We start from the raw sequence: 72,089 nt of genomic DNA, 5'->3' as shown, positions 1-72,089 counted from the left end.
AAGTAAAATAAATGAGTGGAGGTATGGACGCTGCTTATTTGGTCAGGGTGAGCGAGGTCATGCTGCCATAGTTAACAGTGACATGAATGTTTATGCTGTGATAATAACAGTTATATGGATGTTTATGCTGTGATTAATAAATAATATTGGTCAATAAAATTATGTTCATGGAAGTTTAGTAAAGGTCATCAAACGTCATTCGGTGTGATGTGTTTATTAAAGGGGACTGAGACAATAATGTTTATGATATGAACCCACACATAAGCAAGCAACATTTATACTATTCTGTTACTTAATCATTTGAGCTAATGGGCATCACTTTTTATTTAATGTTGTCAAAGTCTATGGAAAAAAGATTAGATGCACATTTACCAGCATTATAAAACTATCATATGTCAGTACAATGAGTTCAACTTTTATAGTTTGCATAGAAAAAAAAATCATATGTACTAAAAAAAATAAATAGCCATGACATGAATTAGTGCACAACCATGGGATTCAAACCACACATGTAAATTAAGTATGAGGGTAGTCTCCACATGCTCTGCTAACCTTACAGCCGTAACAGAGTATAAGGCTTACATATAATTACTTCCAGTTCTTGCATTATATTAACAAGACTCACACATATTTCAGCCATGATGACCTGAATTTATCTTACATTCATTAAACTGGTGAAAGCAGAGATGGATTATAAAAGAGTGATGTGATTTTCAAACTGTAGAGTTGCTATGTATATATTAATCAACATTCACACATGCAGATATGGTTACCACCTGTCCCACTTTACGAGGGACAGTCCCTCTTTGGGCAGTTGTGTCCTGACAAAAATTTGTAAAAATGGCAAATGTCCTGAGATTTTAGGACAAAATTATTTCCTATATTTTATGTAATAGTTGCATAAAACAGTTATTCTGTAGCTAAAATACCTAAATGTTATAAGAAACAGAATAAGCAACTAAAATGCTACAAGAATAAGCTTTTATTTAGGCAAAAAAGTTAAGTTCTAACCTTTGTACTGACCGTGGGTATGTGTCGGCCTGTAAAATCTGATGTTTGTACCAAAAATGTCCCACTTTGGCCATTTGAAAAGGTGGCAACCCTACATGCAGAAGTATGCTGTAAGATGTTTCTAGAAGCTTTGCAGATAACAGAGAAATGCTTAGTTATCTTTGACCTAATCATTATGGATCTCGATGCACCAAGGCCATGCTAGATGGGTAAATATCTCTGCTGTATAAGTTACCAAACAAATCTAGATCTTCCTTATGTGATGTGCAATAGCACATGAATTACTGACAATAATGTTAAAAAAGGCTATACTGAGATTTGAACCCATATACAGGCAAACAGTATTCATTTTACCATATTATTTAACTAGTTGAGCTAAGGGACATTAAAGGTGGGCACATGTTTTTAAAGCAGATATTATGGAAAAACAGTAAAACTAGTATGTTTGAAGTCTGTATTGACATACAGTTACAACCGACAGTCCTGTATAATGCTTACAATGGCCAAGTGTAGTTGCCGATAACCTCAGAATGCATCTTCATGTGACTGATAATCTTAATGAGTAGAAGAAAATTGACTCTATGTAAATTACTACGATTAATACAGATACCCATGGAATATACTAGAAACACAATGCATTACATAAACAGATTTGCTTTTTACAGGGATGTACTTAAAAAAAAGAAGATCAGAACACCAACATTCATTTTTGCAAGACTAAAAATACAGAAACCTGACATACCCGAATGCTGAAGCTTCCCAGGGTATGCAAACACTTGCCCAATGTGCCCTTTTCTCCACAGTAGTAAGATCCTGGAGTTGGTATATATAGTTGGGGGTGGGGTCCATACCCCCCACCTGGGTGGGTTTTAATTACTTTGGTGTGTATTTAGTTTAAGTTTCGGCAAGTGTTTACTTACCCAGGGAAAGCTTCTGCATTTGGGTATGTCAGATTTCGGTATTTTCAGTCTCGTGAAAATGAACATCGATGTTTTGATCTTCATTTTTATTTAAAGTAGATCCTTGTAGAGACATATGTTAACTTAGGTATTAAGGTGTTGAGTATGAAACTTAACTGTAGGCATCCAGTGACTGGCATCAGACTCTTTAACCCTCCAGTGAAGATCCTCTGAATGCCTCAAATGTAGGTCGTCATAGGGGTGGGGGAACAGTACACCCAGATCATCAAAGGTGCTCCCTTGGAATCCAATTTCAGATGTCAATCATCACAAAGTTCCTGAGGAATGCTTGCATCCTTTCTCATATCCATCATAGACAGTGGGTATCTGCATCATCTCTTTTCCCTAGATTCAGGAAGCCCTACACATAGTGTCGAAATAGTGCAGGAGCTGCTGCACTCAATATGGTCACCAAGCGATCCAGGATCAAGCTCCCAGGACGTGCACAAGTGCTCCTACACAATTCCGGCATGGACACCACTGCTTTATGCTAATTACCTCATTTGCTGGTGTAAACCATGCAAATGAGGTGAATTAGCAATCCAGGAAGTAGGCAGTTATCCGTGCCTGAATAGTGTATAAAGCAGAAATGTATTCAGCTAGTAGCTGAATACATTTCTTCAAATTAAAAAAATGTGGGCATGACAGATCGAAAGAAAGCATGTGTTATAGTTAGTAGGCATTCCAATGGCCAACTATATGTCCATTGGCATGAAATATATACATATTTTTTTGGCCGATCTCAGCCGTTTAAGCATAGGGCAGCGGCTTGCAAACGGGATTGTGCCAAAAAAAATGTGAAAAAGCAATTTCCAGGGAAATTTGCATTTTGCCATTATAGTCAAGGGCATGCAGAATGAAAACAATACCAGGGAACAGTTGTTGCTAAGGGGAAAGGCTCAGTGTGAATGCAATAACTATGGAGTAAGGCAGTGTGGTATGAAAATGAGGGGAATCTTACTGAATCACAAATTTCTTCTAAGTGTCAGACTGCACCTAACCATGTAGGTGCTCTAATAAGGCTGTATAAGCATGAGAAGCAAATGAGATCAAAAGGGGGTGTGTCATGCTTGATGTAAGCACATTGGGGCACTATTGCCTGGGTTTGCGCTTAGCTAAGCACAGCTAAGCAAGGAGGTATGTCTGAGGCTATAATGTCTTACACCATGAAATTAAGAGGGTGTTCACATCCAGGGAGGGACATTTCTGCTAAAACATGTTTAACTTAGCTAAACGGGTTTGCATGGCATGCACTTGGACTTAAACAAACAAAACAAACTACAGGAAATGGTAGCACTGTGTATATGTAAGCAAGGGGGTGTGTCCAAGGCTGTATAGCCTTGTTTACCTTGCCTAAACTAGTGTGCGTGGCTCACACTGGGATTTAAACCACAAAAATAAAAAACATATAGGAAATGGCAAGTGGAACAAGAAAAAAAAGGGAAATAGCAGAATAGAGACACTCTAATACAAGTAATAGAGCTGGCAGGTGGAATGTATCATACTCAGCCAATCACACAGGCAGCATATGTAGTATACCACTATAAACTATGCAAACACCTTTCAGTCTGCTTTTTCCCACAATCTCTACACCACTGGTGTACACAGATGGGGAAATTTTTACCTGACAAAACTAACAAAATGTTAGGGGCTGCTGTCGCTCTCATACATCAGTATGTGCAAGAGGCTGAGGGTGGTGAAGAGGACAATGCTGACAACTGACCCAGACATATGAGGAGGAGGAGAAGAGTTTTCAGGCCCAGGGTAACCTACCAGGGACTATAAGATCTGGAGATAGTAGACTGCCCCAGGGTGGACAGGGACATACTGCAGCAAATTGTGGAACTGTGCCAGCCGCGCCTCACATCCATAACAAACAGAGGAGGACCCATCCCAGTGTAGAATACTAGCTACAGGTACTTTCCAAAGAGCAACTGAGGATATCATGGGGGTCTCATAGGCATCTGCATCAAGGATACTCCACCAGTTCCTGGATGCCATGCGAACACATGCCGAGAAGCGCATTAAATTCCCCAGCACCCATGAGGAACTGACTGGCAATATGCATCTCTTCCATCATGTAGCAGACTACCTGGAGGTGCTGGGTGCCATAGAGTGCACACACATCCACATCAAAGCACCACCAGGGGCTACATGATCTGATGATAGTAGAGTGCTACAGGGTGGACAGGAGCATACTGCAACAAACTGCAGAGTTGTGCCGGCCTCGCCTCACATCCAGAACAAACAGAGGGGAACCCATCCCAGTGGATACCAAGGTATGTGTAGCTCTAAGAATACTAGCTATAGGTACTTTCCAAAGACCAACGGGGGATATCATAGGGGTCTCACAGGCATCTCCGTCCAGGATACTCCACCAGCTCCTGGATGCCATGCGACCACATGCCAAGGAACATATTAAATTCCCCAGCACCCATGAGGAGCTGACTGGCAATATGCATCTCTTTCACCATGTAGCAGACTACCCGGAGGTACTGGGTGCCATAGACTGCACGCACATCCGCATCAAAGCACTACCTGGTGACCAGGGTAGGGTCTACATAAACTGCAAGAGGTTCCACTCCATCAGCTGCCAGGTTATGTGTGATCCCCAGGGCATTATCGTGAATGTGTGTGCTGGCTGCCCTGGAAGCTATCGCAACTCCCACATCTGGCATTCCTCACAGCTGTATCAGTGGTTTGCCAGGGGCAACATCCCATATGACCATTTAGTGGGGGATGCTGGCTATGCACTGGAGCTGTGGATGATGACACCCATCAGACATGAACACACACACACACACACACACACACACACACACAAGAATGCCATAATGAGGCACGCGCACAAGCCAGAATCATTATAGACTGTGTGTTTGGGATGCTAAAGTCACAGTTCCACTGCCTTGACATATCCAGTGAAGCCTTGCAAAACTCTCTAGCCTCGTGTGCACACACATAGTATGTGCCATGCTACACAATTTGATCTTGCAGAAACAGCTGCAGCAGGAACAAAATGGGGGAGGGCCACACAGCCCCCCACCATTGCCAAGGCCTCCACAGGCACAGAGGGATATGGAGGAGGAACATCCTGCCCCTGCCCCTGTAGGCAGATGGAGGCATGCCTAGTATGGCCTGGCCTTGGAAAAGAGGCAACACTTAGCACATACACTGACACTGTAGGGCCCCAGGGACTGATCTCTCTCTCCCTCTCTGACTCACACACACAGTAAAATGGATGCCAAATATCACACCACCTATACCTCAACATGTATAGACAGTGTATTGTGTGCATTTGACATAGTCAGCCCTCAAGCAGCACCCTCACAACAGCTGCAGGCAAAAGGTAAACCAGTCTTTGTAACAAATTAAAATAATGGGGTGGAATTTTCTGATAGCATATCTATGGTATTGATCAAGCATTTAAAGGAATGGGGTGGCTAACTGGGATACCAGCAGACAACTGACAGTTCTATGGGACAGCAGAATGTGTATCCCCAGTACTGCCCTACCCACACCATGCAGTACCACCCTAATCACAAATACCACTGCAGTATATGTGGTGACCCAAATAACTTAGGGGGGTCATAGGTCACATGCATGGATGTCAAAGTGGGGGTCCCATACTCACCACCAACCCCATACAGCAGATCAGCTATAGACAACCATACATAAATGCCTAGTAAAGGCCCCCACATGGTGACATCCATGAAATCCCCACCCACAGCAGGTCTGGCAGTGGCAGTGTGGCTTTGAAAGGTAAGAAGTTTGAAACTACAAATGTTTATGCCAGAGCAACTTGACCTGTGGTTGATACTGTTATGCTTGTAGTCTGAAAGATAGGACACACCACTATGCTACATAGGACCAAAATGTTAAGCAAATATCAGCACAGTCTGTGCAGATGTGTTTTGTGTACATTCGTGTCACCCTCCCCCATAGTCGCCTAGAAATGCAGTAACATGTTCCTAGACTTAAGCATCATCCAGCTGTCACCCAAACTGATGGTGCAATAGTAACAGAAAGCAATTGTCAGTAACACCCACAGTCAACTTACTGGTGCCATCCCAGGGGTGTCTCCTGCTGGCAGTCTGGGAACATATGATCATCAGAATGCACTGTTCTGCTACAGATGGCCTGCATCTGTCACACCTGGCCTACAAGCCTCTGACAAATGCCTATGCTTCACCCACAGTGCACTTTAGGGAGTGTCATGGGGTCCACAACACCAACATAACAGAGTTGACAAAATGAAAGTGACAACTGCTAGGAGCATACCTGCTAGCCTCAGGGAGCCAGAAATCTGGACAAAGCCATGAATAATGGGGTGATGAAGGTCCAAAGAGAAGGACACCTGTGAAATACTGCTCTAATAATGTTATAAAGTTGATGGAATAATTTGTAGTAACAAGGAATGCCTGATGGGTATGAAGTCTGAAACTGCAATATCAGCTGTCTGTAATATCTGACTTCAACCCTGAGTGTCTTGCAAAACACCTTTGCTGGAAAACTACACTTGTTTGGGTAAGCAACATGACATATTAGTCATGGATGTGGACATTCTGTGATACTCCATACAGTTGACAGGCAGGGCTAGGAGTTTAAACATGGGAATGCACTCACTGCAGGTAGGCCTAACCCTGGAAGATGGTGACATGTCTGCACTCTCAGAACTCTGGGCCATAGCCATGGGGAGTAACACACCCTCTCTGATCACTCATCCTATGCAACATCCTGACAGCAACATGTGGCCATTCAAGCAAAATGAGGTGGGCCATACATATATGTGTAACAAACACACACCTCCAGGCTGGTCAAACAGTCTGACACACACAAGACCCTCCCAGTGCAGTCAATCATTGAGGAGAGTCCACTGCAAAGTGCTGGTAGCTATATACAAACATATCTGCCCAGGTCTCACCCCCCACATATCCTATCCCCCCAAATCTATCCGGAGTCTGCCTGTCACCCTGATCCTGTCTGACCTATATTACTCAACTGTGGACTGGAAATCAGACCAGGCCAAAATATAAATGCACAGAGATTCCACCACTGTAATATATCACCAAGGTGGACCATTTCCATGGCACTAACAGTCAATTGCTTTTAGGCACACCCTTCAACAGGGTGGATAGTGCAAGAATGCATAGCATTTAGCCCATAAACCTTGTGTGTGCATCACCATCCTGTATTCCTCTGGTAAATTACTGTGATGATCTGAGGAGATGAGGTATGTCACCAGGTACTGAAACAGTACATGACAGTGTCAAATGGCATGTATGACATATGTCTGCTAAAACCAGCCATGTAACCCTTGCAACCCATACACCACTGAGAGAAAATGTCACAATCATTGCATGGCCCAGTGTCCCCACATTTTGATAGGCTATCTCCAGATATCCTGCACCAACAGGTTGACAGGTATGTCCATAGCACAAAACAAACCAGACTGGAGTACAACAATCCCTGGAATGGAGTCCCATATGTACTATAGAAGGACACACTGGGCATGCTATACACTTAGATAAATCTCAGTGGGATCTAGGAATGAACAGGCCTTCCCTACCCAGTGCACTTTCCATTGCCCCACCTTAGCAGTCCTGAAAATGTCTGTCACCATAGAAGTCACTTTTGTTAAGCTCAGCCCCATAAGCTCTGTGGTGCATATGATAACTACATAACACTATAGTACAAATAACTAATTAGGTAGGAGTTCTAATCTCTGTCCTGGCAAATGTAAAATTGTGTGTGTGTTCACAACTACAAGCATTTCAGTCCATTCAAGCTCAGTACACCTTCCCTTTCCCTACTTTAGCAGTCCTGCTGATATCGGTCATCTTAGAAGTGCCTTCCATCAAGCCTCAACCCCTTAAGCTCTGTGTGGCATGCAATAACTGCATGACACGATAGTACAAATAACTAGTTAGGTAGAACTTCTAATCTCAGTCCTGACAAATGTAGAAGTGTATTTGTGTGTGTGTGAGAGACAGTTGTGTGTGCAAGACTGAGGGAGTTGTGTGTTTGTTTATAGGTGAAACAGTTTTATGCCATTCCCACCCACAACGCTTCACAGTGGCCCACCGTATCAGTCCAGATGATGTCAGTCCCTTATCAGCAGCCTTGGCCATCTGTCAGTGCTATAAGCTCAGTAGTGTATGTGATAAATGCTTAACACTATAGTACAAATGATTAGTTTGGCAGGGGTTCTACTCTTGTATTCAGCAAATTTGTGTGAGGGTTTGTAAGTAGAAGTATTTTGATATGTTTCCCACCCACTGACCTACTTTATCAGTCCTGCCAATGTCATCCCCCATATCAGCACCTTTGGCCAACTCTCAGCTCAGTAAGATCTGTAGTGCATGTATTAACTGTGTAACATTGTGGTACAAATCACTAGTTAGGTAGGGGTTCTACTCTTACATCTGGCAAGTGTGTGTGTCTGTCTTTTTGTAGGACAAAGTATTTTGATAGGTTAAACACCCACTGCACTACTTTATCAGAGGTGTGTAGTAGGTAATGACCCAGGAGCCTTGACAAGCCTAGCACATAAGAAGGGCCCTGCCATTGTGCCACCCAATGTTACGTCCCAGTGCTTGTATCAAGTATAGCCACTTCAGTGATCCTTGGGTTGAACTGTCTGTTACCCATCCACTCATCAAGATTTCTCTGGAACAGGGTCAGCTAGGTGGTCTGCATGACATGTATGGAAAGTGTATTCTAGGGCATGTGCAGTCTCTTGGTGAGAGACCTGTCCCACCAGCATGTTGTGGTGATTGTGGTACTGAGGTAGAGGTCTCTACAGTGTGTGGTGTGGATAGATTTATATGTAGCATTTCTAAACCAGCTGGGTCAGACATGGTTTTATAAGGCAAGCACAGATAGCCACTAATTAGGTGATATGACACAGAGAATAGCTTGGGTCTTCTGAGTCTGTCTGTATAGGATGTGTGTTTAATGCCTAGGAACCCCTTTGTGAGGTGCTTCTGTGGCTTATCCAGCTGTAGCAGGTGTCTAGTGAGGTACATGGCAAATGGGCCATAATACATGGGGAGTGGTCTAATGAGGGAATAGTAGACAGAGATTATTACTTCTGTCTTCCAGGAAGAAAAACCCTTGGCAATGCAATGTGTCATATAGAAGGTCTTCCTGACTACAGTGGCAATGTGGTGCTTGATGGAGAAGTTGCTGCCAACCTGTGTCCCCAGAGCTATTATAATGCCTACAGTGTTCATTGGGCTCCCATTGATGTGGAACTTACTGGGAACTGAGTGTTTTACCAAAGGGGATGATGATGCATTTTGTGGTGTTAAGCTTCTGGCCATGGTTTCCATACCAATCATTGGTCTCAGTGAAGCCTTTCTGTAGGATGTTGGCATCACTTGTGGAGTTCATGATAGCTCCCTGCTTGCAGTCCTCTGTGAACTTGGTCAGCCAGAGTTCCTCTGTGTTGGGCTGGACTCCTGAGAAGTAGATGCTGGACAGGACACTATCCAGTACTGATCCCTGTGGGACCCCACTCATGACTGCTTGCCAGTCTGACTTGGAGTTTGCCACTGTCACACTGTGTGTTCTATGAACCAATTTGCAAACCACCCAGTGATATAGGGGTGGATGCCTAATTTGTTGGGTTTACCAATAATCCCTGATGGAGGAATGGGATCAGAAGCCTTGGCCAGATTGAGGTAGGCTGCATGCAGTGCCTTACTGTCATACACAGCCCTGGTGACTCACTCAAAGACGACAATCAGGTTGAGCAGGCATGATCTACCATTCACAAAGCCAAACTGTGTAAGCTCCAGAGTTAGGAGGTCTCCCATATCTTGGTCAATCAAGCCCCTGATGATGCGCCCCATACCCGTACATAGTAGACTTGTCAGGCTAAGGGCCCAATAATCCCCAGGGTCTGTAGATGCTACCCGTTTATGGAGATGGATGACTGTAGCAGTGGGCCATGTTGGAAGGAAAGCCTGAGGTGAGGCTATGACTGACCAGGGCACACAGATGGGGTGCTGGGTCTCCTTGTATGTCATGTAGAACACAGCCACAGATATGTTGGGGTCCCATGGAAGCTGTATCCTTCTCTGTGGACAATGCAGGTCTTACCTGGCCTGCAGTAATGCTGGGTGCCTGGCATTCATCTGCCAGTGTTATTGTCCCCTTGGGGGGAGAGATGGGTAAAGCTGGCATTGACTGTGTTGGCAAGACTGTGGACAATATCTGTTGTGTCAGGATAGGAGTCAGCATTGTGCAGTAACTAACAGCACTTGTGGTTATTGCTGTGGAGGTTGTTGATATAACTATCAAAGGCTTTTGTGATTGTCGTCATTGTCTGCTGCAAATCTGCCTTCATAGCTGCCTGTAGGGGATTCCATGAGGGATCCCAAGTTGTATTTGAGACTAATAAGGGGGTTCACCAGTCTTGGGACACCGCCATTTTCTGCAGCAGTGTCATCCTTCTGTTGTACACTTTAGTAATGGCAGGGGACCATCACAATGGCTTCCAGTGTTTGGAGGACAGTGTCTGTGTTCTGTTGGCTATGGCTATTACCAAGCATCCATGTACATGTTTGTGCAGTGCATATGTGTATGATGCGATAGTCATGCAACTATATCCCATTGGCATGGGTACAGTGAAGTCATCCACCCCTGTTTTTATGACTGCAATGTCAGCATTGAAGAGGTTTTGCAAGGTGGTTACCTTTATGAGGTGTGTGGGTGAGATGTTGAGCTCCATGTTGATTACATCATGTTTGGATCTGACCAGGTAGGGATTGACAAATGTGGTCGAGCAACAGTCCCATATGCAAGCAATCAATACAGGTAAAGGTTGTCGCATCCTCTACTGGAGGTCAATATGAGCTGGTCCCGACCATTGGAACTGATGAATTACATGAAACTTTGGGCCAGTGTACTGGTGCTTGACTGCTTTCCCCATATGATGGAGGGGTAGTTGCAGTCTCCTACTGTGTCAGTATTGGGTTGGACCTTCATAGATGCCAGGGTGTTGAGGAATGTAAATTGACAATCTAGGGATGGAGCTGGGGGCCGATAGCAGGCTATGGTGTGGATTACACTATTCCTCAAAGTCAGTTTTACAGGAAATGCCTCCAATGCATTATGCTGGGATAGTAGTCTGGAGCTGTGCATATCCATTATGGATATGGAGACAACACCACCTGTGGAGGTGTGGTCCATGTTTTGGTGCTGACAGCTGTGGAATGTGTCATAGACTGTTACTGCAGGGCTGCTGTCTGCTGCAGTGAACCACCTCTCTGTTACAGCACAGCTGTCAATGTCCGCCACTCTAAGGAGTGTTTTGAGTGACTGCATCTTGACAGTTGGATGTCTACTACTGAGCAGCATGACTATCAGATTGCATACATGTCTAGCTGTTATAGTGGTTATTTGATCAGGAACACTGCCTAATAAGGCACTATAGGGGTGACAAGACACTTATGTACCTGAAAACCCAGGGCTGACAGATTTAGGACATCTTTGGCAAGGCATTGAGGTCTGTCAATCATGTAATCCCAAGCAGAGAGATACTGGATCCCCTGAGAATGGCACACAACACGTAAGCCAATGTTGCAGTCAATTATCTGTTGATAGTACTGCAGCATCCTTCTGGGTGATGGCAGTATACTGCTCAGGGCTACTGTCACACCTGCCTGGACCACATAATCTGAGTGTTCAACCATTGTCATGTAGCCCAGGGAGGTGTGTCTCAGGTCATTCACACCCACACGGATGATGACAGAGTGATACTTGTAGCTGTTGTGGAGTGGCCTGACTGGGTGTGTCATGTGTTGGATGCTGGCATGTGATACACAGTTGGCTGTTACCTCCTCCATAATAAACATAGTGAGTGGGACATATGTGTCACCCATGATCACTGTATTGTGCAAGGTGGTCAGCCTTAGGAGCTTAGGTTGAGGGGCACACTGTGAAGGTGACATATGTGTCCTTTGGCATGTGCTTTGTTGTGGTGTCTGAGTGGGTGTCTGTCTTGCTGGTCTGTGGTGTTTGTGTAAATGTCCATTGAGTGCCTCTGTGTAGGTGGGTGTGTGCCTTTTCGGTGTATGTCAGGGCTGTCATACTGGGTGTTGTGGTGAGCTATGTGGTCCACATGGTGTGGTGCAGGTGTTGATCTCATCCTTTTAACCAACTAGTGCAGTCTTTGCTGGAGAGTGCATATTTCCACATTTGGTGATATAGGGTAACTCTCACTGATCTGAGTGTTTGGAGTTTAGAGGAGAGGGTTGTCTTTGTACATGAGGCAGTTGCAACACTGCCTCAGAATGGAAAAGTGCACCAAGTTAATGGGTGAAAGCACAGAAAACCACACTTCAATCATGCCAGGAGGAGTGGTCATAAGTAGTAAGTATTGGGGCTAATTCCATGATGAATGAGTACTGTTGATGGCTTCCAGGTGTGATACACTTTTTGATACAATAATCTGTTGAAGTGCAAAGCCATAATGCTATTTGAAGTGCAAGAAAAAAGAACTAACAAGATGTACGGTAGAAACTGAAGGCAGGCTTCCTGCCACCTGTAATACTTTACCTCAGCTGTGCAGTTATCAGCACATTTGGCCAGTTGTAAGTCCAGTAAGCTCTGTAACTCATGCAGTAACTATGTAACACTATAGTAGACATAACTGGATAGGCAGGAGATCTCATCCCAGTACTGGCAACTGTGTGTGTGTGTGTGTGTGTGTGTGTGTGTGTGTGTATGTGTGTGTGTGTGTGTGTGTGTGTGTGTGTGTGTGTGTGTGTGTGTGTGTGTGTGTGTGTGTGTGAGTGAGAGAATCATGTATTGTGTGGGTTATACCATTTTTGACTTGTGTACCACCCTTTACACTTCCCCTCATTCCAATTTAGAAGTCCTGTTGATGTAATTTACCTTAGAACTACCTTTGGACAAGGTGAAGGTGTATAAGCTCAGTGGTGCATTTGGCAACTGTGTAACACTATTGCAGACCTGACTAGAGAGGCAGGAGTTCTGATCCCAATTCTGGCAACTGTGTGTATGATTCAGATACTGTGTGTCTTATACCAGTTTGATTTGTTTTCCACACATTACACTTCCCCCACTGTACTTTACTACTGCTGTTGTTGTCATTCACCTTAGAAGTACCTTTGGACAAGATGAGATTGTGTAAGCTGCGTGGCGTGTCTGCTAACTATGTAATACCATAATACAAATAACTAGATAGCAGTAGTTCTAACCTCAATACTGCCACTGTCTGTGTGTGTTTGTGGTAAAATCATGTACTGTGAAGGTTATACCATTTTGAGTTGTGTAACATCATACTCATCCTAATTTAGTAGTCCTGTTGATGTCATTCATCTTACAAGTACCTTTGGATGAGATGAAATTGTGTAAGTTCTGTGGTGCATCTGATAACTGTAAAACACTATAGTAGACATACATAGATAAGTAGGAGTTCTCATCTGAATACTGGTGTGTGTGTGTGTGTGTGTGTGTGTGTGTGTGTGTGTGTGTGTGTGTGTGTGTGTGTGTGTGTGTGTGTGTGTGTGTGTGTGTGTGTGTGTGTGTGTGTGAAGTGATCACTTCCAGATGCTATTACTTTATATAGTGTGGTAATGGCATCTGCCTCACATGCAGCATGTGAAACCATTCTACGGGCCATACCAGACCTCTGTACAGATGTATCTGGAACATCCGGATGTTTGGAACCTATTAGTGCTCTGTCTGCCTTAACAATGCCCATGAATGGAATATAGTTGCCAAGTAGGCCACAGTGAGTGTACTGACACATATGGCAGCACTGGGTATCATACCTGACTGACACAGCATACTGATATATCTGGAACATCCGGATATTTGGAACCTATTAGTGCTCTGTCTGCCTTAACAATGCCCATGTATGTGATATAGTTGCCAAGTAGGCCACAGTGAGTGTACTGACACATATGGCAGCATTGGGTATCATACCTGACTGACACAGCATACTGATACAATGTCTGCTACCCTCACACTTGTCCAGGCTTGTAGGTGCAATACATGACTCCAGATGCTTGGTTTTACAAGTCAATTGTTCATGTCATGGGTCACATTAAAGGTAGTGAATGGTGTGGACTTAACTATTGTGGCCTCAATCAGTATATTTCAAAAATAAATGGCATCTAAACAGGTGTGTACGCATTTTATATCCACTGTGTAGCAGTAATGTTTCACAAATGTTCCTACCTTAGTCTGTTTGTCCAACACATTTTGCTGGTGTCTGTCCAGATGTCTTGCACTGACAGGTTGTGAGGTATGCTACAGGAATGTTACATTCTGTTCAGATAGGCTCCTGTGGTGACCACTGGGATGCAATACAATTAGCCACACCACAAGTTAACTTGCACATAAAGCAATATGGCAGTCATAGTTGTGTGCATAATAACTTGCAAGCCCTATACATGCCTGAGATATTGCCAAAGCACAACTGAACAATTCCATACCCACCAGCTTCAAGCTGCTAACCCATTTGCAGACCAGAATGACCTATGTAGTTGTGGGAAAGTGGTATTGTCAGCAAACTCGCATGTGCCCTTGGAAAAGGATGGATGCAGCATGTCTGCACATTTACAGTACAACACCCAATACTACACAATTTGCTGTCCTTCACCATAGATTCGCACTTCAGTGCATTAGAAATCCCCATCCACAAATGCAATCAGACCGGCACATGCATGTACATACTTTATAGATACAAGTATGTCTCATACAGTAGTCTACTAATCCCCATTGGGACCTTGCCTGCATGCTCCTTGTCCATTGTGTGTGTGCCACCCTCCTCTAGCAAGTGGAGCTGTATACCCTGGTGTTGTACTGTGATGGGTGGCCCAAGCATGGCAAGGAGCTCCTCATTTGGTGTCAGCAGAGGCTACATGTCTGGCCTCCCACCTGTGGTTGTGGGGTCCCTGGCCACGGCAGCAGCCCTTTGCCAGGCATGGCATATAAGATTGGTGGTATGATGCCACACCTGCTCATATGTACATGTGTGCAGGCCCACCTAATTTACCCTGTGGACAGGGTCATCCCACAGGGTGGTCCGCTCTCACAGGTGTTGCTGGGTTTGGCCCAACAGTACTGCGTAGTTCTGTATTATGGCTTCCATTATCAGGTTGCATTCCGATGGTGAAAAGGTGTCCCACCAGTTATGTGACATTGCACCTGGTAGACACTAACAGGGAAACACATCACAGGACCCCATATATTTGGCAACAGTATCTCCATTACCTGCACTTGTACCTTGAATATCAGTAGCCAACACTCACAACATACCAGTAGCCACCACTCACAACCACAGCATATCCCTGTAAGCTATCAGCACAGTATCAGCTTGCATTGTACTCCTGGTCCTGATGAGTCATATTGCCCGCAATGAGGGCAAGTTGTTTGCATAATCTGTCATTCCTCATTCGGGTCTATGTAAATGGATGACATTAGATATCTTCCATGCAGATGGTATGTGGATGGTGCTGCAGCTTGGTGTGACTACAGTGTGTAATGCAGCTGGGAGCATATGCCTGGGTGCATGTAGGATGCAGACAGAGATGATATGACATCCCATGGATACTTACATTTGCTGCCTTTCAGTAGGCAATATGTACCTGCTCACTGCTGATGAGGGGAGAGGTGTGGGTGCAGTACATATCCACCTATAGTGATGCTGAGCCAGTGGAGGATGTTTGCCCTAACTCTATCTACATCATGCTACCTGTAGCTATGTTGTGTGTGTATGTGATCTGATCGGTCACCATTACAGGTTGGGTTGTTATCTTGCCTCCGTGATTGCAGACATATGGAAAGATGGCATTGTGCTTTTCCCTGGTGGATGTCTCCGATTTGTACTCATAGTTGGCCTTACAATGTTCTACCTGTGACTGTATATGCCTGTTCAGGCAATGGCTGGCTTGATGCCAGGTCAGTTCCTGCCCCTACTTTGCCCTGTACAGCAACTATAAGGACCAAGTCTGTGGTTTGTGTAATGCTGCGGTCCAGCAAAGGGGATTACTCTATTTTGGTGGAGGCAGGTATGACAAGTAAAGTATTGCTGAGTCCATACAGCCATGTATGTATCAGTTGTTTGTAATAGGCGTGGCCACAAAGTCATAACACAGTTGGACATCTGTCCAATTTACTTGAGTTATTCAATAGCACAGTAGCCTTTGCACTGATAGGCATCACCTGGAGGATGTCCAACAGTCACATGGCAGGAAGAGAGTGGAAAGGCTAGGAGGGTGGTATTGAAGGTAAGAATTGTTAATGATGGCAGTATGAGTGTTATAGGGACCAGGCTAGTTGATATGATGGTCAGGGGATGGTTGATATATGGTGTGTGCAAGAGACCACATGGAAGGGAATCATGGCTGGATGTATGGTAGGCAGGTCACAATTGTGCTATCAAGGTGTGGACTGGAGGTGGAAGGGAGTAGGGCTTCTGCTGAAGGAACAGTATCCCAAGAGTGTTTTAGAGGATGACATGAGTGTCTGATAGAGTGATGTTTCTGAAGCTGTAAGCTGATGCTGTAATAATGACTGTTGTTAGTGCATATGATATGCTAGTTGATAGTGAGATGGACGAGAAAGAGAAATGTGACATCAGTTGGATGACATGGTGATGATTGTACCCAAGATTGACAGACTGGTCATTGCAGCAGATGTGAATGGGAATGTTGGTGAAGGGAACAGAGGGGGATGGGGAATTGATGGGTATGTATGGTACTAAAAGGAGTGGAGATGGTGAGATGGTAGTGGATTTTTCAAAAAGGATGGATATGGCTGTGGTGAATACGCACTATAACAAGAGGGAGGAGCATAGGGTGACCTACAAGAGTGGAGTAAGATGCACACAGGTGGAATATATCCAGTGTAGGAGGGCCAGTTTGAAAGTGATTGGAGACTGTAAAGTGGTGACAGGGGAAAGTGTATTTAGGCAGCAGAGAATGTTGGTATGTGAGATGATGTTGGTGATTGAGATGAGGAGGAGTGTGGGGGCAGCACCAAGGATCAAATGGTGTGAATTGGAAAAGTGTGGTTGTGAGGTGTTCAGGGAAGAGTTGAGACAGGCACTGGGTGGCAGTGACAATATAACAAACACCTGGTTAAGTACAGCAGAGCTGGTAAGGGAGGCTACTAGATAGGTGCTAGAGGTGACATGTAGATGAAGGATGCAGTAGAAAGACACCTGTTGGTGGACTGAGGAAGTACTAGACAGTATACAGAGAAAAAGGTTGGGGAAGAAGGAGTGGAATTGTCAGAAAGAGATGAGGAAAGTAGGCAGGAACATGAGGAGATGATGTGCATGGCAAAGAGAGAGGTGGCAAATGATGAGGATGGGCATATGAGGAGTTCTATGAGAGGTTGGACACTAAGGAGGTATGACAGGAATTGTAATGATTGGCTAGACAGATGCACTGAGCTAGGAAAGATGTGCAGCAGATAAGGGTGATAAAGGATAATGAGGTATATGTACTCACAGGCAAGGAGAGTGTGTTGAGGACATGGACAGTGTACTCTGAGAGGCTGATGAATAAAGAAAATGAGACAGAGATGGTTGGATGACGTGGGTATATTGAATCAGGAAGTGCAATGGCTTAACAAGGAGGATGTAAGGATAGCTATGAAGATGATGGATACTGGCAAGCCTGTTGGTCCACATTACACACCTGTGGAAGCATGGGGTTGTTGAGGGGAAATGGCAGTGGCGTGCTAGCCAGACTGTTTACTGATATCTTTGGAAGTGTGAGGTTGCATGAGGAGTGGAGAGAAAGTGCTTGGGTATGGTGTTAAGAATGAGGTTGATGTGCAGAACTGTGATAACTACAGAGGGATAACACTGACCAGTCACAGCATGAAGTTATGGGTAAGAGTAGTGGAAGCTATGTTCCGCAGGGAGGTGAGGAGTACTGGTCAGCAGTATGGTTTCATGCGTGAAAAGGGTCCTACCAATGTGATGTTTGCTCTGAGACTGTGACTGATGGAATACAGGGAAGGTCAGGAGTTGCTCTGTGTCTCTCTTGCGATGAATGCATAATACTGTAGTGCAGTAAACTAGTTAGGTAGGGGTTCAAATCTCAGTCCTGGAAAATTGAAATGCATGTCTGTGTGTGTGTGTGTGTGTGTGTGTGTGTGTGTGTGTGTGTGTGTGTGTGTGTGTGTGTGTGTGTGTGTGTGTGTGTGTGTGCTTGTAGGTTAATGATTTTGAGGCCATGTACAAGGGCTGATGATGTTGGCCACATTACAGGAGCCATGGAACAGTCATCACCTTACAGTCTGTGTTGTGTGCAGTAAATGTGTGTCACTGTAGTAGCAATAACTACATAGCCAGGGGTTCTAACCTGAGGAAGGCCAAATCTGTGTTTGAGTGAGTACTATGTTCACTTGGAGGGTGTCTCTAACATTTTAGACAGTGGTATTCCCACTACATGTCCCAAGGTCCACTGTATATGCTCTGCTGTCTCCATCAACCTTACAATTATCTGACAACAATCTTCAGCCCAATAAGGCCTGCGCTGTGTGCATGAACTATATAACAGTATGCCCTGAGTGACAAGATAGTCAGGGCTGCGAAACCCAGGTCTGTCAAATGTGTCTATGACTGTATGTGTTTGCCAGTGTGTATATGTCAGTATGTTATACTATGTTGTGTCCATTCACACTCAGTACATCCCCCATTGCCATACTGTACTAGGCCTGGTGATGTTGTTCACTTTACAGGAACCTCAGAACACACTTCACCCTACAAGTTCTGAGGCATGTGCAATTAAGGCAGAACACATTAGCAACAATAACTACATAGGTAGGGTTCTAACCTCATTGTTGGCAAGTGTGTGTGTATGTGAAGGGATCTAATTCAATTCACTGAAAAAACATTTCACAGGAGTTCATTTCAGTGAGACTAAAATAGCAAAAGAATCATTTTGTGGAAATTAATTTCACCAAAACTATTAGTGGCAATGTAAATGCCCTTTTCCCCCTCTGTACAGCTGTACAGCAATACTAGAGTTAGTATATATAGTTGGGAGTGGTTGTTGGGGCTTAGGCCCCCACACTGGGGGTTGTGTTGTGCGTAGTCCCCTGCATAGCATGCTGTTATAGTGTCCAGTTTATGTTAAGAGGGTAAGTAGTTGTTAATCAAACTAGGTGTGGGGCTACACCACCCCACCCCCTCTAATGTGGGGGGCTGTGCTCCCCACACCCCCACAACTATATATACCAACTCCAGGATTGCACTACAGTGGAGAAAAGGACATACACCCTGCCAGTACTATTTTCTGTGAAATGAAATTTGGCGTACTGATTATTTTGTGATTTGAGATTTTGGCAATTTGGTCTTGGTGAAATTACATTTGCAAAAATGAATTCTCTGCAAAGTGAAGTACATCCATGTGAACAGTACTCTCTGTGTGTTGCATTAACACAAAACTGTCTGTTTGTGTGTTATTCACAAACCTTTGACGTGTGCCACCCAATACACTTACCATTGTCCACTGTACAAGAGCTGCTTACATCAGCCACCATGCACTTACCTGTATACACCCTTCAGACCTATCAGCTATGTGGCACATGCAATAACTGTTATACAGACCTGTTACTTGTATTCAGCTGTACCCTGGATATGACACAGCCAATGTGTTACCACACTGCCATACCCCTTGTAGGAAAGGACAGCAGACCAACATCCTCCTGATGCACAGACACTTAGAACACAGAATACATTAATGAGACCACATTCGGTCAGTGTTAATAACGGCAATAATCCATCATGGCTGGACAGCTACACACTCTGAAGTGTAAGCATTAAACATGCCAGCTGATGACACTTTAAACAGCATTACATTGCTAAACTGTAGTACATTCACCCTGTGCATCAGAACCATATTAGCATGTCCCTGCATCGATGGTATGGATGACAGGGATGTGGCACAGGTATCATCATATGCACAGGGTGTGGTGTGGGTTTGCCAGAGGCCTAGGCTGAGCCATTTGGTTGACATCATGTGTGTTGGCTAGGGGGTTGTTTACTGAATGGGCTGTGCAGAGGGGGGGTGTAAGTATGGAGGCGCCCTAGCTGTGATGGTGGTGGTGGTGTGTGTGTGTGTGTGTGTGTGTGTGTGTGTGTGTGTGTGTGTGTGTGTGTGTGTGTGTGTGTGTGTGTGTGTGTATGGATGCACACAGTTTTGCCATGTGGCTGCCCTATACAGGGGTATGTTGGACTGCTGTGGACAGTACATAGCAGGGTGTACAGTTCACTGTGTCTGGCCATGGACACGGAAACTACGCCTGCCAGGGGTTCTACTGCTACCACCAGGCCAAAGCTAAGATATGGTACTCTCCCCTGATGATGACAATTGTCTGCTGGATCCGTGTCCCTGTTGGAATTGGCCAGGACCATGTGCCCATGGCCTGCTGCATCATGGTGTGGACAGCACCCCATCTGCAGTGCTGCTGCTGGTACTGCCACTACGGGAGCGGAATCGAGATGTTCCATGGCCACATAGACCTTCAGCTGTTTGTGGTGCTGTCCTACATCTACATGATCGATGACCTACTCCCACCACATGCTCTACCACAGACATCCCATGGTCGAGGATTGCCACCATCTCACCCAACCATCTACCATGACCTCCACATAATAACAGTGGATATATGCAAGATCACGGATATTGTCATGTGCAGCAGGAATAGTAACCCTCTGGAGCCTCAGACCATCTCTGGTGTAATGTTCAATACATGCCTGTTCCTCCATGATGGTCCAAAATATGCATATGGTGACACCTGCTGTGGCACTTGTGGCAGGGGCATGATGGGCAGCAGTCCTCCTACAAGTGCCCCTGTCCATTCACCTGTGTGGGACCTCACCTGTTATCTGGCTATGGTTGGTGTCTACAGACACACTTGCAATAGTCACCACACTTTCCTGTCCCATGCCACCACCCACGAACTGTCCCTCATCTATGGCCACTGGTGATGGGGAATGTATGGGCATTGTGACTGTGTGTGGGAATGGGGTGGAAAAAAGTGGGATGCTAACCAATGACTCAGATTTAGCCCCTGACAACCCTGCCTGTGCCTCACTATGCCTATCATCATTGTCAGAGTCTGCAGAGACCCCAACATCAGTTTCTACACAGGAGGGACCTCAACCCCCATTACCACCTGTGAGGGGAAGACAATATATGTAAATTAATATCTGTACTTTATGGTTTACACACACACATACACACACACACACACACACACACACACACACACACACACACACACACAAACTTACAGGTGAGGTGGCACAAGGATATTACACAGATCTCACATTACCCAACAGTTGACATGCATGACACATGGCACTCAACATCATGCATTGCAGCCATTATTAATACTTGTTACTAACAATATGCATCTCTGGGATGCATGAGTTGTGTTAGTAGGTGAAATCCCTTCCCCTGGAACACACTGCACCCATGTACACATTATTGCTCTGCACCTGTATAGCGCACTGGAATCTACTGTAGACCATACCTCACAACTGTACAATTCATTGTTAAAAGTGTCACTGTCTGGCAGTTATGTTTGCTCTGTTCCGCAAAACCCCTATGTGTTTGTCTGACATAACTGGGATGATATGAGGACTGATGTCACTAATTAATGACTGAAATTTGATTTGCAGATGTCATCAGTAGCATTGCATGTATGTGCAATAAAATCTGGTTACACCAACAACATTCAAAGCTTAATATGGATATGAGGAGCATACACACCCCTGATGACATGCAAGCCTCTTCTATGATATGAAATAAGACCACACTACTGCATTTGAATGCATTACACACACCGAATATGTGAAATATGACCTGTGCAATCCAATCAAGAATCAAACAAATGTGTTAGTTCGGAAGATACTAAATGAGATGCATACACTATGGTGCTTGCATAAGTGAGAACACCCTTAAACCAATGGTTTGTTGAAGCACCTGTTAAGTGAACTACAGCAGTCACTATTCCTGGGAAGGGGTATACTAGTATGGCACATCTTACAATTTTCTGATCGTGGATATTAAAGATCTATACATGGTCATTCCCCAAGAATTAGGCCTCGAAAGGGTTCGTGACTTCCTTTTGTTTAAACACATGGAAGGGGCTGACATTGATCTCATCATTGCACTGTTGGAGGTGGTGCTAAACAATATTTTTTTTTATGTTCAAGAAAGAATATTACCTCCAAAAATCAGGGGTTGCTATGGGTTCCCCATGTGGTGCTAGTTTCGCCAATGCTGTCATGGCATTTTGGGAGCGAACATATCTTTTCCAACATCCAATTTTTAAAGAAAATGTAGTTTGGTATGTGAGGTACCAGGATGACCATGTCATCATTTACAGATTTCTTAGAGTTTACCTTTCAATTCGGTAAGCAGCCAATTCATTTTTTGGACATATGGCTTTGGAAACATGTAGTATATAAAAGATATGTTACACAAATTTTTAGGAAACCTACATATTCCAGTTCTTTCTTGCACTTCGATAGCTGTCACCCCTTTTATCAAAAAAGAGCTGTAGTCAAGGGGCAGCTTGTTAGGGCCTCGAGAATGATTTCTAGGAATGAGGATTTCTTTAAAGAGTGTAATAACCTCAGAAGTATGTTTATCAGACGTGCTTACCAGGGGTCCCTTATAAACAGCTTGATAAAGGAAGTCAGTCACAAGAGAGAAATTGGCCAATTTAAGCCTTTCTTGACCACAGGTTATGCTGTTATGGATGAAATTTTATTATCATCCACACCCCCCAATAGGACTGGAGGTCACAAATGGGGAAGTGGGAAACAATTATGTCACCAGTTTTCTCACCCAGTTTTCAATGGATGCCTCTGGCCTGAAATAAATTTTAGTTAATAACTGGAATTTCATGGTGGAAGTCCATGGTATCATGGATTCTTTAGGAGCTAGCCCTTTTGTGACATACAGAAGAGGGGCCAATTTAAAAACCCTACTTGAAACCCCTGGGGTGGATCCTAGACCCAATTGGGGGATGGCCAAATGTGGACGTTGTCATTATTGCAAACACATCCAAGTGGGGACATATGTTTTCATTCAAGGCAGGATATATACTATAAAAGGTCGCTTTAACTGTGAGAGCCAAGGCATAGTCTACTTAGCAACTTGCCGACAATGTTTGGCTTTTTATTTGGGCAAGCCAGAACGCCCTTTTAAACAACAAATATATGAACACTTATATAGTGTATCTAGAAACATTGTCACCAATGCCCTAGCTGGACACATTATCGATTTTCAGTCTCATACTTTCCAATTCGCAGTCGTCGTCCAAGTAGCAAGAAACATTGGGGGGGGCCTGGAATCTCAAACTAGAAGAACGAGAACTCATCTGGTAACTTCAGACTGATGCATATACCCATCCCGGTCTTAATTAAAAATGTTCCATTAAATGTTTATTAAAATTAAAGGCATTAGTTAGATGACATTTTTATCACAAAGTATGTTAGTAATGACTTCTAGAGATCCAGTTTGTACTAGGAGATGTGATGTTAAATGCAATCAAATTTAATTTCTTATGTTCCTTTCAATTGTGGAGATGAGGATGTACAATGTTCTCTTTTAGGAGAAGCATAATTCATGTTTAGTAGGTTTACATGTTTTTATTCTTTAGCTATATCTTTAAGCTTTAATAATATTTACATAACATTATGGTTTTAATTGAATAATGAGTTGTTAATGGGCTCATTAATGCAATTGTGATGGTTTTTAAACAGGAAGATGTGGGTAAAAATTGTCTGAAGAAGTATAAGCATTTGCTGTATGAAAGCGCTTACAATAAACCTGTGTGTGGCTGTGCCGGTTTGCCTCATTTCCTATTTTTTCCAAGTTTACAGTTGGTTCACATAGCTTAATTTCCATGCATCAAAGACAAGAATGACAGGGATGTGGCACAGGTATCATCACCTGCACAGGGTGTCATGTGGGGGTGCTGGAGGCCTAGGCTGTGCCAAACAGCTGACAGCATGTGTGTGAGTCAATAAGGGGTGGGAGATAGATGGGCCATGGAGAGGTGCCATGTGTGTCTGTAGGTGACCTGCATGTGACAGTGGTGTTTGAGTGCATACATGTACAAAGTCAAGCCCAGTCCTAGCCCTACACTTGTGTATCTCAGACAGCTGTAGACCGTACATGGTAGAGTGGACAGTTCCCAGTCTCTGGCCATGAACATGGGAACTGGCTCTGCCAGGAGTTGCACAGGCACCACCATACCCAAGGATAGATGCATTACAGTGACTGCTTTCTGCTGGGCCTGTGTCCCCACAGGACTGCCCAGGACCACATGCCTGTGGCCTGCCATGTTGAAGTGTGGACAGCACACTTCCCTGTGTAGTGCTGGAGGTACTGCCACTATGTGAGTGTGACTGTGCATGGCCACGTGGACTCTCAGCAGTTGGTGTTGCTGACCTAAGACCACAGGTCCAAGGCCCAACTTCAGCCAGACGTTCCAGCACAGACAATGTGTGGCCCAAGACAGACACTGTCTCAGTCCACTGTCTGTCCACTGCATCAGTGAACTGATACAGGGTGTCCCCAATGTGGTGGAGGCAGTCATTGATGTCAGACTGTGCTGCATCCATAACCTTAAGCATACATCTGGTATTCTGTTCAGAACATGCCTATGCCTCCATGGTGGCCTGAAACATACATCACATGACTCATGATGTGACATCAGCAACAGATGGTGGATTGACAGCAGGCCTCCTAGAAGCACCTCTGTCAATCTGCCTGTGTGGGACTTTGCTAGCTCACTGGCTATGGTCAGTGTGTACACTCACTGGAGCCATAGTTGCCTCACTTCCCTGTTCAATGTCTCCACCCTTTGACTGTCAATATCTGTGGCCTCTGGTGACTGGGTATGCTTGGGCATACTGACTGTGTGCGGAGGCAATGGGGGCAGAAGTGGGGATGTCAACCTCTGAGACAGATTCAGCCACCGACAGCCCCACCTGTGCCTCACTGTGGCCACCATCATTATCAGAGTCCAATGAGACACTGTCATCAGGTTGTGAGGGGAATAGACAGCAATCCCCCCAGTCACCTGTGAAAACCAAGACAAAAGCAGTACATTACTACCTGCACTTTTATGTATGGTAATCCACACAGTCTCATACAAATGAGGATCCACAACTGCATTACCAGTCTCACATCGTCTCATCTCCACTCCCATGCACAACAGACAACCTCACAACAACATACACATGAGTCAAAACCTTTATAACATGCACTTCAGCTGCATCCAGTTAAAGTTGCCAGTATAATTTACCTGTAAGGTATGCAATATGGCACTATACATGATAGAACTACACATAAAACCCAGTGCACCTAGCTTAAGAATGATATGCCAATACTAATGTTACTGCCTGAGATATGTAGCATCTACCTTTTGTGTTTGAACAGGCATCTTGGATTACTTGCCTCATGTATACCAGGCTGTGTAGTCACTCATAACTATAAGTGCAAACATGTTAATGTTCATTCAAATACACACTGTAGTCAACTGTTCCAGAATGGGACATACAAATATTCTAATATGGCTAAACACAATATTTGTACATAGGGCACTATGGCAGCCCTTAACTTTCATAGAGTATATATGATTCGTAAAACAACAGTATCATGCATGCCAGGTACAGGACCATGGGCTTGGGCAATTCCTGATGGACCTATGAAAGGGTGAGGGAGAGATGCTGTCAGCACCACCGTATGTTGCAGCACTACAGGGTAATATGTGCATATATCGACTTGTACAGTAGCCACTGTTACTGGATGTATTGCTGAGATTCAGAGTATGTGTGCACAGTTGAGCTTAAACCCAACCCCCCAATGCAGATAGACCTGACACCCATGTTCAGAAATGTACAGCCTGTCACAATGACTGTGGACAAAGTAAGCTTACCTGGATGCTCCTCTGCTGTGGACACTGCGGCACCCACTTCCATGATGTATTTTGTGATGGATGCCTGGGAGCTGTTCTGTGATCCTAGGTTCACCAGGAATTCCTCTGTGGCTGGGAGTGGTTGTTCCATTGCAGGCCCTCCACCAGTGGTGGCACAATCCCCGGCAACATCAGCTGTCCTTCATCATACAGCATTCACCATATTTGTGGCCTGGTGTTGGATCTGCTCATAGGTCCTGTCCTGCTGGCCAGTCTGATTTGCATTCCACACAAGGTCTGCTCACAATGCTGCCTGTTGTTCACAATTATGCCTCCGCCTGGACAACAAGATCTGATGGTGCTGCCTTAGGGCATCCACTATTACCTCATTCTCCACATTGGAGAAGGGCCTATGTCATCTGCAATACATGGTTCCTGAAAGACAACAAAAGGGGAATACATTACAGGACCAGATCCCTGGACTTCCACTATGTACAGATTCAGCACTCCCATAATGGCCTGCACTACCCACTACTCCCTCACACATCATACCCCACACTGTGGCAACATACTATGTGTGTGGATACCAGCAAGATAGTAGCACTACGAGGGTATGTTCCTGTGTGCCGTGACAGATTCTGCTGTTTGTTCCTACACCCAGCACTGCAGTCTACTGTGGTGTGTCCCCTATGGGTAACCTCCCACTTCTATGTCATATGGCCACCGCCAGACAAATAGCAGTATGTAATTACAACCACAATATGGGGACAGTCCAGGAACACCAGTGTGCCACAATGGCAGAACACAATGCAAACCTGCTGTAGTATATGTTCCCTGTAGGCATCATAATCTAAACTTTAGAAATGTTTTCAGAATGTCAAGATGTTTGCCTCATACTTTTGGTCATTTCCACACAAAATTGTGGATTTCTGACAAATAGTTGGCCAATCATTGATGGTTGATGTCAGAAAATAATGACAGTCATCTGAGTTTCAGACTTCATACCTTCAGAACACAGTTATGCTACTATGGTATCTGTCATCCTATTCACTTTCCTAGTTTGTACGAGCAATATTTATACAGTGTCCCTAATTTTGGGCCTTTGTTCCTCTGTTAATTATGGCTTTGTCCAGATGTCTTGCAGTAAGAGGTTCACAGGTATGTTAGGCATAGCTCTCAACTAAACAAGAACAAATGTCAGCAGAATTAGGGACTTAGCCACAGTACATCAGGGACAATCAGGGACATTTTCAAAATGTTAGAACTATTTATGTGAGTCATTGATAGAATGAGAGGAGGTGAATTACTGTGCATTGTTTGATGTTACTGGAGTAAACACCCTTACTTATTGTCACTACATATTATGTGTAATTCACTAGCTTTTCAACAACAGCCAACTGTTGTAGGAGGGATTATGAGGGACAGAGCTAAGATGCGAGTGGAAATCAGAGGCAGTTGAGAGGCATGCTTGTAGTTGTAGGACAGCAGAGTATCAATGACATGTCGTTATCATAGATCTAAGACAGGCTTACTGCTGTAATCCCAATTCCCAAAACCTCCATCCTCCCATCTGCATCCTGTTATATGGAGAAATCAATTACATACCTGGTGGAATGTGCTACTCCTTTGATGAACTTTGCTTCCAGTAATCTTTTGAAAATATGTTCTCTGTGTAAGGTAAGTCTCATACATACTTGTTCCCCTTAACCAGCTGCTGATTAGCATTAGCAGATACTTGCCTCTGCACCAGTCTGTGGCTCTGTTATGGTAATTGCAGCCAAAACAGCTGAACTGAACTATCACTAGCCAATGACATGCCAGCACAGTGCAATATATATAAAGCCTTTATGTAGCCCTGGGTCCCTTTCTTAGCTGTAAGATGGACATTAATGAGGTGTGGAAACTACAGCATTGCAGACAGTAGGTACCATAACTGTCAACTGTAGAGATTTATGCAGTATGTCCACAGTTTCACCTCATATGTGTGGTCAGTGTTCCATGACGTTGTGGTCATCTGGCAATTGACTGGCCAACATTGTAGGTTAAGGTCATAATGCAAAACACACATCTGAGTGTCAGACTTCATACCCATCAGAATATGCATGCTAATGCAATATCTGTTCTTCTATCAGCTTACAACCTATGTAGGAAAAAACTGTAAAACATGTCCCTATCTCTGGCCATTTGTCCCCCCCATTAAGTATGACTGTGCCCAGATTCCTTGTTATAGGGGGTTGGGCAGTATGGTAGGTCTGTAGCAGCTACCTTTACATACAGGTGTGTGTGCTACAGGCTGCAGCTGCTGCTGCAGCTTAGAACACATAGAGGAGAGCATGAACACTTTGGAGGACAACAATCTGTACTTGTACCTGTGGCAGCTGTGGCAGCCCTGTCGTTACATCAGAGCCAGGATAAGGGTACCCTTTACAGTCCAATTGAGGCATGTGATTAAGGTACATCTGTTATACAACAGTGCCAATAACAGAGTAGTAGGCAACGTATATATATTTATATAATATATATATATATATATATATATATATATATATATATATATATATATATATATATATATATATAGAGAGAGAGAGAGGGAGTTATGCCATACGGATATTGCAGCGTGTCCCTACCTGCAGGCCTTTGACTTGCAAAACTGGATAGTACTTCACTAATTAGCAGTAACCTGTGTGGATAAATATTGTATGCCTCAGTAATTACTTGCTGTCTTCACAATAATGTAATTGAACTGCAACACAAGACTGCATTTGAGACCAGGACAGTGTGTGGCAAACTGTACTGCATGCAAGGCAGTTAAGAAACTGAGTCACTGCATAAGCATGTATATTTGCAAGATATATGTGCACATATACAGGCTGTGAGAAACATTTCTACATCCATCAGTGTGTGCATAGCTTTATATGGTTGTATTTCTGCACCAGGGTCCCAGTTGTACATATACTTTGCCATTGCTGCATTAGCAGGTGTCTTTCCACAGGCTGATGATAAAAGGGCACATATACCTGCTATCACAGGCCTCACTTATATCCATTATTATGTCTTTGGCTGTCTGGTGGTGTATTATTGCACCAGAGTCTAAGGTACAACCCCATTTTTCCCATTAGTTTTTATTCCAGTTTGTGCAGTGTGGCATGGCGTGCAGCTCTGCTGAGACACACCTAATGCCTGCAAGTGGCAATCTCTATGTTTTCATGAAAACACCTGTTTTAATTAAGATCTGCATGGCGTGGTGGGTTAATGCAGTGTGTTATAGGTGTGATGGGCTTGGGTTCAAAACATGGCAGAGGTGCTTATTATGTGTCTGTCAGTGTTATAAACACATTTAATCATTAATGTTCTGTTTAGCTGAGCTAAGAGAAGCTGCATGGTGCAGCATGTCATGCAGCTCTGTTCTAAAAAAATATAAAGAAAATAAAAAGGGGGTGATAGGAAAGTGGTGAAATGTGGGCAAGCGGGAGAAATCATAGTAAAAGGCAGGTAGGGATGTGTAGGACGGGTGTAGGAAAGAACCATAACTGTCCATTTATTGTACAGCAACAACTGTGTACTTTGACAGAATTTCTAGGTGAATTTGGACTCTCAAACCACAGAGAGAAGGGTGAGGACAACATAACTGTGTTGTCAAGCCAAATGGACCAAATTACTTGTGTCTAGTGGACATGTGTGAAATGGAGAGCTATGTATGGGGTGATTTTTTTGGGAGGGACAGGTGCCCTTTTTTTTTAAGGTGAGAGTGGAATGATGGAGAAAGGACATAGGCATGTGTGGGAGGTAAGATAAGTAGGAGAGGATGCATTTGTAAACAGACAAAAAAGACAAAACAGCAGACAGGAGTTGTGTGTGATACATGAGGGAGTGAACACCTTGGATGGGGAGGGTGTTGTGGAATCTGAGTCCCACGTGCCTCCAGATGGCAGCAGTGTGACTCAAGTCCCCACCCATGGGACTGTTGACACTAGTCCTTCACTGACCCAAGGGTGGCTGTGCTGGAGGCTGGGCACCAAGGCAAGGCTGCCCCTCCAGGTTGGTGAGCATGTCTTCAGTCTGGTGCAGGCATCATTCATAGCTGCAATGAACAAACCTGCACACCATGACTGGCAGCTGTGCCTGGGTGACAATGTCCCCTCCACCACCACTCCCAGAGGGAGGTGGGGCCCCGTCCCCTGAGACAGTACTACCTGACACTGCGAATAGTGCAGGGACAGCAGAGGGAGCACCACTGGTCTGTGTCCCAGACATGCTAGGACTGAGTGTCATGGCCGGCTGAGGCAAGGTAGGCAGATCAGCCGGAACTGACCTATTCTGATGTACTGTGGTAATTGAGGTGTAGCAGTAAGTCGAAGTTAGTTATGAACAAATAACTTTTAGTAATAACAGCATGACAAAACAGTAGAAATAATCCAGTTACATAGCAAGTCATATTATGTGTAACATAACATTAAATAACAGAACAGTCAGTATGTTAACAGTATGCCAGTAACAGTTACAGCATAAAGCTAACACAACAGGTAATTTAACAGTATATGTTAATATGCAACTATAATAATCCATACCAATAATAAAAACATGTTTCCCAAAATACAGTTAATGTAACAAAGTATGTTAATAGTAGACCATAACAATGAATAACAATAATAAATAAGTGAAGATAAGGGGTGGGTGGAGAGAGAAAAACAGTCCATTAGGGACAATATAGGTTATATCTCTAACAACAGTAGTACTATCTACTCTACAGGTCAGTATATCCCTTTATATGTGCAGTGACTACCAGTGTCCTATATCTGATGTAGCATGTACATACCTGTCAAACTATTTGCATGGGACAGTATGGGCCAAGCAATAACACTGGCAAGTACACAAGTACACAGAAAACTTGCACATCAGGTGGACCTATATAGCTACCAAGGTGTTCTGTGGGCTGATTTGGTAATACTTTGCAATGCGGGTTAATCATTTATGTGGTCATCCTGTGACAGATGGGTTTACACAATATTAATTATAGTACGGTAGATCATGACACTTGAGAGACATTTATGTGTACAGTACATATACTAACTAGCTGTCATGGCTTGGTTGTTCGGCATGGGACAGAACCCCATAGCTGTGATTGCAGAGCACTACTGCATAGAATGTAATAACTGACTGCAGCAACTTTCAACAGACATTCCAGGATTGCAGCCATAATGAGATTACACAGCTTTATTTCTGACCCAACAGTGTTGATGTACACATTCTTGCTATTGATTTTAACATCTGTGACATCAAAACACACAATTATCTATTCATACTATGGGCTACCTCACCCTGTAGTTCCTCTGGAGAGAAAAACTTTGAGCATTATGTGACTGCTACTGTAATATTTACTGCTACATACCATTAGATTCAAACCCTGGTTTGTGTGTGGCAAATTGTATTATTTACAGAGCATTTAACAGACTGAGCTACTGAGTCACTTCTGACTACTGAATGACTGATATTTGCCTAGAGCTCACTGGTAACCATACTATAACTTGCTATTACTATTACAGTGATATACTAGACTGCAATGACAGTTGAACGCACATACATGGAATACAACCATAACACAGATAGTAAGTAAGCTTTATTGCAGTATCAACAATGGTGGTGTACACATTTTATTGTTAGTGGTTTTAAATATATGTGAGGTCAACAAACAATATCAGCTCATGGAGTGGGCTACCTCATCTATATACCTTTATTACATGAAGTCTGTGGATGATAGAGCATTATATAACTGATATTGGCCTACAGACAGCCTTGAACAGTACAATTTTATTTTTATTTATTTTATTTTACATTTGTTAACCGGGAAAGTCAAACTGGATACATGTCCATTTTCAGCGGAGGCCCATGGAGAAAAGGTACACATGTACAAAAAGATGATGGTCAATATTCATGGTTGCATTAAAATATGTAACATCTTAAAATTTCAATAGAAGGTTATATATATATATATATATATATATATATATATATATATATAGTTCATTTGATCAACAAGCATTTTCCCCCTTCCCCAATGTTGTGTGACCCTGGAGTTGATATATAAAGTTAGGGGGGGTGAGGGTTGCACAGCCCCCCACATTGGGGGGTGTGGGGGGCGAAGCCCCCCACCTAAAATGCTTGTCGATCAAATGAACTGTCGACCAAATAAACAGTCGATCATATGAACTGCCTACCCTCATATATATATATATATATATATATATATATATATATATATATATATATATACATCGTTACACTGAAGTTTAAGATCATTGTAGGTTTATAGTATTACATATGTACAGCAATAGTAGTATTACATATTTACAGCAATAATAGTAAAGAATTTGAGTGTATGGAATGGCATGATACAATGATAGATGACATGAGTGACTACCCAGAGAAAACAAGGTGGTTAGTGAGAAAAAGGTGTTTAGTTAAGAGGAGAGTTCCTGGAAAATTGATGTAGAAGGGTTGAATACATATTTTTATAAAAGCTAGGATGATAGGATACACAAGAGGAGGTACAGACAAGGGATTTAAAAGTTAGTGTAGGGAGTTAGAAACACAGCACTCTAAAGATGTGTATAAAAAGTTAGATAGGATTTAGTGACTGTTGTTCTGAAGGTTATAAAGAAGCAGTTATAATTAGGGTGGGTTTAGGTAGAAGGTTTATTCCAAACTGCATCATTTGCCTTCAAGAATTGCATGTAAGTCGAGTTAGCCTGGGTCTAGACATGGGCATAGCCAATGCTTGTTTAGGGGACTCTTTAGGGATGTTTTGAATTGGGGTAAAGAGGCTATAGTGGTAATATCTGGGGGGAGTGCGTTCCATTCCTTACCAGCTGAGTTGGAGAGAAGTGATTCTCCAGCTGAGTTGTTGGCTTTGGCAGATTGAACTTGCATCTTGTTAGATGAGTGGAGAGATGGTAGGTTGCAGTAGGGGGTGATAATATTTGCCAGAATTGGTGTACTGTTAGGTTGATAGAGGATTTTATGAATAACTATGAGTTGGTTGTACTTCAGTTCTTGAGTTGATTGGGTAGCACTAGCCAGTCCAATGTTTGAAGATTTTGACAGTGATGGGTTCTGTATACTGTGGCTGTGGTGAATCTAGCTATATTGTTGTAGCAGCTAGCTAATTTGTTTAGGTTAGCTTTCCGTAGGTTTAGGAAAATGGGAGAGGCATAGAGAAGGGTTGAGAGAAGGTGTGTTCTAGCTATGGCTGTTCTGGCCGGTGGGGTTAGAAATGGTTTAATCCTATATAGGGAGCCTAGTTTTTTGTTAACTGTTGTGATGGTTTTGTCAATATGAGTGTCAAATGTAAGATTATTATCTATTATTACACCAAGAAGTTTTGTAGATGGATCTGGAGAGATGATGGTGCCATTATTGGATGAGATTGGAATATTCGGTGATGAGGTTTTTCGGGTAGGGGAGAGAAGTAGTAGTTTGGTTTTGCTGGGATTCAATAGGAGACGGTGATTATTGAACCAGATCTCTACTTTGTTGAATGTGCTCTGGGATAGGGATTGTAGGTCTGAGTGGGTGGTGGCAGAACAGATTAGGGTAGAGTCATCTGCATACTGAATACAGGTTGTTTCAGGGATGACTTTGGGTAGGTCATTAATGAATATTGAGAAAAGGAGGGGGACTAATATTGACCCTTGGGGGACACCAAGGGTGATTGGTAGTAGGGGGGATAGATTATCTTTCCATAATACTGCTTGTTGTCTGCCCTGCAAGTAAGATTGGAACCACTTGATTACTAGGTTGTTAAGGTTGAATGATTTGAATGTGTCTAGGAGAATGTGGTGATTGACCATATCAAATGCTTTGGATAGGTTGAGAAAGAGGGCAGAGGAGAGTTTGTTGTGATTACGGTTCTGATTTATTGTGTGAGAGAAGGAGAGAAGTGCCGTTGTGGTACTATGGGCAGGTCTGAATCTGTGCTGGGATGGGACTAGGAGATTGTTCTGGATAAGGTGAGTTAGAATTTGTTTATGTATACATTTTTCCATTATTGTGGCTAAGGGAGATAGAATGGCTATACCCCTATAGTTTGAGAGTTCCGTGGAGTTACCCGCTTTGTGAAGTGGTATAATGTGGGTGATTTTCCAGATGAAGGGGACATAGGATTCATGGAGAGTACAGTTGATTAAGATGGAGATAAGGTATGATATTTTGTTTGCGGCCTTTTGTAGAAATTCAGCAGGGAGTAAGTCTGCTGCTAGTGTGGTGGGTTTGAGTTTCTTAAGTAGGGATTTAATATAGTCTGTGGGGGTTGGATCATATTTGAATGGGGGTACATTATCAGGTGGGGCTGAGGTGGTGTTTGCTGAGTTGGGAGGTAGGTTATTAGCTAGGGATTGCACTGTTTCTGTAAAGAAAGTATTGAAGGACTCTGCTATACTTTTAGGGGGTAGATATAATGTAGATGAAGGGGTGGGGGTAGTGGATTTACCTGGATGGAGCAGTTTATTGAGACCTGACCAGAATTTTTGTGGCTGGTTTTGGTGCTTTTTCTGTACGTTGAAATAGTAGGTTTGTTTATCTAGCTGAATTGATTTTTTAGCTTCATTTCTCAATTGTTTGTACCTAATATGATCTTGACTGGATTTGGTGGATTTCCAGGAGGTCCATGCTGTGTCCCTAGTGGTTAGCTTTCGTTTAGTACCTTTGGTTAGCCATGGAGCTATTTTGGTTTTGGTTCTGATCTTTCTTATGGGAGCATGCTTGTCTAAGATGGCTAGGAAGTTAGTATTAAAGTGTGAGACTGCTTCATCTAGGGGAAGTAGCTTTAGGTTGGACCAATTGCAAGATTTAAGCTCGGTCTGGAAATTGGTGAGGTTAAAGTTTTTTGTGCTTCTAATGGTTTTAAGGGTGATTTGCTAAGGCATGTCATTCCTTTTTCTTATTATATATGTTAGGAAGTGGTCGCTCATGTTCTCAGGTAGGGTGCCTGATGTATATAACTGAGGTTTGTTGTTTAGAAGTATCCAATCTAGGGTGCTTTCTTTATTGTTGATCTTATTGAGTCTGGTGGGGGAAGTTTATAATTTGGGAGAAGACATTTAAGTTAATGTGGGTGGTTGGGGTTTTTTGATGAACAGGTTTTCCAATCGATATTGAAGTCTCCTAGAATAATAGTTTCTTGGGGGGGGGTGTAGTGGATATCCATTGGAGGGTACTTTCCAAGGTCACTATATTGTCACCTGTGGGCATGTAGATACATGCTATGTTGATAGCTTTGTGTTTGTTAAGCTGGACCTTTATTAAGAGTGTTTCTGAGGTGCTAGTTATTAGGCTTTGTTGGATGGTGGTGGTGGACACCTGTAAAGTTGATTTATACATAATGGCTACTCCACCACCTTTCCTACCCTGCCGGTCAAGTCTTAAAATATTGTAGGTGGGGGGTATTATCTCATTGTCAGGGTGGTGGGTTTGAGCCAGGTTTCGGTAAGACATAATAGATCAGGGGAGTGCATGTCCATAAGGGCATGTATATAGTGAATCTTATTATTCATGCTTCTGATGTTTAGCTGACAGATTAGTAGTGAATTAGGGGCATTATATGTGCTCTGTAGATTGGTGACAGTAATATTTGTGGAGCTTGTGGTTTCTGGTAGGGTTGGGCCTGGGTTTGGGTGGATATCGCCATCTGCTATGAGGGTTGGTTTAGACTTCCTTGCTAGTTGCTGGATTTTTAGTTGGAGTAGGTCATAGTATCTAGTCCTAGTTTTTATGTAGGTGGCTCTAAGGGAATGAAGAGGTGTTGAGGTAGTACAATTGGAGTAAAGGTATGGTTGAAATGGTGTGGGACAATGGGGGTGGAAGCTAGAAGTGGTACAGGATGTGGGTTATTGAGGGATAGGTAGGTAGTAGTATTCATAGGAGGTGAGGAGATAAAGAGTGATAAGTGGTGGTATGAAGTACAAGATCAGTCTAGGTTTTGGATATATGGTGGGAGTTAGTGGAGACTGTGTGGGGTACATGCTGTAGGTGTTTGGGAGTGTGTGTGGGAGGATGCAAGAGAGTGAGGTATGGTGGAGTTGTCGGTGGGGAGTGTGGGTTGGGTGTACAGTTAGAGTGTGTTAGGTTGGTTAGTTGTGATGTGTAGGGGTGGGGTTTAGGAGCCAAGGAGGGTGAGTTATAGGACAGGTTGGGATGGGAACAATCAGCTGTGTAGGTGGTAGGGCTAGTAGGCCACCATGCACAGAGGGAGAATAGCTTAAGAGGACTGGAGGTGGGGAATCAGATAAATTAGTGGGGGAGAGGGGTAGTAGATAAAGAGTACAGTACAGTGGATGGGTAAATAGGAGTTGAAAAGAGGTGGATTCAGGCCACCATCTAGTGGTCAAACGTTGTAACTATAGGAGGTTCCTTACAGAGCCCGAGGCTGGAGAGCCTATGAACTACGGACGTATGGTGGACCTGGTAATGGTATAGAGAGCTAAGTAAATGGGTATAGAGAGAGGGAATGGTGGCTGCCGCAGAGTCAGAAATACAGTGAGCTCTATCCACCTAGTCAGGTTATGAGAAGAGCATTTAGGTTTAGCACAACTCAGGAGTATACAGACATACTTTAGTTAGGTTTCCCTTGAGGCAGTAGTAGTTATTCCTTCAGGGATAGGTTGATCAGGACCTTGGCAGAATACAGTTGGTTTCTTCACCACTTCCAGCAGGATTAAAAGGTAGTGTGAACATAGGGCAGGGCAGTAGGTGGAAGAGACTCAGAGCAGGAGCTTGCAGCAGCCAAGTGTGAGAGCAACAATGACTTCAGCAATATAGTTTTCAGCCATTAGAGTTGCATTCTACAGCTATTACAGTATTATACTTATACTTGACTGCAGCAACCTTACCTTACAAACTCAATGCATACAGATCTAGTGCAATAGTTATGACAAGACAATCCTGATGTATACCATTTCCCTTGCTGTTATTGCTGTTGTTTCTTGTTTTTAATGAACTGCAATTGTTATTATTCATTTATTGCAGTACAGCTCTAATTCCACATTTATTTCATTACAGACTTTATTAATATACTTTACTGCAGTTCATGCTTTATTGTTTCTTGCTTATTGCACTTCAGTTGGCATAATACATTCATACTCACCACACTTACAGCTCAACCTGAACAGGTGCCCAGAATAAGACTTGACATGATGAGGTCTCCAGGCTGCAGCTGTTGGGAGACAGGTAAACCATTATGCATACGAGTTTTGCAGACATTCAGATTACATATTGGTAAAACAGAGGTAAATTACTTACATACTTGTGGGGCATTATCTGCCCTCACTTCTTGGACACAGGTGCCCAAGGTTCACCTCTTTTGCCTTTTCAGGTCATCATGGTGGTGACAACAATGCTCACCTGTGTGGAGGGATACCAGTAACACTGGTGTGTTCCCTGGCCAACCAGTCCCAGGCCTCTGCCTTACACTATGAGCCTTGGAAACTGCCCTACTGCAGCCTATCATCATGTTTTTTTCACAAGGAGCCCAACCATAACCCCGGACTCCAGAAAGCTCCAATGCTGCATCCAAAAGTGTGCACCTTCACCAACATCACCAGCCATACCTTCAGTTGATTGAACTCCAATGAATTCTGCTGAATTCCCTCCAATTGGGCTTAATATAGGCTGTTTTCCTGCCCTTACACATCATTGGGCAACATTCAAAAAAGCTGAGTGTTACTTAGCAGTGCACAAACCAGCCAAGCAGAGCTGAGCAGCTTGCAAACATGCACAATCATGGCTTTAGCAATGCTGAGTAACACACAAACATTGAAAGCCATTACCATGTTTATGTGGTGCTTAGCAGGTTTCAGCACAGCTGAGTAAAGCACGGCAGTGTGCAAAATAGCAGAGCAGAGACATATTTTAAAACTGTGTGTATAATATGTACATCAAAAATAAATACAGGTTTTCCATTCCATATATTCGAACCGTGGACATACTACACACAACCCCATAACTCTACCCATTTAGCTACTTGGATAGTAAGAAATCTAGTACCTTCACATATACCACTAAGCTACATTTTAGCAGTACTGAGCACCATGCTGCATGACGCAAACACGCTTAAACATGCTTAAATAATTAATTAGTTATATCCGGTTTCTATTTTTATATGTCTGGCAGGTGTCAGCTGACTATTATATGAGGACAGCTTGGTATTGCAGCCGCGTAAACATGCATTTAAAAAAAAAAATTAAAAAAGAAAAATATTAAAACAAACAAAATACATTATTCAACATTTGACACACTTGCTACCATGACTGGGACCATTGCAGGCAGTCTCACACTCATCTTCAGCCATGGTTTGCAATACAACTCTCCCTACACTGATTCAATATCTGTGTTCCTTGGCTCTCCCTCAGCAATGTGCCATCATTAATACACTGCCGAGGGGGGACCATGGCCATGTACACAGACACACTCCGTGTAGGCTCTACAGAGTGCCTAGACAGAGTTTATTAAATCCTGGGGAATGCCATGTGAATTTTACCCCACTAAATCTATGCGCATGTGAATTGCTTGATATTATCAACAGATACATAAATTGTTCAAGTATGCATATAATATGTTTCAAGTGCATACTTGCTATTGTTAGTTTATGAACTAAATTGCTTTTTATACCAGTTAATTTTTCAGCCTTTCACCAGATAAATCTTAGTATCTCCTCCTACTTTCTTATTTTCAGCCTCAACACTATCTAAACTGGAAATTACAGCCTGGAATGATAGAAATAGTACTACTACTACTACTACTACTACTACTAATAATAATAATAATAATAATAATTCTATTTGTTAATCTGGTATGCCCACTAGGCACTCTGTTCCTTTTCATAATGACCCTGGAGCAATGTCTGGTTAAGTGAGTTTCTCAAGGTTGCACAATACACAAACAAGGTTTGAAGGAATCAGATGGGTGTAACAAAGACCCTGCAGCTCACCACCTTAAACTTTGTGGCATGTCACAGCAAGATTATGGTGTTTTCACAACACTGGCACTTTTAACCTTGATCCTGACTTTCTCTGACTTTCTGTCTGCATGCAATACACCCTAACAGATTTGCCGGCTTTTGCATGCATATTTCCATAACTGTGGGTTTAAAAACCTGACCAGATAGCTATTTTTTATCCTAGTATATGAAGCCACTATATCATAGCTCCTTGGCCTCCAATAGAGCAGTATATCTCTGAATAAGGATGGAGGTTACAAACAACTACATTTCAACACCTATAAAGCAGAAAAAGCAGGCTCAGTTACTATCCAAATCTCAATTTTTTTTTGCTGCACTTGCAAAACAGCTATTATGATGAACAGGGATATGTACATGAAACAAGGCAGCAGATTCCAAAAGATAGTTGCAGAGAGCACAGCACACCAAAGAAAGATGTCAGTGCATCAGCAGTGGACATGATTCCATCATGCACTCTAAAACAAGAACAAGTAGTTATCTATTCAGCGTAGCATAATTGTGGACTCCACACATGCCCACCAGATTCCCTAACACAACAGATGTGTCCAATGCAATTTCAATATGATAGAGTACTTCACTAACAATTTTTTCAAAGCACTTCGAGGAGGGCATGTGTGCATATTTTTAACTCTACTGTATTCCATAAATTCCTTAGTAATCCTACAGATTCTGCAAATGAAACTTAAAAAAAAACATGTAACTGGCATTTAATGCACTAGAGCAGGCTGGGGTACTGCAAGCCATAACAGATGATGAGCTGAAAATGCATCCCAGAAGGCAGCCAGTCTGGCACCAAACAAAGCTATAGTTAAGCCAGCTCCCTGATAAGGAAATAATAGCTAGATACTAATTAGATAGAGAGCTGGTGCAAGTTGTGGGCAGGACATGTGCACCCCAAATGTATGCTCACAGTCTGAGGGGTAACCTAGTACCAGAAGAAATAAAGATATACCTGAGTCTGAGTATACTGGGCTCTGGGATATTTCAATGACATATTTGAGATGCTGCAGGAGTCTCCCAGACAGCTGCCATTGACATTCTTGCACAGTACCTTGTAGCAGTGAGCACCAAGGTGGATAAATATATCCAATTTCCAACAGCAACCATGGAGTATAGAATTGTCATGCAACAGTTTTATGTCAGTGTCAAACTTTCTGTGTTCTCAGTACAATAGACTGCACTCATGCTCAAATCAAAACACAGTGGTACCTGATTCTGAATGGTACATCAATAAAAAGGGATGGCCATCACTCAGTTGTCAGGTGGTCTGCTCTGCAGACAATCTCTTTATTAATACCATGGTAATATACCCCGGTAGTGTGCATGATGCAGTAACTTAGAGGGAAAGCTCTTTGAGGTCTATTTTCTGACATGCTGAAATACTGGATGGTCCCCTACTAAAGAAGTACATGATCGCCACGATACAGTAGGCAGTAGCCAGATATTACAACAGGAAGCAAGATTACAAAATCTTTCTTCACACCCTCCCCCCAAAAAAACTAGGTGAATGTGGTTATCCACTGGAGCCTTGGCTTATGATGCCATAAATATATCAACTGGAGCTTTGGCTTATAATGTCAGACAGATCCCCATCAACACCTGCTGATGATGCATACAGTAGAGCACACACCATGAGAGAAAACACCAACAAGTGTTTGTTTGGCATGCTGAAGACAAGATTCAGATATCTGGACATATCCAGGGGTGCACCCCAATACAAAAGTATCACAGATGGTCAGTGTGTGGCATATTGCCCAACATGATATAACCAAAACATGGTGGTCTTCCAGCCACACATGTAGGTGAAATACCACATGAACCACATATATCAGGTGTAGAGCTATCAGAACTGTCACAGAATAATAGAGAGAACACAGTGGTGAGAAAAAATAGGCATGGGTGATGGAAGATGTGGACATATATCCTAGTTAAGGCACCACAGAAGCATCTTACATACAGCATTGAGTCATGGCAAGCCACACATAGAAACGTACACAGACTAGCCAGCAATGATCAGACAGTATTGCCCCACAACAGCAGCACAGAGCACATCTAATGGAAGAAAAGCATTAGTTGTCTATATTGAACATCATACACAACAGAAGCATATGAGTTACCTCTGAGACCATATACACACAACTCATTAAAAAACACATCTGGATGTATACAGAAGAAACATTAGTATAGTAAATCTCTTTGCAAGGTACATCACCAAAGAGGACCATATTGGTATATGCGTGGCATGCAGGAGGTGTGACAACAGAAGGTGTTGCTGTACAGGTAGAATATCGTCATACAGATTACTGACATGAGAAGGTAGCCCTAAAATAGCCAGTACCACAATAAATTTAGGCCCATGCAGTGTATGAGGATGTATCAGCACAAAAATAACCAAAATACAGGGGTCAAACAGCAATGCATCATGCATAGCACAGTGATGTGCAACAAGGTGGAACAACACACTAAACAGCATACAGCAGCATGAGTAATGACTAGCATCCCAAGGACTAGTCAAAATGAAAAATAACACCAAGAAGTATCAAATTACATACCTGGCATGGAATGTCACACATAAGCTAATGTTATGATGCTCAGATTATTGCTGCAACATGAGTCAGTTAGATGTTAGAATACATTCAATCATGCAGCGGATCAATGCCAATGAGTGCACATCAGCCATGGAACATGCAGCATTGTTTGGGATACAGCAACATAGGTATATATGTTTGTGGAATCAGTGAGATATGGGAAGGCACGGATGGGAAATACATGCCAGTATGAGGGTAAAAAAAGGAAATTGCCCTGAGAAGTGCATTCAGTGCTGAGGGTGAGGATGTGCAGTACCATGTTAAAGTGCATACAGAGGCATACCTCTGCATGCAGACAACAAGGAACTATGTAACATAGCAATCAATGCTGGATAACTAAAATAACATGCTTTTAATCATGAAAATACATGTTCTATGTGAACTAGCAAAAGATGCAAACATAGAAGCATGGGGGTTTTCACACAGAGTTTTGTCATCAATATCTAGCATACACTGATGACAAGTATGTACTACACATCCCAACTTGAAGCTAGTCACCTAAATCAGAGAAATGATCAGAAAAAAACACATGGCATCAGACATTCGGGAAACCACCTAAAGATTGTGATCAATGCAGTGGTTATCTTGCCACAGGTCAGAATAACACAACAGGACACACATCTGATCAGCCATCAGTGTTACTCTAACACAGTCTAAGTTGCCCACTCTAATGTATCACACTGTGGTCCTGGATGCTTTTGGCATGTCTGGAAACACTTCATCTACTGTAATGTACTGAGGAGCTGCATGTGGTAATATTAGCATTTTGGGACACTCTGTAGGTAGGAGCAGTAGTGTGATGTGCCTGCCTGGATGTCACTTCTGGGTCCACAGTTAATTGACCAACAGCATTTGTGCATGTACTTTGCAGTGCAGACATTGATATCCAAGGGCCATGTGTCAGTATGATGAGAAAGGATCTGCTTTTCCCCACTGGATGCAATCAGTACAATTAGGACACAGAACACCTGGTTTGTACTAAGGTATGCTCTAGCACTGTTGTACAAGGCTTTCAACAGTGCATGCAAATAGACACCACACTGTCATGCTGTGCAGCCAGTGCTGCCATGACATGTCCATGTTTGCGCTGCTGATATTCATGTAACACACACACAGCTGGTGTTTGTACATAATTGGTGGCACAAGCAAGTTTGCACAGGCCAGAGCTATGATATGGCTGTGAACATTCACATGCCTGTTAAAGTAAGTGGACACCCTCTGACACACATCCTTGCACATCAGCTGCACTCCCATGTGCAGTGTGATAGACAGTGTATGTTTGTCGTGGGGAAGATTCACCATCATTACCAAACTCTACATGGGACAGTGAGTCATGGTCATCACCATATTCATCATATGATGTCCCAACATCAGCAGAATTACCAACCACATTATCCAACTTATCAGGGGCTACACCATGAGCCAAACCTCTCAACCTCTTAGGGCAAGAAATCTGGACAAAGTCACAAATAATGGGGTGGGGGCAAAATGGGGACAATTTTTAAATATTGCTCTTACAAACTTGGAAAGTTGATAGAATAATAGGTTTTGTGTTAGCATGAATTTTCTGAAGGGTATGAAATCTGAAACTCAAATGTCTATCATAATTTTCTGGCTTCAATCGTTAATGACTTGGCAATGTTTTGCCAAAACATCACAGTTTTATGAAAAATGGACCAAAAATATGAAACAAAAATCTGGATATTTTATAAAGATTCGTACAGTTGAGAGGTATGCCATGAACTACATGGCTGTCCTCGTTCTGGCTGGACAATGAACTCAGTGTAGTGGCCCTTGTGTAAATGTCTGTACTATAAGAGTGAGGCACATCACATCCCACCTAAGGATCAGTGAGCAGGTACTGGATGAGGCAGATAGTGGACATACTGCCAAAAGAGACAGATGACACATGTCATATACATTCACACAAGATAAATGATGCAGCACAGGTGTGGTATTTTGGACAATTGTATAACTACAATGCTTATGATGATGTGGCCTTACCAGTTCATTTTGGCTGTGGGTAGTGCAGTGACCCTATAAACCAGAGATATGTCATGTCATTCACATATTAAGCAAATATGACAGATACTGTTAAAAAACTATTAAAACCTTCCTGACATGTCCTCATCTGACTCCACTTCACGTGGTGATGGTTGAAATGTCACCGTCATGTAAAATATAAATCTACACATCTCAGTAGTAAGCACATACAATGCATCATGTAGCATTAAACATGGTGTATAGCACACAGCAAATAAGATTTGCACATACTGGATGGACAGCAATGATGTGCATATTGCAGATGTCCTATGCTGGTGAATAAGACCACATCAATCATGAAGGACATATATGTAATTATCAGCACTGAAATATAACAACCATACAGACTACCTTACCATGTACAGCTTCTCTGGTTGGGGAATGTATCAGCCAATGTAATAAAGAACCTGTCATACAAAATGGCATTCAAACAGCATGTACGTGTACTCCTCGGTCGTAACAGGAGGCAGAGGCACATAACAGCTATGGGTCAAACTAACAAAATATGGATACACTTTTCTGTCTAACAGTGCATATATCATGATGAGGTACCTGTGTAGGGAACAAGCCAACATTAATGTCATAGATCACTGGTGTACTAAACAGTGTTGCTCTTTAACAACAATATGAACAACCTAGGTCTGTGTGTGCCTGATGTTGAATGGCCCATGTTGTGCAAAGGTGCACTTGTAGGTTAAAATAGCAAACCAACATGTGAGTATACTCCTCACTCATAACAGGAGAGAGAAGCTATGACTATAGATCAGATTAAAAGAATATGGAAACACTTACAAGACAAGTGGTGCCACTGTTTTGATGTTGATGGGACTATGCAATTAAAACACACAATACTATACATATTGCTGGCAGTGTTATCTATGCACTGTGTAGGTAAGATAACATGCTATAACACTGACCTTGTGCATCCACATCAGATGTGTTGTCACAGTCATGGTGTAGTTCTGTTGCTGTAATACAAATAAAACAATGAGGTAAAAAATTGTGAATGAATATCATTCAATGGGAATTAGTGTCTGCTGCAGTATTTGTGAATGTTGAACAAACTTGTACATCCTTGAACACCTGTCTTGATACCCCTACACTGGTATCCAATGATCCTGGCAGGTGTTATGATGGGAGACCTGGAACATCATTATTTTATCTGGGGAGGCAAGGGTGGATGACCTACAGTGGCATTCCTTGCCCTCTTATAGCAGCAGAGTTTATTGGCTGCATAGAATGTGAAGGAATCAGACACTGTTATTTGTACATGGATGTCTAGCTGAGTTTTTGTACATAATTTCAGATTAACCTGTGTATTATATGTCAGCATGATTAACTATGATATTGTAAATAAGCTCTTACATGTTGATTTATAATATGTTTGTACAGAATGTTTTAAAGACTTGAGCAGTGTCATTTTACATTTCTAACTTACATTTCTAACTGTACATGTTTGTGAAGCAAGCTTCTAAATGCAAACTGTCTCAGATTCAGCTGACCTGGAGATGATGTCATCAGAATGTTGACAGTTGCTATGTGTAACTGTCAGAAGCTGAAAGGCAGGAAGGAACTTTTAGAAAACATCAATTGGTTGATTTTCAGAACAGGAAATGAAAATTAGAATTGGAACAGTTGCGACAGGCAAATCTAAAAAAGACAGAAAAATATATATCACTCTCAAAGAATTAACTATGCTGTAAACTACCAAAACCATCAAAGAAAGAAAATGTTTAAGCACAGAAACATGACCAGGACATCAATTCAAATGCCTAGTTTTACTCACATAAAATAAAAAAGGTAAGCACTTTCACACTATACAAAGTACTTCATCAGACCATACAAAACTGCATGTCTGCCTTCATTTAAATATGAAATATTACATCAATCTATCAATTCAGTTAAAGAAATCAAATCAGCCATATATCATTGCACTCTAATAAAACATTAAAATCACCTGAAAAGACCTCTGGATTTCAGGATGGGTTTTAAAGAGACCTGTCCATTTAACTCAAGAGCCTTATCAGCTTGTAACTTAAGTATCCAGTGTAGTTCCCGTGTCTCAGTGAAACTCTTCCAGTCCCCCATTCTGGTACTTCTAAAAACTTTTTCAATAACCATAAAACCAAACAAATAGCTCATACCTTGTTCTAAAACATTCTTGGCAAGTGCACTTCTAAGATAAGCAGTGTGAATACAATAATAATGTTCTCTAATCCATTCCATTAAGGACATTTGGTTTTCCCAACATAAAATGTCATGTATGCTTTACATCAAGCAAGATAATTAACACTGGTGGTGGTGCAATCAGCTTGAACATTAAACCTAAAAGGTACCTCCATCAATGGACAAATAAACATATTAGATCTATCTATATAGGCGCAGTAACTGCACCTACAACAATATGGGAGGGTGGCCTAATGGTTTAAGTGCTTACCTTACAAACACAAGGTGCAAGGTTTGAGTCTCACAAGAGAAAATTGGCTAAGCTTAAAATAACATGCAAGGGTAGTTAGCCTAGTGCTAATTTATGAACACCCCTACTGTAACTACAAAACTAAATCTATTCTGACAATGATTCTTATAAAATAGAGTTTTTCTGAATATTGTATTTCTGTCCTACAGTGTTGATTTCATAAAATAGTCAGTTGGAGTTTTTCTAAATATTGGATTTCTGTCCTACAGTGTTGATTTCATTTCCCTGGTGATTGAGTTCTGTTTGTTCATTGGAAATTACTGTTTTATATTTTTTAACAATTCTGTTGAGTATTAGCTGAGTATTAAATATATTTTATTTATTTACATCATGGCTGGTCAATCATTCTTTTCTTTTGTGATTTGAGAGTGCTTATACTTGCCTTGATAATTTCCCGGGCCACTCTGAAAACCTGGCTGCTTAGGTCATTTGCTACTATTTGTATTAATATCTAATTTTCATAATTGGGCACCCCGTTAAAAAGTCATGAAGACTCTCTGATTGGTGGCAACGTTACCTTTTTATTTTGGGGAAGAGACAGAGACAGAAATCTGTGTCAGGCTTTCCCAGAAATGCATGGATATGCAAGATTCAATCTATTTAAGTGTGAGTGTATCAGAGATCTTAATCGGGGACACATTGCTCTGGAATGTGTAATAAGGAGTTGCATTACGGGTGGACAGAAGTATAAAGCCATTTCCAGCTTATAGAGCATGTTCCTGTTGTGCACCTAGGAGGAAAACTGTGAAATATTACTCCTGTTTAAGTGACAGTCTCACATTGAACTCAGTAATGAGGACTGAAGCTTCTTAGTTACTGACCCAGGGTAGTAGGAGGCATCACATTATTTGGTGGCAGTTCAGTGGGATATTATCTGGATGTCACATTAATTAGTGCCAGTGGTGTGGGATTTTATAATTGGACTTCAGCAGCCTCTGGGTAGTTACAATTAGGGTGTGCACTCTCAACAGCCACAAAGTAAACATACAGAATCTTAGTTCACCTCAGTTTTATTTATTTTTAATTAGTTAGTAAGGGAAAGTAGGCAAAGATGCCAGCAGAAGACTATAGTAAGCTGAAAAAGAACCAGTTGACCAAGGACTGTAAAGCCAGATGACTGGTGAAACCTGACAAAGGATGAAATTATTTCAGCATTAGTTGCAGCTTCAGCTCAGACTAGCCATTCAGAGGATATCCAGTTTGCCACTGGGGATGTGCAGCCTGCCAATACAGGACAATCCACATTTTCCTCAAAGGACCTGAGAATCCATATGAAGTTGGAAAGACTGTGCCTGGAGGCTGAGGAGGGAATGCATCCCTGGAGGTTGAGGAAAGGGAGAAGCAGTGTCAGTATGAACTGGAGGCCAAATGTTTAGAAGCTGAGGAAAATGAGAGACAGAGCCAGCATGAAGTGGAGTTACTTACCCTTTGAGAGGGTCATGGAGGACATGGGGAAGGGAATAACTGGACCCCAAAAGCTGTAAAAGTCAGTAAACTTTTTCTTTAATACAAGGATGGGTATGACTTTGATAGTTTTATTCATATATTTGAGAGGGTATGTAGACAGCATAATGTTGACCATGAGCTCTTGGTTCGACTCTTGACAACCTCACTCCATAGTAAAGCTGTTCAGACAATGTCAAAATTGTCTGATGTAGATTGCTTGAATAATGTTAAAGTTAAGAAATGTCTTCTTGATTGTTTTACACTAATACCTAAAGTTTATAGAAAAAAGTTTAATGAATATAGACACAAGGCAGATGAAAGTGTATGTGATTATATTCTGATTTAAGTGCTTTCTTTTACAGATGGTGAGTGGGTGTCAGGTCACCACTTTTGAGGAGCTGGCAGACCTTTTGGTGAGGGAACAAGGCCTCAGTACTTTGCCTGATGGCATGTGAATCTAGTTAGTAGACAGAGAGTGTAACTCTGCAGACAATTTGGGGAGAAAAGGGAATCACTAGAGCACCAATGCGTAAGAAATAGATACCCAATGTTGCACATGGGCATAAGGGAACCAATGGGAGGCAGTATAGACCACTCCAACAGAGTACACCAGTAACACAGGAAACTACTAGTCCAAGTACGTGGTTAGGGATTAGATGTTTCAAGTGTAACCAGAGAGACCACATAGTCAAATGCCCATTGAGGCAAGTTATGAAACAAAAGGTGAGGGAGCCAGGAAGTGGGAAGACAAACTGCCAGTGGTAAGATGTTTGGAAACAACAGGGGTGCCACTCTATCACTAAAATTTGTATCCTAACTTGGTAGATGATAAATAGGTTACTACTTAGAGAGATACAGCTTCTAATATAATCATTGTGAGGCCTGCAGTGGTTAAAGATAAGCAGTAGTTGTTTGGGTAGTCCACTCCAGTCAGAGCTTTGGGACAGACCCCATCCCATATACCTTTGACTAGGGTTCATCTTGACTGGGAGTGTGGGAGAGGAAGCAAGCAGGTAGATGTGTTTGAGGATATTCATGAATATGTCTTGATAGGGAATGATTTTGATGATGTAGTAACTTGTGTGCATGCAGTGACATGCAGTCAAGCTTGGAGACAGGCATGTAGGTTCGGTAGCCTTGGGAAAGCTAGACAGATCTCATACCTGAAGCTGGGACTGGTGTGGTGGCTATTTCAGAGAAGGAGCTGTCCTGTGGCAGTAAGTCTGAAAGTGAGCCACAGCTTTCATCAGGTACTTATGTTCTCTTGGACATGATGATTCCAAGGATGGAGGTGAGTGATAGTTCCCAGACTGACAGTGAGGTGCAACTGTTGGAAGTTACTAGGCTTCCTGTGAAAGAAGAGCTTGTGTTTGAGAATATTCCTGTAGATGTCCTGATAGGTAGTGACTGTGGTGACACAGTGCCTTTTGTGCATGCAGTGACACATAGTCATGCTTGGAGACAGGCATGTAGGTCTGGTAGCCTGGGGGAAACACAGACAGATCTCACACCTAATGCTGGGACTGATGTAGTGTCTGTTTCAGAGAAGGAGCTGATGTAACAGTAACTCTGAAAGTCAGCCACAGCTGCTCGGAGGTACTGATGTTGCTTTAGACGTGATGGTGCAAGGATGGAGGTGAGTGATAGTACTCAGAGTGACAGTGATCTACAGCTGTCAGAAGTTACTAGGCTTCCTATGGAAGGGGAGCTTGGAAGGGTCATAAATGTAGACTTGAGACAGGCTCAACTTATGGACCCTGCATTACAAACCTTGAGGGAGATGGCTAAGGAAGCAACTGAGGCTCAAGGAAGAGGGGATTCTGTATACAGGAACAAATGTTTGTTGTATAAAGAGTGGAATCCTAAGGGTGGGCTAGAAGGCAAAGTAGTACAGCAGATGATAGAGCCTAGAGCCTACTGTCTGCCACGTCTTGCTATAGTCTCTAATGTTCTTTGTGCAGGTGTTATTAAGGGTGAGAAGGAAGGTTTGCTGTATAGAAAGTGGACTCCTAAGTGAGGCCTGGAAGGTGAGGTAGTATGGCAGTTGGTAGGACCCACAACCTAGTGTCTGCTACTTCTAGCTATAGTTCCTAAAATTCCTTGTGCAGATGATATTGATGTAGGGAAGGTAGCAAATGCTTTGCTAGAAACTTTCAGCAGGGTAGATCTTCCAAGGGAGATACTGACTGAGCTGCCAACCTCATGTCAGACCTGCTGGCTTGTTTGTGGAAGCATTGTGGGGTGAAACATTTAGAGACCACCACCTACCATCCCCAGACTAATGGACTTGTGAAGAAGTTAAACTTTCCATTAAAGACTATGCTATGGGCATTTGCAGAGCAGCTTAAAAGAGCAATGCTAACCATTAAAACCAGTAAGTGTCAGGAGGGTATGGCAGAGGTCACTTACTTATGACGCAGAGTGGGGAGTGGTAAGGTTAGGCCAGAACCTGTCAAAGTGGAAGCTGTTCAAGGGTAGCCAGTTCCTGTTACTAAAAAGCAAGTGAGTTAATTTCTAGGGACAGCAGGGTAATGTGGAAAATGTCTGCCCAGTTGTGGTGACGTGGCTCCACCCCTTACTTATCCAACTTGGAAAAGTAAACTGGATAAGGTAGTGTGGACCATAGATTGCAAACAGGCATTCCAAAAACTTAAAGACATTTTGGAAGGACCCCCTCTATTGGCCAGCCCAGATTATACTGATGAGTTTGTTGTGCAAGTGGATGCTCCAGATTGGTGGAGGCTCTGCTCAGCCAAGTTTCCAGAGAAGGAGAAGAACACTGCAGCATGGTTAATACTGCCAATACAAATGGACTGCCCAGGAGAGGAGTGAGTTGATATTCCCAGACAAACCCATTTTTCTCAAACGTCATTTTTCAAGGGTCGCTTGAAAACCATGCTTGAGCCATAGTGGGGGAGAAATGTGAAGAAATCAGGCACTATTTGTGCTAGCATGTCTGGCTGAGTTTTTGTGCATAATTTCAGATTAACCTGTGTATCATATGCCAGCATGACTTGCTATGATATTGTTAATAGGTTCTTACATGTTGATTTATGATTTCATTGTACAGGATGTTTTAAAGACTTGAACAATGTCATTTTACATTTATAACTGCGCATGTTTGTGAAGAAAGATTCTAAAGGCAAACTGTCTCAAATTCAGCTGATCTGTAGCTGTTGATAGTTGCTATCTGTTACTGTCAGAAGCTAAAAAGACAGGAAGGATTTTTTAGAAAACAGCTGTTGGTTGATTTTCAAAATATGAAATGAAAATTAGAATTGGAACAGTTGTGACATTTAGGCTAGCCTATAAAATAACCTGCTGAAGACAGTTAACAGTTACAGTAGTCAGTTGTTAGTTACAGTTGTCAGTTGCCAGTTAAAACAGCCTGTTGCAGTTCACAGATGTACTGTGCAGTGGATGCTCAAAAAGACTCAGCAAGTACTGTAAGCCTACCTTTGCTATATTGTAGTAATTTAGTTTAGATCAGGGAATGTGTTCTTTAGCATGCTAGGAAATTATAACTAATCAGTTAGATCAGCTAGAGTTTTCTGAATGCTGGATTTCTATCCTACAGGATTGATTTAATTTTCCTGGTGATTGAGCTTTGTTTCTTTACTGGAAATTAGTGTTTTATATTTTTAGTCATTCTGTTCACTATTAAATATACTTTTAGTAACTTACATTGTGGCTGGTCAACCAGAGTTTTCTTTTGTAATTTGAGAATGCTTATACTTGCTTTGATAACTTCCTGGGCCACACTGAAAGCCTGGCTGCTTAGATCATTCATTTATTTATTTATTTTAACATTTGTTGACCGGGAAAGTCTGACTAGGTTCCACAGATCCTGTTTTCAGTGGAGGCCCGGGGAGGAATGCTCCAGAAGCATGTCTTTACAATGTGGGAGGAAACCAGAGTACCCGGAGGAAACCCACGCAAACGCAGGGAGAACATGCAAACTCCACACAGAAGGCACCCCAGCCAAGAATCGAACCAGAGAACCTCTTGCTGTGAGGCAACAGCATTAACCGCTGCACCACTGCGCCACCTACATTTACTACTCATTGTTTTGATATCTAATTTTCATAATTGGACACCCCTTTAAAAGGGCATGAAGAATCTCTGAGATGAGATGAGAAGTCTCTCAGCACGTTACCTTCTTATTTTGAGAAAGGGACACAGCTGGAAATCTGTGTCAAGCTTTCCCAGAAGTGTATGGATGTGTGAGATTTAATCTATTTAAGTCTGAGTGTATCAGAGGTTTTAAACTGGGACACATTGTTCTGGAGTGTGTAATAAGGAGTTACATTAGAGGTGAACAGAAGTATGCAGTCCAGTCCCAGGTTATATAGCATATTCCTGTTGTACTCTTAGGGGGGACATTGTGAAATATTACTCCTGTTTAAGTGACAGTCTCACATTGGATTCAGTAGTTAGGATTGAAGCTCCTTCATTACTGACCCAGGGTAGGAGGGGATATCACATTAGTTGGTGTCAGTTCAGTGGCATATTATCTGGACATCACATAGAGGACTTGACCATCAAACCTGTCCTAATATCTAAAGCAGAAAACATTTAGCAGGTTCTGCCTTAGCCCCACATTGCCCTATACTATCTAAAATAAGTTAACATTTCCTTGTTAGTAACAAGTATTTTTTAGGATTATTTTCCTTTTATAACAGTATGTTAGGTAATGAAATTCTGGATCTAAAGATATATTTTGTAAACATCCCTGACAGGATTTATGGCATTATTTATGTATTAACAGCATATCTTTGGGTGCAGGTGGTTGACTCCTCTATATGCACAGTTATTGTTGTAGTAGTATGTGTAATGTACATTTCTTTTTACATTTTATTCTATATTATGTATAACATTTTTAATTCAAGGTTATTGTGTGTTTTTTCTTTAGAAATTGTTCTGCAGGAGCTGCATTTTGGAAAATGCACAGAGATAGTAAATTTGTGGAAAGTGCAACTTCAAAATGAGTTCCCTTTTAAATGTTAATTGATCAATATAGGGGAAATGTTATTTAAGGAAAGGGTAGCAGATGTATATGATTCTTATCTGAAGAAGTCTAGTTTGTAGACGAAAGCGCTCATATTTTGTATTGTTGGCTTATCATAAAGACTGTTTTTTACCTCAACAAGGTGGCCTGGATTTCTTTTACATTGCAAGACCGTTGAAAAGCGAACTGGAACGCAATGAGAGCAGACTTATTAAAATCAAAAACGATGTTTATTTTAACAAATTAAATGTAAGCGCTTTCGGCAAAACTAATGTCTCGCCTTCATCAGACAAACAGCAGGATGACATTTGAATTCAGTTCTTATACCTATAGCAATGTAAAAGATCCAGTCACAAAGATATGCATTTTTTAAGTGTTAGTTTCCAAGGGAACCTTAAAACAGTAAACAAATGATAAAATTAAAATAGATAGTTCAGAAAAAATTACTGCCATGACGTTAAATAACTGAACTACAAATGGACTGTTTAAACGTATATACAAAGGTTTCTTCATGGATTAAAAAACACATATATATGTGTATATAATATTATATGTGTGAACACGTTTATGTGCCTTCGTGTTTCCTACATTAATCAACAGTGACAGTCCAAACAGGAAAATTGATAAAACATCAAATGTAAAAATAATGAAAAAAATTTGCAAGTAAGTAATAACCTGCACAGTAGGCAAAGCGATGTGAATGCCTGTCTGTTAATAAGATATAATTATGTTGTAAAATGCTCTCAGTTGTGCTGTGATTATGTGAATACAGGCCAAACTTGAGGATACTTAAACAAGTGGGTACCAAAATATCCACCTAGAAGTTAATTATGAATATTAGCAAACACTACATCAATTATAATTAAGAATCCTAGCTTTTAAATATTTGCTAATGTGACAAAATAAGCTAAATAGCTTCCTCGGAGGACTCATTTATGAATACTAAAGCGAGAAATGATATTTCAAAACAAGGGAAAACCTTCATGCCAAAAAAATTATTTTTTTGGTACAAAAAACTCTGTATAAATATAACATAACACGAGTATCATAGGTATTAAAAATTACCTATTGTAAGAAATTGTGAAATAAAACTTGTTATATATGCTGCTTTGAGTAACTTTTGCAAAGCATTCTATATCGGTAAAACCGAGCGTAAATTAAAATCTAGAATATACGAACACCAGTATGCTATTTGTAAGAAAGACGCCAGTAATGCCTTGGCTAGATACATTATGGAGTATGATGGGCATAATTTTAGCTTCATTGTTTTGCAAAAAAGAGACTTGGATATAAGGGGAGGCCCTTGGCAAATCCAATTGGAAATGGATGAATTGTTATGGCAGGTGCGTACTAGAGCACACACCATCCCCAGCATTAATGATGCCCTTTCCATTAAATGTGTCTTAAAATGGCTTTCTTACAATAGGTAATTTTTAATACCTATGATACTCGTGTTATGTTATATTTATACAGAGTTTTTTGTACCAAAAAAATAATTTTTTTGGCATGAAGGTTTTCCCTTGTTTTGAAATTTCATTTCTCGCTTTAGTATTCATAAATGAGTCCTCCGATGAAGCTATTTAGCTTATTTTATCACATTAGCAAATATTTACAAGCTAGGATTATTAATTATAATTGATGTAGTGTTTGCTAATATTCATAAATAACTTCTAGGTGGATATTTCGGTACCCACTTGTTTAAGTATCCTCAAGTTTGGTCTGTATTCACATAATCACAGCACAACTGAGAGCATTTTACAACATAATTATATCTTATTAACAGACAGGCATTCACATCGCTTTGCCTACTGTGCAGGTTATTACTTACTTGCAAATTTTTTTCATTATTTTTACATTTGATGTTTTATCAATTTTTCTGTTTGGACTGTCACTGTTGATTAACGTAGGACACACGGAGGCACATAAACGTGTTCACACATATAATATTATATACACATATATATGTGTTTTTTAATCCATGAAGAAACCTTTGTATATACGTTTAAACAGTCCATTTGTAGTTCAGTTATTTAACGTCATGGCAGTGATTTTTTCTGAACTATCTATTTCAATTTTATTATTTGTTTACTGTTTTAAGGTTCCCTTGGAAACTAACACTTAAAAAATGCATATCTTTGTGATTGGATCTTTTACATTGCTATAGGTATAAGAACTGAATTCAAATGTTATCCTGCTGTTTGTCTGATGAAGGCGAGACATTAGTTTTGCCGAAAGCGCTTACATTTTACTTTGTTAAAATAAACATCGTTTTTGATTTTAATAAGTCTGCTCTCATTGCGTTCCCATTCGCTTTTCAACGGTCTTGCAGTTTCATGATTTTATGGATTTGTTTGGTGTGTTCAGATGGCGAACGGAACCGGAGGGGCTTCTCCCATTTTATTTACACAGCAAGATGACGCCAATGGAGTACAAGATAACTCCTCTGGGACCCTTACTGCATTAGTCCAAGCTCTGTTAGGCAGAGTTGATGCTCTTACACAGAAGGTGGATGCCATTTCTGCCCCATTTCCAGGAGGGGATACTATTTTAACAAATAGACAGACTTTTCATGCGAAACCAATGGAGACGCCGTTACCAAATGGGCAGTGTTCGCCTGCCCATAGGAGTGTTAATACGGTTTTAACAACTGATGCCAATCAAGCAGCAGTCATCGTTGAGCATGATCGCCTGACTCCTATGACTGTGACTCATCCGCAAGGAGGTAATATGCATTCTGGTCCTCAAATACTCATTCCTCTGTAGTCATCATGCATTTTATGTGTGTATATTAATTTTAGTCTTGCTTACCTCTGTAATCTTCATGTAATCTATGTAATCTATGTTTGTATATTAACCTTTGTGTAATCTGTATGTGGAGCTTTTCTCCCCAGGACTCCATTGAAAATGGGTTCTTCTGGCCCAATGGACTATCCTGGTTAAACAACTGCAAATAAATAAATAAATAAATATGTAGTAGTAGCAATTTTACTGCTAATAATGATGGTATTCCAGTCATGATTAATTTTTTAGATAATAATAACTTTTTTAGCCAAAGGCTAAATCCTGATGCGGGTCTATCGGCTTTACACGAAGGTGAGAACCGGAATCTAAGTAATAGAATAGAGCAATTTGACACTAAGCTGTATAAATGTAAAAAATTGCAGCTAGAAGTGTCTTACTTAGATGAATGCATTAGAAACCGAATAATCACAAAAGGCCTACGCCAGTGGCGTTTTCCTGTTGGCCTGACTGATGATTCCCCTTTCTACCAGGAATTAATAGACTTGTTCGATAGACAAGGGGATAGAGTTTTTGCAGGCACTCACAGCTTTTTACTCCAGGGACATCTCTAATTTAAAAACAGAATTGGAGTTTTTGGAAAGTGAAATTAAAGCTGATGTCGAATTTCTACGTTACAAATATGAATACTGTAGAATATATTCCAGTATTGACGCTTCCATGGACAAACTTTTACTCACTAAGAAAAAGAAATTAACTAGAGATATAAATGATTATGCAAACAAATGTGCCTATCCTAGACTTCCTCAAAAGGTGCAAACGATTTCTAATGATAATATGGACAATGGTCAGTCGAATGCTCAGGTTAACTAATCTCATTTTATCAATATTCCCAATGTATCTAGTGATCAAAGACAGGCTCCTAGAAGGAGCCCTAGACTTAATACTAATAATAATATGAACAATCATGGGAATATGCCTGAAGGTGGGTCTAGGGAAAACAATTACCCACAAGATGCCCATAATACGGTCACTCAATGTCCTGAATTACACAATCAGCAAAACCAACAGGATTTTCGCCCGGCCAACAATCCACGGGACAACAATCGTTTTCGAGCCCAACAACAGACCAACACGAGGAACAGGAGGAGAGCACGCAGGAGATGAACAATATTTTAAATTTTGGTTCACAACCAAGATTACATAAGAGTACTAATGGTGATTTCACTGTCTATAACTATACAACTTTGGATATTCAGCAAGACATGGTAGACTTTTTAGCCAAAGATTTCACTTTCCTCCCAGGATGTCATATGGACATTGGAAAAACAATTATTGATTTGAAGGTGTTTGTACGTAAACTCAATCTTAATTGCCTAATGGGTAATGACACTGCTACAGTCAAAATCTTTAAAGTGTCTAGCTCATATAACCCACCTCTTCACCCTATATTAAATACTTTTGAAAAAATGTGTGAGATGGACTTATGGGCTATTAAAAAACAGGCAATGTATAGAAATCAAAGACACGTGAGCAACATCACCCCATTGGAGTGGGACTTTATCCATCTGTTAAAAGACTGTAGTGTCAGAGCCATGAAACCGGATAAAGGTGGCGGTGTGGTGTTTATGGACCATTGTACATATGTTGATTACATGACAGAGCATCTCAACATTCCGGTCTATAAACCTGTTTCTTTGAATGAAATACATGTTGCATATAGAAAGATTAACAACATCTTGAATGATTTGTTCTTAGAAGGGTTTATAGATATGGAGGTCCATAGATACTTGACCATGGCTGCCCCTAGAATTCCAGCTTTTTTTGGAACACCTAAATTGCATAAACGTTTACATGCTCCCCCTTTTAGACCTATAGTAGACGGGAGGGGGTCGATTACCCATGCATGTGCCAAATACATCGACAGTGTTATAAAACCTCTTATAGAAAGCGAGGTACAAATATGCAAGGATTCCTGGTCTTTTTTAGAGAATATAAGTAAACAAAGGTATGTAACAGATGTGGTGTTTTTGACTATAGATGTCAAAGATTTGTACACTGTCATACCCCAAACAATTGGGCTCAATTGGGTGAGGGAATTTATGTTAGCCAAAAAAGTCAAAGATGACACAATCTATCTTGTAGAGACTCTGTTGGAGTTAGTATTGGCTAACAATTTCTTCACATTTGAGAATCAGTTCTACTTGCAAACATCAGGGGTAGCTATGGGCTCCTCCTGTGGTGGTACATTCGCGAACGCTGTCATGGCACATTGTGAGACTACACTTCTTTTTAAAGATGAGTGGTTCCAAAAATATGTCACCTGGTACACTAGGTACCAGGATGACATATTTTGTATTTGGGAGGGAAGTAAGGAACTAATTCCCCTATTTGTTGACAGGATTACTGACATGACTGATTTTTTAGAGTTTACGTACAACATAGGAGACACTGAGATTAACTACTTGGACATACTCCTCATTAATAACAAAATTAATAATAGATTTAAAAGTCTAATTTATAGAAAACCCACGTATTCTAATTCTCTGTTGCATTTTTCCAGTAACCACCCATATCACCAAAAAAGAGCTGTGATTAAAGGTCAGATAGTACGGGTGGCACGTATGGTGACTGACGCTCAAGACTTTGTTGTCGAATGCAACAGACTTACGAGTATGTTTAAATCTAGGGGTTATCCAACCATTTTAATCTCAAGTGTCATAACTGAAGTGTCTCGTAAATGAGACAAAGGTCATTTTTTTCCCCTATTAGGTGGTCAGGATAATAATAACATGGCCACCATTTACAAACAAAGTATGGTTACAAGGGGAACGGTGGGAGAGAGTATGTCTGAGAATAACAAGTATTGCACCAGTTTTTTGCACACTTTTTCTTTAGATTTTCAAAAAATTAAAGAAATTATTAATAAAAATTAGGACATTATAAGAAATGACAGAAACCTATTTAATTTTTTAGGTGAAAGTCCCAAGATTACCTATAGGAGGGGGGACAATCTAAAATCGATTTTGGAAAGGTCAAAGAAAAAGTTTCACTCAAACAGACCACATGGTATGTTTAAATGTGGTTCATGTGCCCAATGTAAACACATTAAAGTAGGGAACCACTTTACTATCAATAATAAAGAATACAAAGTGAACAACCACTATAATTGTGAAACAAAACTTGTTATATATATACTGCTTTGTGTAACTTTTGCAAAGCATTCTATATCGGTAAAACCGAGCGTAAATTAAACTCTAGAATATACGAACACCAGTATGCTATTTGTAAGAAAGACGCCAGTAATGCCTTGGCTAGACACATTATGGAGTATGATGGGCATAATTTTAGCTTCATTGTTTTGCAAAAAAGAGACTTGGATATAAGGGGAGGCCCTTGGCAAATCCAATTGGAAATGGATGAATTGTTATGGCAGGTGCGTACTAGAGCACACACCATCCCCGGCATTAATGATGCCCTTTCCATTAAATGTGTCTTAAAATGGCTTTCTTACAATAGGTAATTTTTAATACCTATGATACTCGTGTTATGTTATATTTATACAGAGTTTTTTGTACCAAAAAAATAATTTTTTTGGCATGAAGGTTTTCCCTTGTTTTGAAATTTCATTTCTCGCTTTAGTATTCATAAATGAGTCCTCCGAGGAAGCTATTTAGCTTATTTTGTCACATTAGCAAATATTTACAAGCTAGGATTATTAATTATAATTGATGTAGTGTTTGCTAATATTCATAAATAACTTCTAGGTGGATATTTTGGTTCCCACTTGTTTAAGTATCCTCAAGTTTGGTCTGTATTCACATAATCACAGCACAACTGAGAGCATTTTACAACATAATTATATTCTATTAACAGACAGGCATTCACATTGCTTTGCCTACTGTGCAGGTTATTACTTACTTGCAAGTTTTTTTCATTATTTTTACGTTTGATGTTTTATTAATTTTCCTGTTTGGACTGTCAGTGTTGACTAACGTAGGACACATGGAGGCACATAAATGTGTTCATACATATAATATTATATACACATATATATGTGTTTTTTTAATCCATGAAGAAACCTTTGTATATACGTTTAAACAGTCCATTTGTAGTTCAGTTATTTAACGTCATGGCAGTGATTTTTTCTGAACTATCTATTTCAATTTTATCATTTGTTTACTGTTTTAAGGTTCCCTTGGAAACTAATACTTAAAAAATGCATATCTTTGTGATTGGATCTTTTACATTGGTATAGGTATAAGAACTGAATTCAAATGTCATCCTGCTGTTTGTCTGATGAAGGCGAGACATTAGTTTTGCCGAAAGCGCTTACATTTTACTTTGTTAAAATAAACATCGTTTCTGATTTTAATAAGTCTGCTCTCATTGCGTTCCAGTTCGCTTTTCAACGGTCTTGCAGTTTCGTGATTTTTATGGATTTGTTTCTTTTACATTGGTTGGTATCACATAGAGGATGTCAGAGCAACATTGCCACCATGCCTCCCTGGATCTGGTGTGTCCATCCATGTAATAATTGATTATGTTTGTGAGTTCCATCCATACTTGATTTCTCTATAAAAATAACCCATCCATAGTAATTTCTGGCCATGCTGGTGCAGAGCCTCTATAATTATTTCATTTTCATGAAGTGAAAAAGTGTCCCTCCTATTTCTTTTGGACTTCTGAAAGACAGACCTGGGAATTTAATAAAATCCATGTAGGAATAGTGGAAGGCCTACACAGAAGGTACTGTAGCCGTGTATGTGGCTCCCCCTCGGCAGAGAGCCTCACATATTGAAGGTGCATTACTGAGGGAGAGCCATGTAACATGGTTACTGTAACAGTATAGGTGGTGTGTTACTGTATCTGGAGATGAGTAACACACCCCCTGTACTGTCAAAGCAGTGAAATTAAATAATTTTATAATTTTTGTTTTATATGTTTGCGTGACGTGGCACAGCGCTTAGCAATGGATACATGCCAGACATCTAAAAATAGAAACTGGATACATTAAATTATTTAGGAAAGATCATGTTTACGCATAGCTGAGTGTATTTTTGTGGTGAGCCACAGTGCTTAGCGGTGCTTAAACATAGTGGAGAGATATATGGAAAATTATAACAGCACTTCATGTGGCCATGCAGCCAAATGGTAAGAGTGACAGCAGTAGGTGCAGGGTTCAAATACACAGACAGGTTCTTTGGTAAATACACAAGTATGAGACATATTTTAAATCCCAATTAAATTCTGATTGATTACACAGCCAGGTTATTAAATTTATTTTGCAAATTCACACGTATGAAAAGTAGTGTGACACCTTGATTGAATTTTGTATGAATACACAGACAGGGTATGAAGCATTTATGTTGCAAACACAAAATTTTGAGAAGCATGTGTAAACCCTTGATGTAATAATGTATGTATACACAGACATGTTATTAAACCTTTCCTTTTGCAATTACACAATTATGTAATGTAATATTAAATGTTGCTTTGCTGCACTCAGCTAATCCCTGCTAAGCACAGCTAAGCTTTACAAAGCACTGATTAAACCAGGAATGTTTTAGCAGTGTTTGGCTGGTTTACCCATTGCTTAGCAGTGCAAAGCACCACAAAGAAATGCTCATTTAAGGACTGCTCAGCCCAGCTAAGCTGGTTTGTGCACTGCTAAGCATTGTTCAGCATTGCCAGTTTAAGCAGTGCTCAGCTGAGCTCAATGTTTTTGCATGGGGCTAAGCAAAGCACCTCATTTTTAAAAATGACCCAATGGTGGTAAAGGACAGTAAAACAGTTTTGTTTAAGTGCAACAGGCAGGAATACAGCCATAATCTGTTGGGGTTTGATTTTGGCAGAGACTATGGCAGGAGTTGGAAAGGGTGGATGATTCAAGGTGGAGCGGTGGGGCATTCTGGAGTCCAGGGTCATGGTTGGACTCCTTGTAAAATAGCATGACATCTGGCTACTGCAGGGCCAGTACCAGGAGTTGAAATACAAATCAGAGGCCTGGGACTGACTGACACATGATCTCACCAGTGCAACTGATATCCCCCCACAGAGGTGAGCAGGTGCATCATCATTATGATGACCTGAATTATCATAAGGGGATCTCTTGGCCACTTGGGTCCAAGATGCTAGAGATGGGAATGTCCCACTTGTTTCTAAGTATTCTTATCATTGTTTTACCTAATTCTACTCTGAATTTGTGATAGACATGTATGTATAATGGTGTGTTTCTCTCCCAACAGCTGCATAGGAGAGAGCTTGCAACCTGTTTGCACCATGAGTGTGGTGAATACAGATGTGCATTGCAATCTATAGTCATATAAATAATAAAGAGTAAATTAGTTTCTGCCAGTAGGTATATTTAGTGTTGATTGTACTGCAATGAATATGGTCATAGACCTGGACTGATATAATTGACTAACGCTAGGTACAGTTCAATAAAGATGAAATCATGAAACCTGATAATGTTAAGGAAATTAAGTTCAACTGCATGCATAATATGCTAACGAAATATAGTTGTACTGCGTTACTAATCTTAAGAAAATAAAGTTCTACTGCATTCATAATGTTAAGGAAATAAAGTTTCTACTGCATTAATTGTGGCATTACAGCTGTATTGCAATACCTGCATTATATAAACAGTTCAAATAAAGACAGTAGACATATACAAATCAGTGAATGAAGTCACACCTAATAAAGTGCAGTGATGCAGCGGTAGCATTGTCACCTCATAGCAAGAGGTTCTCTGGTTTGATTCTCAGCTGGGTGCCTTCTGTGTGGAGTTTGCATGCCCTCCCTTCATTCCTGTGAGTTTCCTCTGGGTGCTCCAGTTTTTTCCCATGTTACAAAGACATGCGTTTGGAGTATTTCTCCTTGGGCCTCTGCTGAAAGTTGGCATGTTCCAAGTCGGACTTTCCCAGTTAACAAATGTTAAATAAAAAATAAATAAAATCTGTGTTGTGCAATATGTGTGTAGTTTGGGCTGTTGGTCATGAAAGTGAGTATTACATCTGCTGTGAAGTACAAACAGGAATAATACCACTAAGTGACTGAAGGTTTGCTAATAAAGAGTGTTTTGCTAAACTGTAGATGTGGAGCTGTACTACAAGATATAATGCATTATATTTGTTCTGCACTAAGATCTGAACCAATAATACGAATGCCCAATGTATATTGTGTATCTCAGGACTGTCTTGTATTAACTATTGCATTTCAGCTATATGCATTCCTGCTCTTAGGTACGCTGCTGCAGGCAGGTATGAAACTGTAATAGCTGTAGACTGCAAATATACTATATGCAACTGTATATGGATCAGGTAGCCAACCCAGCAGTTTGATATGGTCTGTACACATCACACATATTCTCACCCACTAGGAGTTAATTGTCTGCACCTGCATTTCATGTATTGATGCACAATTCACCTACTATCTCTGTCATGCATGAATCTCATGTATGTGTGTTAAACTGTTACTGCAGTCTTGTATAACAATCAACTTCTATTACCAGGTCAAATTTTGTTACCAGGTGAGCTCTAGGCATATATCAGTCAATTAATATTAAGCAGTGGCTCAATAGTTCAGTTTGATAAATGCTAGGTGTGATGTACATTTTGTCACACACAGACTGGGGTTTGAATCCAGGGACAAATGCTGCTAGATATTTATAGAAACAGTTATGTATTGTTAACAAATGTTCTCCCCACAGGAATGACAGGCAAATAAATGGCTGTAGTAGCTGTTCAAATGGGTTAATAATTTCTGTGTTCAGATGTTCCACAGTGTTAGCATTGCTCAGCAAGGTGATAAGACATCAGTAAATAAAGCCAACAAGTACAATAGTAATAAATGTTAATAAAATAAACAAAACTGTTTAATCTTGGTATGGCTGTATGCCTGGTGTGGTGTGTCTGTGTATGTGTGCTGATAGTCTAACCCCCATGTCTGCCAAGGATGGCATGATAGGTAAACTCTCTGCACCATGCATGATACATGCCTCTCAAGTGTCACGCTGTCATGGAATGTGATCACTGTTGCCAAATCCTTTGGACACAGATGTATCATCCACTTGATTTATGTCAATGGCACAGTCACACTACATCAGTCCACAGTACACCTTGGTAGTCATATATGTCTCCCTGACAAGATTTAGTCCCCTGTAGTTGTGCACCTGTAGGTGTTACAGCTTGGCCCATACTGTCAGGCACTTGTATACTTAAGGTAAGGGCAGACCTGTAGAGTATATAAGAGTTCTGTTGCAAACAATATAGCCTATACTGGTAGTAGCGCCATATATTTCTCTCTCCCCCCATGCCCTATCTGCATCATAATTTATTATTATTATACATTGGGTATGGTTTACATTTAACATAGCTTGTTCTCAAAACATTATGTTGGGCCTTGTGTTTTATTATTGTTATGTATTACAATGGCCTTATGACAATACTGTTACTGGCATGCTGTATCAATACTGCCTGTTATCCTACTTATTGTTGTGTTCTATATGCTATGCAATGTTACATTACTGGGTTATGTGTAATGTTCTGGCATGCTGTTATTACTAACTATATGTTCTCTTCATTACTAACCTATACACTTTGAAAAACCTCAACACCATAGCTTGACTAAGTAGGCCGGTTCATGGTGATCTGCCTACCCTACCTCAGCAGGCTGTGCCACCCGGTCCAGCACATCTGGGACCCAACCTGGTGCTGCCCCCTCTGCTGGGCCTGCACCAACTATGGGTGAAACTCCCTCAGGAGATGGGGCAAAGAGAGGGAGTCGTCATCCAGCAACAGCTACTAGGGATGGTGCACAGGATCATGCACCATGCCTATGAAGATTGTCTGTCCTGGATTGAAGGCAGACTGGTCAACCTGGAGGGGCAAGGTGGCCCTAGCACAGCCACCATTGGGACAGTGAAAGAGCCCATGGGTGACGAGCTCAGTCTCACTACTACCATCTGAGGTCACATGGCTCTCTGATTTCACAACACTCTCCCCGTCCAAGGTGTCTACCCCCTCATGTGTCATATACCCCTGTATGCTGTCTTGTCTGTCTTGTCTGTTTGCAAATGCTACCTCTTCTACCTAACTTACATCTCCACATGTACCTACCATATAATATCCCTTCCCCAACATTCCACTCTCTCCTTCAAATAAAAAAAAAAAAAAAATAGACATCTGACCCACAAAAAAAAAATATCACTCCATACATAGCTCTCCATTTCACACCCACATCCACTGGACATACTTTATTCATTACATGCATCAATAAACATTTTTGTCACCCTCAGTGGCTCCAAATTCCAAATTGTCTACAATCTGCACAGCTGTTGCTGTACAAGAAATGGAGAACTATGGTCCTTTCCTACACACATCATGCACATTCCTACCTGCCTTTCAGTATGTGTTTCCCCTTATTTGACCCTATTTCACCACTTTTCTATCACTCTTTTTTTTTTCTTTTTTTAAAATTAGAGCAGGTTTAAACAGAGCTAAGCAGCATGCTTCATCGTTGCACATCACACAAACCCACTTAAAACAGCCTTAATCACCTTCTCTGTTTCTGACAGTGTTAGGCACATCTGCCAAAAATCACTCCCATCAATTCTCGAACCTGAGACCCTGTCATTTATATCATAATGCATTAGCCCACTAGGCCACTCAGTTATAAAGTAAAACAGCTCTTTCCATAGACATATCCTGATTGCCAATGACACACTGCTTGTACATATAATGGGAAAACTGGCAGTGTACTTGGGACTGTGATGCAGACACCAAGCCAGTACACAGCCAGATAAATAATGATGTAGCTACCTGAGCCCTGGGATAGCAGGTATAGCTGTCAACTGCACAGACTGTTGCAGAATCTCCACACTTTTGGTACAGTTGTCACAAAGCCTTTACTGTGCACTAAAGTGCTGACAATTCAGTGCAGAGTGAGGTGAGAAAATCATGACAGACAGTTCAGTGTCACACATCATACCTATCCAAACACACATGCTAATGTGACTCCTGTGTAACAGACTATATGCATGCACATATATCTTGCAAATACAGCGACTGCAGTGTTGACTCAGTAGCTCAGTCTGATAAATTCCCTAGTATGCTGCACATTTTGCCACCCACAGTCCTGAGTTTGAATCCAGTGTGTTGTACTTCAATTACATGCTTGTGAATACAACAAATAATGACCGAGACCTGCAATTTTAACCAAAATAGGTTGCTGATACTGCATGCACTGCTACCCATCTTAGCATGTCAAAGGTCTGTAGGTAGTGATACACTGCACAAATATGTGTAGGCTACCTATGTTGCATGGGTCTAGGACTATTCACTGAAAGCACATTTCACTGAAACACATTTGACTGTGCACAATTCCCTGAAAGCTCAATACACTGAAAACACAATCCACTGAAACACATTTCACTGAAAGTTATATATGGCCTTTTCCCCAATGTAGTGCGGCCCTGGAGTTAGAATATATAGTAAGGGGGGCTGGGAGGCATAGCCCCCCCACCTATTTTAAATATTTTGAACTATACACATGGATACGTGCAATTTCAATAAATCACTGTTTTCTAAACTTTATATTCAAACTATGTGGAGGGCTATGCCCCCCACATACCCCAATGTGGGGGGGGGGTGCCTCCCACCCCCCTTACTATATATTCTAACTCAAGGGTTGAACTATAGTGGGGAAAAGGCCATATATAACTTTCAGTGAAATGTGTTTCAGTGAATTGAGTTTTCAGTGAATTGTACTTTCAGTGATTTGTGCACAGTCATTTGACTTTCAGTGAAATGTGCTTTCAATGAATAGTCCTAGATCCATGTTGCATAACACTCTCCAGTTGTCACTGTTACATAACATATGTACCATAAGCACATGCCTTACCATCACCTGGACTGTTATGGGTACCCGCACCCTGGCTCTCCTGTAATGACAGAGCTGACACTGCTCCCTCATTGACAGATACAGCTTGCAGTCCTCCAATGTGTTCATAGTCCCCAGTATGAGTCCTGAGTAAACAGCAGCTGCAGCCTGCAACATATGCAGCACTATGTTCAGCTACCTGCTACGCACATACCATACCTCACAACCCCCTAGAGCAGGGGGATCCACACTACACCCATACATAAAGGGGTGGGGGGGGCAGAGGTCAGGCAACAAGGACATGTGACACAGTCTGCCCCTACAAATATACGCAACAGAATCTACTGTAGCAGCATGCATATTCTGATGTGTATGACGTATGACACTCACATCTGTCTTCCCCCTTACTGACCTCATCCCACATTGTTTAACACTGAACTGCCACATAATCAGAAAGTCATTTGACAATGGCTAAACATAACATACAAAACTGTGGACATACCACATAAATCCCAACAGTGAACAGTATTTGTACCTATCCTCTGCAATGCTGTAGTCTCTACACCTCAGTGATACCTAACTCAAAGCATAGAAAAGGGGCCAAGGCCTACATGAAGGTCTTAAATATTGCACTATTGTGCCATGTCATTGGTTAATGAAATTGCAACCCAGCTGTTGTAGATGCAATTAGCAAATTGGAGCCACTGATTGGTGCACAGGCAATCATCTGTTCATGAACATTATTTACAAAAGGCAAGCAGCTGCCTATAGTAAACAGGTCTGTGACTTGCTTTACAAAGACAGAGTATGATATCACAAGCAATATACTTCAGGATTTCTGCACAAAAATTAGTACAGCACTCTACCAGGTATGTAATAAAAGTCCACATGTAACGTGATGCAGATAGGAGGATGCAGTTATGGGGAATAGGGAATACAAAAGTAGGTCTGTAGTACATATCTTGGAATGACATGTTGCCGATAGTCAGCTGTCCAGCACCTACAGGCTTCCCTTTCAACTCTGCTGTGACATAGATCACAGCTCTGGCCATCTGAGTCCCTCCTACAATGGTCAGCTCCTGTACAAATGCTACTGGAGTGTGTGTGATACTAAGTAATGGTGGACACAGCCGGCATATCACATGACATTCTGTCATTCAGCTCCTCTCTGTCTGTGAATGTTACACAGGAATAGTTCAAACATTGTACAGGTGTCCCTGACTGTCCCTAATGTAGTCTGGTTAGTTCACTGTATAGTCGACATCCATATCTCATTGCTTGAGAGTTATGGCTAGCATACCTGGTGACTCCCTACAGCAGGACTTCAGGTCATAGCCAGTAGCAGTAGTGGAGGGACACGGGCCCAACCACAGCGACAGTGTCTACATATTGAGTATACAAAATAAGTGAATGAATACAGTACCAGATATTACTGTACCATAACTGTTTTCTGAGGGTTCCGGCATGTGTCAGACAGATTCCCCACAGTCTGAGAACAACCATTAAGTATTGTCTAACTGTTTGCCAGACATACACATTTTTTTGGCAGAAGGTCCACATATATCAGGCACACATACACATTCCTCAAACATCTGTATACTGCAGAAGTCAGACACCTACAGGGAAGATACCCTACAGCATGTTTGCAGTGCTGTCACTGCATCACACAGATGTTGCTGGGCTTTCCCCTTATACTTGTAGTAACACTCACCTATTTGTCAGACAGTGGCTGTATGACATGGTATTGGGACTTTGCCCATAGGGGACACACCACAGTGGACAGCATTAATGGGAGTAGAGACATAACAACACGCTCTGTCACAGCACACAGGGCCATAACCGGTATTCATAGCATAGGAAATTACTAGGCTATTGGCTCTGAGGCCCTTAGAAGCCTAACCAAGAGTTTAGCCCATGTTTATACAGGTCAGTACCTGATGCCCCAGTCCAACAGGGACATGGGTAGAACCCCAAGGGTGTATTTTCTGTTTCCCATCCAGTTATCAATGTTGCACTTAAAAAAGGGTAAAGAGATTCTCTGCTTGATGTGCAGAGAGAGTCTATTCCACAGATGGGGGAGTCTCTGGGATACAAATCTGCCCTGTCAACAAGTCCCATTGATGTCAAAGAACAGGTTAAGGGCGAGCGTGCAGGTTACTCAAGTGGAGCTGGACTTGTGGATATGCTGCAGTCACATCAAGGTAGGGTCTGTGATCACCTTGTATGCCAAATAGAGGTCACCTCTGAGGAGTCTATATGAAACTGAGTAGAAGGATAGAGCTTTTAGCCTATCTGTGTATGGTACCTGTTTGACACCCTGGATTCTCCTGTTGAGGAACCTCTGTGGTCTCTCCAGCTGCTGCATGTGCTTTGTGAGGTACATGCCAAAAGGGGCATTATACTCAATAATGGGCCTTATTAGGGAAGAATACAGGGATGTTATGACCTCCTTGTCCCTGGATGACATATTCTTACTTATGAGGTGGGCCATGTAGAAGGCTTTCCATACAATGGAAGCAACATTGTGGTCAAATGTCAGGTTGCTATCAACCTGTGTGCCCAAATCCTTCATGATTGATTGTGTGCTTAGGACGTTGTTATTAATGTGATAATTTGTTGGGCCATCACTCTCCCCAAAAGGGATGAGGATGCATTTTCTAGTATACATTTTGAGGCCTGTTTCTGGAACCAGTCATTTGTCTGACTGAGACCCTCTTGGAGGATGTCCACATCACTAAGGGATTTGGAGACAGCAACCAGCATGCAGTCATCTGCAAATGTGGTCAGCCATAGCCCACTGGTTTTGTCCTGCACCTCAGAAAATTATATCCCAAATAACAGAGGCCCCAAGACAGAACCCTGTGGTACGCCGCCTGCTTCTTATGAGTCTACTACTTGAGGTGGCTTTCCCTATATTGACTAGGTGGGTTGTATCAGTGCACCAATTTGCTACCCATCCTGCAACATATGGATTGATGCCTAGTTGAGAGAGTTTATCTATTATGGCCAAGAGAGAAATAGTGTTGAAGGGTTTGGCCAGGTCAAGGTAGGCAGTATGCACTGCCTTCCCCTTGTCCATGGCTTTCATGATTGACCCAAAGAAGTCAACCAAATTTAACAGACGTGATCTCCTCTTGACAAAGCCAAACTGTGTGGGATTGAGTGTTAGGAGGCTGCCAATGTCCTTGTTAATGAGGTCCATGATAATCTGTTCCATGGCCTTGCAGATCAGGGTAATTAGGCTGATGGGTCTATAATTTCCCGGATGTGTGGATGCTCCACCGTAGTGTACAAGGATGACAGTGGCTGTCCTCCACTTGACTGGGACAAAACCGGTACTCAGGCCTAATGCTGCAGGTCCATGCCTAAGTTCATGTAGGATGCAGCCTGGGATGTTATTGGGTCCCATGGAGGCTGTATTTTATGCCTTTGAGAGGGCCTTGATGAGGGCTATTATTGTGGGAGATGGTGACTTTGAAAGTGACTGCTTTATGGTTAGATCTCACCAGGGAGGATGATACTGTAGGGATGCTGGAGTGGTTATTCATGTTGTTTAATATCAAGTCCAAGATATTTTCACCTCTTGTGGAGATATCAGCTACTTATTCTGAGGTGTTTGCATTGACAAAATCGTTGAATCTCTGGCCATTTGTTTTCTGGCATGAGTAGTTCTTGCCATCTCTGTTTGGGTAGATAAAGTCACCCAGGATTAGGGTAAAGGGTTGAATCCTGATGGAGTCGAACAGGTCCATATAGGTGGAATGGGCATCTTGAGTCAGATTTGAGGGCCGGTAGCTGACTATGTTTGAATAGGGGTCTTGACAATGGTCAACTGCACATGGAGTGTCTCCTGTGCATCGTACTGTTTGACCAGCCTAGAGGTGTGCATGTCTTTGATATATATTGACATCCCACCTCCTTTTGCTTTAATGGCCACAGTTTGAGGTCTGGATGTATGATAGGGTGGGTAACCAGGTAAGACTGGGGTGCTCTCTCAAGCTTTGAATCATGTTTCTTTGACTACACAGATGTCAGCATTTTCCAGAGTGAAGAATTCTTTCAATGAGTGCAGTTTCATATTTAGACTCCTAACGTATAGCAACATGACCTTTAAGTTGTTTTTTGTTGACATTTATATGTTGGTAGTCTTAACCTCATCACTCTTCCTAAAGAAAGGAACTATGGGGAAGGCAAGAACCTTTGCCAGAAGCCTGATGCCCAGGTGAGACAGATACAGGCCATCTCTGGCAAAGCATTGTGGTGTGTTGATCATATCTTCACAGGCTGTCAGGTACTGGATCCCCCTAGAATGGCACCAGAAACTAAGCCAGTTGTTAAACTCAATCATTTCCTGTTTGTATTGAGGCATCATCCTTGGTGATAGCAGAATGCTGCTTAATGCTAGGAACATAGCAGCCTGGGACACATAATCAGTGAGCTCAATCATGTCTCTCTGCATGTAGTCCAGGGAGGTAACATCTCATGTCATTCACACCAGCATGGACTAGGACAATGGCATAACAGTACCTGTTGTTGAGAGACTTCAGTGCGTATGTGATATGACAGATTCTGGCACCTGATAGACAACTAACCGTGGCTTTCTCCTTATCGAGCCTGTTGAGAGGCACATCTGTGTGTCTCACAATGGAGTCTCCAATGACTAATGTGTATGGTTTATTTTGAAACCTTAGTGGCTGTGAGACTCAGCTGTGTGGATTATGCATGGTATGTGGTGTGGAGAGCTGTGGAGATTGTGTGTGTTTTTGCCTCAGAGGTCTCCTTTGTTTGGGGATGTTTATGTTGAGGGCCTCCACATATGTGGGTGGGTGTTGTGTAGATGTGGGTACTGTTTGAGGTGTAGTGATTGTGTTGACAGCCTTTTTGGTGCCAGATATACTGGCTTGAGAGGGACAGAGCATGGACTCTAGGTTCCTAATGTAATTGCATCTCTCACAAATTGTTTTCCTAGGTGATAGTAGTAGATGGCTGTCCATGCACATGAGGCAGTTACTACACTGTTTCAGGATGCCCATATCAACTAGACTGGCAGGAGAAACTGTAGGACAGTGTCCATCCATATTTGTCAGAATCTGAGGGAGAAAGTCCATGGAGACCTAAGGGGTGGGCCTAAAGCCCAAGTGCTTACACCAAACGTAAGAGGCTTACAATAACACTTACAATTTAGACAGGCTATAAACAAGCAGTAATAAATGAAACAGAAACGACGCAGTTGAACACTTTAGAGAACAAGCAGCAAGTAGCAGGAAAATGCAGGATGTATTACCACTACATTGCTGCCACATACATACTGTGTTGATAGATGGTAGGGTATCATGTGATAATTAGTGGAGGATAGTGCTGGCAAGTTTGGATGTGCAGGGTGTGTACATAGTGGAGAGCAATGTATGTGGTCCTGAAATGTGTTCCCCTCTTCTTGTCTTTCAGAAACAATGTACAGACAGAGGTATCCACCTTTTTCTGCTGCTGAAAATGACGTGATCCTGGATGGCCTCAGACTGTATCACAACATCCTGCTTTCCAGGATTTGCTAGAATTGGGAGCAATGTGCTGCACTGTGGGCTGACCTCGTTGCATCAGTAAACCAAGTAGAGCTACAGGAAACTTCAACTTCAAATTCACCATTCTTAAAACAACTGTTGACATTAGGGGTGGTCCATGGCAGATCCAGTTAGAGATTGATGAACTGGTCTGGCAAATCCGTACTGGTGCCTATATGTACCCTGGGTTGAACGATCATGTCTCTATTAGTTGTTTTTTAAAATACCTTTCTATGAAGAGGTGAAATTAAATTTTAAATTTTATGAGTATAACGTTAGAATTTTTTGTCTATCAAATGTACATACACATACATTTTACATTTTTTATTTTAACATGGTTTTAATGTTTCTAGTGTTTTATGCATGTTATATGACTTTTAAAAAGGAGCCTAACTGAATTAAAAATGCTAGGATTGGTGTTATTAAGG

The sequence above is a fragment of the Protopterus annectens genome, chromosome 2.part0, assembly GCF_019279795.1.
Source record: "Protopterus annectens isolate FY-2018-M chromosome 2.part0, PAN1.0, whole genome shotgun sequence".
Lineage (NCBI taxonomy): Eukaryota > Metazoa > Chordata > Ceratodontiformes > Protopteridae > Protopterus > Protopterus annectens.
The sequence above is the reverse complement of the archived record's forward strand: the minus strand, read 5'-3'. Positions refer to the sequence as shown.